Genomic DNA, 62,295 nt, shown 5'->3' on the forward strand with positions numbered 1-62,295 from the left:
CAAAACTGGCTATTTACCCAGCGTAATTCCCTGGAGTGCCATTTAATCTGGGGAAAGGGAACATGCTGCTCACCCCAAATCATTATAAGCCTACACCGACACCAAGAGACTCCACCCAGTCATTCCAGCCATTTAGCAAGAGACAAGGAACAAACGCTGTTGATTCGTGAAAAATACAGCTCAGTAGGTTTTTAAGTCTCATAAATACCTCGCAACTTGATTCGTGAAAATACAGCTCAGTAGTTTTTTAAGTCTCATAACTATCTCGCAACTTAATTCCTGAAAATACAACTCAGTAGTGTTTAAGTCTCATAAATACCTCGCAACTTGATTCCTGAAAATACAGCTCAGTAGTGTTTAAGTCTCATAAATACCTCGCAACTTGATTCCTGAAAATACAGCTCAGTAGTGTTTAAGTCTCATAAATACCTCACAACTTGATTCGTGAAAAGTAAAGCTCAGTAATTTTGAAGTCTCATAAATACCTCACAACTTGATTCGTGAAAAGTAAAGCTCAGTAGTTTTTTAAGTCTCAAAAATACCTCGCAACTTGATTCGTGAAAAAGAATATAAACGACGTTCGTATAAAAGACGAACAGCACAGAGTAAATCCAGAGCAGCGAAGACAATGTGATACATAACCGGGGGCTAAGTGCTGTTCAAACGCTTTATGATTTCACCAGAGCTGTGTAATTCATGAACTTCTCAGAGACGCAATAAAAGTGTCTCTGAGAAACTTTAAAATGTGACTCCCTATCTTTATGTGCAGTGAGTAATAAAACGTTGAGTTTAAGCATTCCAATATTTACATACCGGTACCTAAAATTTATATGGGTTATACATAACGGATGTTACTCATTCAGTATAATTTTTTTTTTATTTTAAGCCGTGATCTGGCTCGGGTATTTTCTAGCTGACGGTCTAGATAGAGGCTTCAAAATATCGCCTGGTATAAATATACATGTGGGCGTTTTTAAAACGGGTTCTAAGCCAAAGAAATCGATGTTCAAAGTGAAATAATTCAACTCTCTCCCCACCTGAAATTCTGCAATGACAAAGTATATAACTATTGTTATAATGACGAACTGATCTGACAAAAACAAAGGTTATATGCTTTAGTGCACCACTCCGGTAGTAATACTATGAAATTTAGAATACAACACTGAAATTTAGAATTTAACCACACACATAATATCCCACAAAATCGTGTGTTTTTGCACAAATCATTGTACCTTGTAAGAATCGACCTGGATGTAACAACCAATCATGTATAACCTAAGGCACAAAATACAATATTTTTTTCTTCAAAATTTACGTGAAAATACCATCCTAAATCACCTCGCACCTCCGATTGCATTCAAAAAAATATATGAAATTTCTCCAAATGTCCAAGTTTATTACAAAATACATAGCTCTGATCACCCAGGTCAAAACGTTGCATTTTGGACTAATTTTGATTACAAATCTCCAAAATTTACAATGTGCCTATTAAATAGGTGCGTGGCTACCCGTCATCCATTGTTCTGACGGTGACAGATTCCTAGGTTTTCTAACAGCTCTAGAATCGTGATCACATATGGATCGGACGACGTGTCGTGATTCTAGGCACAAATACAGTATCAACACAAATTGGGTAGAATTTTCTTGCCGATGTGAGGAAGACTCGTCTATATACTTCCCAAGGCGCCGGGATGAACCTGCCAATATCACTTCTAGAAACCCTTCCGGGGATATTTTATAGGGATGCAAGAGGGGTTCATGGCCGAGGTCTTTGGCGTTCCACACCGGCGCAATGGCCCAGAATACACAATATGCGCAATTTTGACCCATGGACTATATATATATATATATATACGCTGGTGCTGTTTACATGGTGGGGTAAATACGCTACTGTCGTTGACATGGTTGGGTATATACGCTGGTACCGTTTACATGGTGGGGTTTACATAGTGGGATATTTACGCTAGGGCCATTTACACGGTGGAGTTTATACGCTGGTGCGGTTTACATGGTGGTGTATTTTTGTGCTGGTGCAAGTCGCTTGGTGGGGTTTACACGCTGGTGCGGTTTATTTGGTGGCGTATATACGCTGGTCAAGTTTGCATGGTGGGGTTTACACGCCGGTGCGGTTTATAGGGCGGGGTTTATGCGCTGGTGCCGTTTACATGATGGGATATTTACGCTGGTGCTGTTTACATGGTGGGGTAAATACGCTACTGTCGTTGACATGGCTGGGTATATACGCTGGTACCGTTTACATGGTGGGGTTTATATGGTGGGATATTTACGCTAGGGCCATTTACACGGCGGGATTTATACGCCGGTGTGGTTTACATGATTGGGTATATACGCTGGAGCCATTTACATGGTGGGGTATATACGCTAGTGCGATTTAATGATGGGATTTATACGCTGGTGAGGTTTACAAGGTTGGGTTTATAAGCTGGTGTTGTGTACATGGTGGGGTTTATACGCTGTTGACGTTTACATGGTTGGGTTTTTGCTCTGGTACTGTTTATATAGTGGAGTGTATTCGCTGGTGCCGCTTACATGGTAGGGTTTTTACGCTCGTGCCGGTTACATGGTGCAGGTTATACGTTGGTGTCGTTGGGGTATATAGGCTGGTGCAGTTTGCATGGTGGGGTTTACAGGGTGGGGTATATACGTTGGTGCCGTTTGCATGGTGGGGTTTACACGCTGGTGCCGTTTACATGGTGGGGTATATATGCTGGTGCACTTTGCTTATTAAGGTTTAGACGCTGGTGCGGTTTACATTGTGGGGTATATACGCTGGTGCAAGCTGCTTGGTTTTGTTTACACGCTCGTGCGGTTTACATGGTGGGGTATATAGGCTGGTGCAGTTTGAATGGTGGGGTTTATACGCTAGTGCCGATTACATGGTGGGGTTTATACGCTGGTTCCGTTTACATGGTTGGGTTTATACGCTGGTGCCGATTACACGGTGGGGTATATACTCTGGTGCGGTTTACATGGTGGGGTTTATACGTTGGTGCCGTTTACATGGTCGAGTATATGCGATGGTGCAGTTTGGATGGTGCAGTTTATAAAACGCGCATAAAGCTATACTTTATATACATGAATCCCACTTTACAGAAGGAATCACGTAACAAAACTGGTTAAAAGCCCTGACGGTGAGTCAAATAAAAGCCCGAATATTTGTCATCATATTTCTAGCCTTTGATTTTGGAGTGAACTATCTGCACAATAAGAGAGATACACAGCTGATTTGACGTTAGTATAACCTGCTTTTAATCATACGTTTATTCAGTATGACTAATCATGCAGCAGTGTGACTAACCATGCAGCAGTGTGACTAACCATGCAGCAGTGTGACTAACCATGCAGCAGTGTGACTAACCATGCAGCAGTGTGACTAACCATGCAGCAGTGTGACTAACCATGCAGCACTAATTTACTTTGATAATCAGTGAGTCTGGTAAAATCGCTTAAAGCACTGTTTAAATACTGTTTTCAAGCTTCGAGTAAACACAGTCTGTTTGTGTTACTTCTGTTTTCATTTATATGAGTATAAAAAATATGTGTTTAATCATACGGCCTTTAAGCCTGGTACATGGAGGACAGTATAATGATTATTGTCTTCAAGCCTTATGCAGATAAAGTCTTAAACCTGGGCCTGGTCACACCTCAGACTTCCTTGCTTGGCGTTCAGCATTGAAGGAGATAGCACAACGACTGGTTGACCTGTATCAGTTTAACCCGTATCAGTGGTGTCTTACATGCCCTCGGTAAGTCGTCAAAGCGAAGCAGCACTAGAAAAAAGAGCGGTGGAATTCCGTCATGCGAAAAGGAGGCTCATTACCTGCACTCTATGGATTCCTTCGTCGCCATATGAATGAAAAATTGTTAAAAACAACGTTAAACCCTAAGCACTCACTCACTGAATGCCCGACTAGTCAGGAAGGAGGATGCTAATTTTAGTAATTATTATTTCAACCCCAAAATACCCGTAATACTCCCCTCTCCCCTCACCAACACATATAGGCAACACCCCTAGGCACCCCCACCAGCTTAGCCTTCCACCGTTAGAGCGTTAAAACAGGATGTGACTCATTGCAAACGAGTGCTGTAACATATCACATTTTACATGACTGCATTCTATGTTTTACCCTAATTCTGATTTAACCATGGTGTCATGGTTAAGTTGTTACTATTAAAGCATTTACATGAGCAGTCAGACTAAAACCCTATATAACTGAAGTAAATTAAGAAGAAGTCGAAATTAAAGGGTTATCTGAGGCCATTTACCAACTGTATATAAAGTCGTTGTATTGTATAATGTATTTATTTATTTATTATTTATTTGATTGGTGTTTTACGCCGTACTCAAGAATATTTCGCTTATACAGCGTCGGCCAGCATTACGGTGGGAGGAAACCGGGCAGAGCCCGGGGGAAACCCACGACCATCCGCAGGTTGCTGCAGACCTTCCCACTTACGTGTATAATGTAAGTTACCCAGATTTTTGCCACTGACTTATATGCTCATTTTGCCTAATTCTGAGAGTTCCATTGATAGTAGGTAAAAATGTGTTTTGAGCTTCATTTAGGAGATCTGTGTAGGATTATATCCTACTGGAAAATTGTAAGTTTCAGCCTAACAATGGATACATGTTGTAACATTAACGTGCCTCTGTACGTTTTTGGTGGAGATTTTCGAACAATTACTGTGTATGTGATACATTGAGTTCACACGCTGTAGTGTCATGACAACCACTGTATGAACTTCATATCGTGTTACTCTATTAACCCTTGGTGCAGAATGTTACATGTGAATACAACGTCACGTTCTAGTGCTCTAGTGGTTAACAATACCACAATAACAATCCCATCTTTAATAAGTAGCCTTCATTCACACAATACAATCGCAATTCACAATTTAAGTCTTCTTCCCAGACCGTATGTGCTTGATCTAGTGGTGTGAACTACAATTTTACAACGGCGTATAGACTATACAACGGTGTATATATTATAACAGTGTATATATTACAACGGTGTATAAACTACAATCTATACCAGTGAGTTTGGCCTATCAGTGAGAGAGATCCATTAGTGAGTGTGGCCTGCCAGTTAGTGTGGCCTATCAGTGAGTGTGGCATATCACTGAGTGTGGCATATCAGTTAGTGAGACCCATCAGTTAGTGTGGCCTATCAGTGAGTGTGGCCTGTCATCACTTAAGGACAGACACATTGTGGTGAGACCGCATCAGGCATGTAGTCAAACAGTTATAGCTACGTTGGCCTAGTGAACTGTACAGCTCGGGCGGATATATACGGCATACGGTACGGGCCAGGAACAAAGGAATGAACATACTGTAGTGATGTATATATATATACAGCCTATACATATGTACGGCCTATCCTGTGTTTGGAAGAAGTCTTGTTAAGTATACTTGCACGTGTATAAAGTAAAGAAGGTAACAGAGCGTTCGGAGTGAAAGCTTACCTGTGTCGATGAAGATCGGTGGAGCGCAGGTAAGTTCTGAGAAACGCTAATTAACGGATTGGTGTACACATTACTTTTATCTGTAGAATATACATGCATATGACGGAGTAAAGGACGTCCCACTAACGCTATGTGTACACTTTAATTATAGACTCACATCATAGTGAGACGACGGCTCAGGAGTTAGATCCAGCTTCACTCGGATGCTTTTTCAATCACATCTCCGCTAAGCCGCTGAGAGCTAATTAATTTGACCCAGATAGGAAAAGAGTTAGAAAACTGCCATTTGAGGACTTAATGGACGAAAAATGATAGGAAGTTAAGGTACTCATTACTCAGCGCATGACCCGTGTATAGGTCACATACACCCTCACAAGACGAAGTAGCGTAAGTCGAACTAAATATAAAGGTAGCTGAAAAAGATCAAAAATTGATTGTCCCGTTTTATGGCCTGCGTTAAATTGCATTTGATTTTTTTTATTGCGGATGGAAAACAATAAAACTTCTGTCTAAACATGAATGATCAAAATAACTGAGATTCCGATGTGTCTGCTTCTGTCTGATCAAGCTCTACAAGATGTCAAAAATCATCTGACAAACGCTTTTACTTATTATACCAGTCTTCGGGTATTTGTTATATATGTGACACATGTACGCCTATATGTACTGCCTTAGTTCGAACATAATACGGACTACCGTCTTTTAACATGTCGGATATGCTTTCAATGTTAAGGAAGAGGTAATACAATTGCCATGCTTAAACGATTCTTGAAAATAAACTCTATAACGATGTTTTTGTAAAGGTGAATTAGGGCAAAAATTGTTTTTTTTTTAATTTTTATTTTGAGGCATAATTTATATGTCTTAATAACAGCTATGAACTTATGCATAGTTTAGTGTCAGTGATGACAAATTTTCGGAGATGACTTCATCGATGAGTTTACAGAAAACGCTGGACGAGGTTAGTACGCCCTCCACTTATATTTAGTCCCCCCCCCCCCCCCCCCCCGCTTAAAAATGAAAGAGTTGTTTCGACAGCTATCAACTGTAACGTTGCGAATACGCCTTACTTTATTTCGGGTACTGTACAGTAAGACTGTGAGAAAAGCAGTTTGTAACAAGCTTTTTAGAAGGTGTTTTTCACCGATATAATACCTTTCAGTGAATGTTGTATGTTTACATCTCGTTTGAGGTTTCACATTAATATACACTGTTCACTTTAACCGCATTTACTGGATAACTACTCTCTGTGTTGTTAGGAATGTTATGACAGGCACGAAATATGGAAACGCTCCAGTAAGTAAGTTTGTGGCGTAAGTACGAGTGACTTAATCAGAACTTTCAAAACGGATATCTTATTTTTTTTCTCCTAAAGCACGCTCAAACTCATGAGCGACCACGTATGATCCCAGACCTGCCGGAACCTTTTGGCTCCCTGGACCCTCATCAACTGATTGGCTGGCCAATTGCATCCTACTACCATTAACTGTTTATAACAATCACGACGAAACTGTATAGATTTGAGACAAACGCTATCTCGATAACATCTATAGAATGGAGGAATCCGTTGTTATGGTAACATCCTTAGAATAGGTAATAATGCTATCGTGATGACATACCCATAAAATGAAGAAATACAGCTACTAGATAGAAGAAATATGTAACTGATATTGGAATTCCCCGATAAAATTTGCTTGGGAGTTTAAACGAAGGTTCCAGGGTCAGTATAGCTCCATGTTTTATAACCACACAAAGACAGATAGAGGGAAGGTTCCAGGGTCAGTATAGTTCCATTTTTATAACCATACAAAGACAGATAGAGCGAAGGTTCCAGGGTCGGTATAGCTCCATGTTTTATAACCACACAAAGACAGATAGAGGGAAGGTTCCAGGGTCAGTATAGCTCCATGTTTTATAACCATACAAAGACAGATAGAGGGAAAGTTCCAGGGTCAGTATAGCTCCATACTTTATAACCATACAAAAACAGATAGAGCGAAGGTTCCAGGAGTCAGTATAGCTCCATGCTTTATAACCATACAAAAACAGATAGAGCCAAGGTTCCAGGGTCAGTATAGTTCCATGTTTTATAACCATACAAAGACAGATAGAGCGAAGGTTCCAGGAGTCAGTATAGTTCCATGTTTTATAACCATACAAAGACATATAGAGCGAAGGTTCCAGGAGTCAGTATAGTTCCATGTTTTATAACCATACAAAGACAGATAGAGGGAAGGTTCCAGGAGTCAGTATAGTTCCATGTTTTATAACCACACAAAGACAGATAGAGGGAAGGTTCCAGGGTCAGTATAGTTCCATGTTTTATAACCACACAAAGACAGATAGAGGGAATGTTCCAGAGTCAGTATAGTTCCATGTTTTATAACCACACAAAGACAGATAGAGGGAAGGTTCCAGGGTCAGTATAGCTCCATGTTTTATAACCACACAAAGACAGATAGAGGGAAGGTTCCAGGAGTCAGTATAGTTCCATGTTTTATAACCACACAAAGACAGATAGAGGGAAGGTTCCAGGGTCAGTATAGCTCCATGTTTTATAACCACACAAAGACAGATAGAGCGAAGGTTTCAGGGTCAGTATACAGTGTAGTTCCATGTTTTATAACCACACAAAGACAGATAGAAGGAAAGTTCCAGGGTCAGTATAGTTCCATGTTTTATAACCACACAAAGACAGATAGAGGGAAGGTTCCAGGGTCAGTATAGATCCGTGTTTTATAACCACACAAAGACAGATAGAGGGAAGGTTCCAGGGTCAGTATAGCTCCATGTTTTATAACCACACAAAGACAGATAGAGCGAAGGTTTCAGGGTCAGTATACAGTGTAGTTCCATGTTTTATAACCACACAAAGACAGATAGAGGGAAGGTTCCAGGGTCAGTATAGTTCCATGTTTTATAACCATACAAAGACAGATAGAGGGAAGGTTCCAGGAGTCAGTATAGTTCCATGTTTTATAACCACACAAAGACAGATAGAGGGAAGGTTCCAGGGTCAGTATAGCTCCATGTTTTATAACCACACAAAGACAGATAGAAGGAAGGTTCCAGGGTCAGTATACAGTGTAGTTCCATGTTTTATAACCACACAAAGACAGATACTGAGCGCTCTTCACGCTGATCTGTTTAAGTATAATATTATCCCAGATCGGGCCTGTAACTATTGTCCATGTCCTAACGAAACAGCGTATCATCTCCTAATAGAGTGCCCACACATTGCCCCTCCTGGGAAGCATATGCTTGTAGACATAGCAAAAATCATGTGTCCAGGAATTCACCAATCCTTACTGTTGGCTGATTCACTGATTTCACTCATCCGTTGGGTTGTGCCTTATGCCTTGTGCCTTGTGTGCCTTTGACAGACGTATGCTTATAGCATGCAACCTAATATATTACAGATATCTGTCAGTTCATTTTGCAACAGAGGTCTGTTAAAAGTCATCGCATTTTGGTGTTCCGCGTGTCACGTGTGAAAATCCCTCGTAGTCGATGACTTCACGAACATCTCCAAGTGTAATAGTAATGGCGTAAAATATTTCACTGTGTTTTGACACTCAATGGTCGCGTCCACGCCCACATACATTCAAAAAACCAGTTTGTCAATTTTAACTGAAAATCTGTTGTGTGAGTGATGCTAGGATATATTCTGTTCTTGCAGCAGATTGATCTGTTAAATATGATACACATATTCTATTAATTTAACATGAAGATTCTGTTAAGCTAACAGGATGTTCTGTTGAATTTGACAGAATATTGTGCTAAAATAACAGAATAGGTTATAGCATCACTCAAACAACAGACTTTCTATTAAAATGAACAGAATAATTTTTTCGGTGTAAAGGTATTTTTAAATTCGCTAACCGCTCACTGTTGGGCTTTAAAAAGGCGAAGAATTCTTTTGGCCAGTGTGAACAGAAGCCTCATATTTTTCATGGGAACAGTGTTCAGTATTCTGATCCAGTTTCTTGGCGTTACACAAACAACAATTTACGTCAAACACCGATGACATTTCACGATTTGAAAGGTGATAGCCTTACACAAACTATGTCAGGCCAACACATGACGTGTCTCGCTTGAAAGCATTGCGTTTTGCTACTTAACAACCTTCTTAGCGACAACACGGCGTAAGGTATGTGTAAGTCAGTACAAGAATGTTCTAGAACAGAAGCTGGGCGTGTAAGGTAAGTTATTTGCAAATACATAACTCTGATTCAACTACTACTACCACGAGTAACAATGTGAAACGTTTCCTAATTACGAAACAATGTTCCAGATATGGGTGTCTAGCGGCAGTTTTTACAGTCATCAAGGTGAATGAACCAGGTAATTATTTTAGGTCGAAAGGGTAGTCTGAGACTTAGGAGTTTTTCACGTCGAAATAAAAATTGCCTAAAATTTTTCAGAACTCACAGACAGAACCCCGTTCCACAAGTACATTGCCTTGCCAACTTCACTGGTGCATGTACCATATTTGTAAAATCATCCACTTTCTGTTTACTTCCGGATAACCGCCATTTTGAAGAAATCACATTTTGCCATGGAGTCTGCACCAAACTGTAACCAGTGATCTGGCATTTTATAGAACAAATTTGAGTTCCCTATGTTTCCTGTGTGTTTGTCTAGTGATATAGACATAACAGTATGAGCTCATGCATCTGAACCAGGGCCTCATTATGCTTATTGCCATATAATATCTTTGCGTGTAGCTTTAGGCTGATCCATGCCTCAAATCGAATGACGCCAAGGCATTAGTCAATATTTTGGGACGATTCTTCACAGAAAAAGCACCATGATGCAAACTGCATAATTGATATATGGAAATGATCACATACATATGTAATATAACTACTTCTGTATTTCGAAATGTATTTCTAGTTTCAAGTATCTAGTGTGAAATATTTTTAGAAATATATATTTTTCTAAAACTGGATAGTATCGTACCGTAAGTCAAAAGCATGTACAACATTGATATAGCTGAAATACTGGCAATGTAACGTTAAACCCCGGTCGTTCATTTATTACAAATATATGAGAAACTGTATAACGAGAGAACTCAATGTTATGAAATGTTGCGAATTTCGAGAAAGATCAGAATACGCCATACATCTCATCCGAGAATAGATTCCTTGAGCCTGAGGCTTCTTAGCCTTACAGAATATAACGACCTCTCCTTTGTGTGTTCTAATTACAATATACAAAAATGAAGTAGGCTTTGGATAAATGTTACACGAGTCTACGCTGCATTTACAGTATTTCACGTGAAAATAGTCTTAAAGGAACAAAGAAATTGTCGTTGTGCTGAATAACATGACTACATCATTCTGCTTTTTTATATTAAGTACTGAATTTAAAAACAGATGCGTGCGTGGGAAGGTCTGCAGCAACCTGCGGGTGATCGTGGATTTCCCCAGGGGTCTACCAGGTTTCTTCCCACTATAATGCTGGCGTATAAGTGAAATATTCTTGGGTACGGCGTTAATCACCAATCAAATAAATAAAGAAAGAAAGAAATCAAACTGGTTGTTGTAGCCTTTAGGTATGCAGACAGATTTTTTTGTAGTCTGCTAATATGTATACGTCGTAAAACTCCAGTCAAATTAATAAATAACTACCTGTTATTATTACAAGAAGTAAATAAATATCCTAAGCTCAGGTCTATACTCGGCAAATGTTATCGTGAATTTAGACGAATGGTTACATTATTTTAAAATGATCTAGCTGGTTTTGTATAAGGCTGTATGGGATCAGGCCTGTAAACATGGCCGTAGGCTATATGAATGAGGTGACTTTATTTTGGGTTGCTCTTATTAGGTCTCTATTAGGATGCTCTCTGACTGTTGTGTCTCAGCGTATAGACTTCATTTGACACAATTATCAGCAAGCGAACCGGTTTGGAAAAAAGGCAACATATAGGGTCTGATGTTAGTTACATATGTTAGCTGTTCAACACACAATGAAAAAACTAACACTTCAATAAAACTTCTATATCTGTACATTCTTCAGGTGTCTGACCTTTATATATACTGTAAAATAGTCTGAAATGGCTGTTTTATTTACTTTACTATCTGGGACATGAAGAATATATGAACAGCAAAAGTAATGTTGATGTCGACGTATGCCTCAGTTTTTTTTATAATGATCATTAGAATGAATGAATGCTTTTGATTTAACGCCGTACTTAACAATTTTACAGTTATATGACGACGACGAGTCATTAATGTGTGAAAATATATTGTGTCTCGTTGTGGCAGGGCGAGTCCATGTCGCCAAAGCTCTTCCGCCACTGAAGGATCATGCCGAAGACACAGGTATGAAACCCCGCCCAGTCACATTCTACTGACAACGGGCCAACTATTCATGTTTTCTTGCTCTGCCCTCTCAGTGCAGAAAATCAGTCTAGATTTTTCAAAGCAAAATAGACATCACAGTAAAGTATGAATTAATTCTACGATCGCCAAATATGTAATTAAATTCAGTTGACATAAAAGGGTGCTATTTATACACCAACTTGTAAAGGGCACATCAGGTTTTTCTGTATACAATTTTTTTTGTTTTAGTACATAAACGTTTCCTCCCACTATAATGTCAGCTGCCGTCATGAATAGTGGGGCCTCCTCTCTGGTCGTATGGGTGGGATGGTCTGCCAGCAGCCTTCAGAAGATCGTGAGTTTCCCCCGGGCTCTGTGCGATTTCCTCTAACCGTAATTCTGGTCGCCGTCGTATAAGTGAAATATTCTTGCATATGACTTAAAACAATAATTAAATAAATACAGTGTAAATAAATAAATAAATAAATAAATAAATAAAAGTGAAAATTATTGAGTAAGTTTGCGGTGTAAGACACTAATACCATAAATAAATAAATAAATAAATAAGCTAGATTTTTGTGTTGAGATCCTTGTATTATGTCTGTGTGATACTATACGGTTGTGGGTTTTAAAATCCATGGCAAATATGTGTAATATAAATAGCAATATATGGATGTCCAAGACACATGGGCGCAATACACGGTTCGTATACGTTCAGTGTACAGACATCACTGACAACCACTCTTAATGTTTGATCTGCAGCTGTAAGCCATGCTCAGCTGCAGGGTTATCTGTTTGTTTTAAGTTTATGACACGACCATATTAAATGGTGTTTACACACGCACGCACACACCACACGCCGACTCCAGCGTGGGAAGCTTGACAATCAAGATTTAAAAGTGGTAGGGTAGAGTGGGGTTGGGGGTGAGGGCGTTCGAAAAAAAAAAAGATTATATTCACCGTAAAGAGTGATTGAAAGAATAGCCAGTAATAACTGTTTTAGTGCGCATGACCTGTATGGAACCAACAAACCCACTTAGAGACAAGGTTTCAGTATCAGTATCCTGAAGAAAATGAATATTATAAAATTTTCAATTATCAAAAGGCTACACCGAAGACTTTAGGAAAAGAGAAGAAAAACCCGTCTACTTCGTATTCTAATCACAGTTTTGAACTTTCGTTCTTCAGGGTTAATGAGCCTTAGCTGTGCCAAATCATTATTATATACAATATGACCTATGTTCACGTGACATTAGTGGTCGCGTGGTGACAACACTTACAGCGCATGTGCCACCCTCTGCGCTCGCCGCACATCACTGCCACCACTGAGCAAGCTTGACGTTTGGAACCTTTACGACGCACGTGGGCTTGCTTAAGCATAGGGCCACAGACCCCCATTAATTTTCCATAAGAGACAATGTTAACGTCTAGCGGCCTTGCAGCCTTATCACTACCTCACACCTTGTGTCCTCTCATCCAGAATTTCAAACTTTCATCAATAAAGTTCATACCTCCTCAAAGTTTAGACAGTTTCCAGCATTTTAATACCAAGCATGCAGCTGTACACCAAAAATGGCCGCCTGGGAGCAAAAAAGAACTTTATGCCCTAAAATACACAGAAGTTGTAATAGGGGTTTTTGTCTATATCGTCACCACCAGTGTCCTCGCGCGGTTCTATAATAAGCATTCATTAATAAAATCGTTTCAGGTGAGCGCTTAAATCATGTTGCGCACACTTTAAATAAAGACAATACATGTTCATCAAATATTAATAGAAACAAAAAGGTTGAGAGAGTTTTATTTAGCTTCTGAAATCACTTTCTGCCCGATCTCCGTGATTCATTAAGCTTGATCTTCAAGATTTTTGTATAAAATTTCCAAATTATGGCAGTGGTGTAAAGCAATGAGGATAAAGCCTCTTCAAACCCCAATAATGAATTATGATAAAGCTCTATAAAATGAATCTACTACAATTTATTCCCTTGAGCAATTTCTTTGTCTCCGTTTATTTTCGTTTTTATAAAAAACATATTTCCCTTATTTTATCTCTCTGCGCTGACCACCCAAACGAAACAGCAACAGGTGCCATTTTTTTTTCAATCTTTGGTATGACCGGATCCGGGTTTGATCCTAGCTCTCCCGACCTCGAGGTGACCGGTCTAACTATAAGACTACCAAAGCAGTCAGCCTATTTTAAACGCAGGCTATTACGGAAGCCAGTTACTGCCAAACATAGAAGTATTCCTCAAAACTAATCCCGTGATTACGAGATTCTTTCAAGTTTGTATTACGAATGAGCTTTCTTGTATATGTACATACTCTAGAATATTTCACTCATACGACCGCAGACAATATTCTTGTGGAAGGAAACTGGACACAGCCCGGGGGAAAACCCGTAACCATTATCAGATACACAAACCAATGTTGTAGTGTATTTTTACCACAAAACATAGTAGTGTTTCGATGGCAGGGGAATCGTCACATTCATACTCACTGCCCAAGACCGGGTTCGAACCCGCATCTCGCTCGTCTCGTTGTCAGGATTCGCAAAATGGATTACTAAAAACATTACTAACATATTTATCATTTACATTTGTCACTATGTATAGGCTTGCATCATCCAGATATACAGATTTTGCGATTATGCCCCCCAAAAGCCCGCTGATTTGGACACGCAAGTGTACATCGATATCCTCGGATCCAAGGTAGGGTGCATTTGTTAAAAGCTAGACGTGTTTTATGACACCTTGTATTTTAAATGCCAGTTGATAATACGGCACAAGCTGTAAGCAAATGCGCAGTCCACGCCTATCCTGAAGTATGGTGCAATCGCAGTAAGGCGGGTATCATTTCGTTTTATTTTTCCCGTGTTTTATATGAGGAAGTTATATAAATATACATATATATACATATACATTCCCAATACAATGTAACAGAAGTATGTAATATATGGTATATGGAGTATTGCCGGCATGAACATAAGTATGTGTGTATGTTCGTTGGGGTTCAACGTCGTACTATTTTTCAGTCATGAAGTGTGTATATATAGTGTCTTCTTGTGGCAAGGGTCCGCTTCGGGAGCGGTAGATTTAAGGTCAATCCTGGGTGGAGTAACACCTAAGATCTTCCCAGCATCTGGTGTCGCGATCATGTGCCACGTATTTCCCAGCACCTGGTGTCCCGATCATGTGCCACGTATTTCCCAGCACCTGGTGTCGAAATCATGTGCTACCAGCCTGCATACCTCATCATCTGTTGTCCCGATCATGCGCCACCTATTTCCCAGCATCTGATGTCACCATCATGTGCCACCTATTTCTCAGCCTCTGGTGTCCCGATCATGTGCCTCGTATTTCTCAGCATCTGGTGTCACCAACATGTGCCTCGTATTTCTCAGCATCTGGTGTCACCATCATGTGCCACCTATGCCTCATCATCTGGGAGGCCCGTTGATCAAAACTGTTATAAGACTTCATACCGGATTTACCTTTATGCCAAGTCTTCAATTTAGCACCGGTACTTAACCCAAATATAACTGCGTAACAGTATATCAAATATGAACTAAATCTGACTAAGTCTTGGGGTGGGAGATAAAGGGCCACACACAAACCTGAGCCCCATCGTATAAATGAACTAATTTAGAATACAGCACACAAAGAAATCGTGTTAAATCACTAAATCAGGAAGCCATATCAAGCTTCTTAATTAAGGTTATTTTAGTAAAACTTAAAAGAAAAGAAAATAAAATAAAAGCCTCACAGCCTACAAATGCACGGAATGGAAGCAATAACCAAGCCATTTATATGCAATGAAATGTAAAAATAAATTTTGAGAAATAAATGGACTATATTTAACCGACTTTGATAAAAATAAAAACCTGTTTTTAGGTAAGGGAAAAATCATGAAAATACTATACATCTGCTTGCTAAAAAAAAAGAAAGACCTGTCGATATTTTGATAGAAAGTGAAATACTTGATTAAAATCAGTACAAACAGTTAACTGAGAAGGAGAATAACAACAGATAATCCACTTCAAAGATTACAAGCAAATCTCACTCTTTTAATCTCCAGTATACCCTATATTCATAAAGGGTATACCATCGAGCCTACCCTGTGAAGAATTCCTTCCAGACAATTTTACAAGTGCGCCCTATCAGTACTAAACAATGCCGCAAAACCTGAGTGTAGGGTCCATATACCGTACCAAGCATTGCCGAAAAGCCTGTGTGTAGGGTCCACATACCGTACCAAGCATTGCCGCAAAGCCTGAGTGTAGAATCCATATACTGTATCAGGCAATGCCCCATAGCCTGAGTTTAGGGTCCATATACCGTATCAAGCAAAGCCGCAAAGCCTTAGTGTAGGGTCCATGTACCGTATCAGGCAATGTCCCAAAGCCTGAGTGTAGGGTCCATATACCGTATAAAGCAATGCCGAAAGCCTGAGTGTATGGTCCATATACCGTATCCGGCAATGCCACAAAGCCTGAGTGTAGGGTCCATATACCGTACAAGGCAATGCCCCTTAGCGTGTGTGTAGGGTCCATGTACCGTATCAGGCAATGCCACAAAGCCTGAGTGTAGGGTCCATATACCGTATCAAGCAAAGCCCTACAGCAGTGAAGTCAGCAATGTACCGCTTAAGTGTAATCCCCCACCACATTAATTTATATGTGAATTTAATTTTGTCCTGTTTATTTATTGTTTACAGGATAAACGAAACATCATTCCGGAAATTAAATAACCTGCAGTCGTAACGTCAACCGTGACAACTGCATGAGAAAACAACTCTGTGGGTTGGGGAAGAGTTTGAATTGTGCTGGGGGGGGGGGGGGGGTCGCTGATCTTATATATCTGCAGTATTCGGATTCGGATGCAGTGATTTACGAATTATGAAAGTTTGATAAATAGATAAGCTATATTTAACCGCAATGAAAGTGACACGCGTCCGATAATAAGGGAATCGGCAATATGTGTCATAAAGTGGAAATTTTCTTTCCCAATTTGTGTTTAGGCTTCGCCCAATTCTTTAAACTAGCTATAAAGGATAGCCAGTGAAAGCAATAGTCAGTTACATAGATAAAAAGATGACTATCAGTCTACTTCAAACCTGTCGGGGGGGGGGGGAGCGAACAATTAATTCCGACTTAATCAACCCCAGGCATAACTAGACCCTAATCTTCAATCTTCCTTTTAACCTTTGACCAATCGTGTTCCGAGTACCTTTCACACATTTGTTCATCAGAATATCCACTAGAATAGCCCCAAAAGTACGACGTATAGGATTCGTACCACGTCTGTAAATGCGAACACCTCACACCATACGCTACGCTATTTTATTCCATTTACAAATGTACATTTAGTATAAGCAGTGCAGGTATACATCGTAATTGTTCAAAATGCTGCATATAAATGTTTGGGTTAGTAATTCCATGTATATTAAAATTTTAATTCTTTAAGATTCTGATTAATATTCGATGCCCTGGTTCACTGAAAAGGAAACAGTTTTGAAGTAGCTAACTGGACACTTGGCTGCTATTTTGGGCGTTTTCTATCGCCTGACTGCTTCTGTTTTCACTGGGAATAAAACGACGCTTTGGCATACATGTTACTTGAACAACTCATGAGAGTTTTTACTCTTACATGAACCACTGGTTTTAGAGCCATTACTTGAGGGATTACTTGTTTTGTTCACACAAGAGTAAACTTTCCGCTGAGAGTTAATCATAGCATATTGTTGATGGAATTGCCTCAGGATGTAAATGTATCAAGGATCCGGTGCATACATTTTCTAATTAGTATTACTGATGTTGTTGTCAAGATATTTTTAATAGCCATTTGCACTACATTTACCCCAGCAGTAAGTACCGTACACTACTTTATTACTGCCTTAATTGATCTCACTTGCATGTTTATCTGTTGTGTTGTACCCAAGCGTAATATTTCTCTATAACTTTTCATCCACACATCTGATTCACCACAGTTTTCGAATTTAACATTTAAGCAAATTTACAGATACAAATTCTGCCTTTACTGACCGAATCCCCCAGTTATCCAAGGAAACTTGTGAACAAACCTTTCCGAGGCCTTTCCTTGAACCACAAGACTAAATGACAGGAGCGCTCTCCTGTCCACACTGTCGCACACTGTTACAAGAATAGGCGCCATAAACACGGTCTAAAAAACTAATTTGCTAAATTTAACCTGATAGAATGTTTTCTGCAATGACCATAGACTAGATCAAGTTACTGCAGCATAGTAGGCCTAACATGTGAATATGTCTAACCCAAGCACAAATTAACCAGAACTTTGGCAGTAAATTAACTTTCCAGCTCTTGCGATTTGATTACGTTTATCTGGCTTGTGACAAGCCTGTTATTGGCTTCTAGAAACAATTCTTATGTAAAGGAGAGAAAAAGTTCATACCAGCAAAGCTGTAGTTGTTGTTTTCTTCTCATTTAAATTTTTTTTACAGTGTCTAAACGTCATTGCATGCAGTATTCTCTACTTACAGTAACAGTGTACTATATTACATATACGTGTAAATTTGGCTCTCTGATTGTGAGGAGTTAGGTTGGATGTCTCTACATGAGTAATTTACTTCCAGCTGTTTTACAGAGAAACATGGTTTACATCTTAGGTCAAACTTTGCACAGCAAAAAGACAGATATAAGCAAACGATGGCGAAGTCCCTGTTTGTGCGTTAGGGAAGGTGGTGCAGGGTCTCATAAAGAGCTTACAACGTTAAATCTTTGTTCTCGTTTTTTCTCGACTTTGTTTACCGAACGTGACAGTAAGGTAACTTTACACCCGTCATCCATTAGAAGCTTACCATCGCAAACATGGCGCAGTGACCCATCCTAGAGCCCCGCCCTTACACCCTAAACCCAGAAGCTCAACACAACTTAAACAGGAAATCGGACAACCGTACAGTGTATTCACCTGGACGGTAATGGATCGCAATATTTGCAGAGATAAGTACACTTATTACAGAGACATTCAGCGAGACCACACGGGTCAGATGTCTTGGACATTTGTTTCATTTCATTTGTTTGTCACAGTGTTACTGTGAGGTCATTATAGCCCACAAGTGTTCCGAAAATAGATCAACTGAATGTTGAAGAGCTACTGAGAGCCGGTTTTCACAGCTATTGAAAAATTTCTGCACCTGGGATGCATTCTGTTAATAAGGAAGGGTTGTGCTGACAACTTTCTAATAATGAACACGAAGAGACGATGTCCATGAGTGACGATAAGTCGGACTTCTATCACAGGTCTTATTTGTAGGTAAGTAAACTCAGTGAAATTCAAACCTAATCCGTTTTAGTCACAAACCTATCTTTAACACTGTTTTACCTGAGGGGATCAAAGTTAGTTAAAAGAAATGACAAGATATTATATAATCTGAAGAGGAAGAGGGACGGAAACAGATCTAAACGGATATTTTGTTCTGACATGCGTGGTAAATATAGATCAACTTTTAATCTGGAATTCGCCATGTTAGAGAAAACGAAACATTATGCCGTGTTACCCATTCCTCACGCTCCTAATATGGTTAAGAAAACAATAGATTTTGAAGTGCGCTCGATTACCAAATAATGAACCACAAGAGTCACACTGTATGTATATGTTCAAAAACCGTCTCGGACAAGTTTTGTGCTTCTGCCTGAATTCTTATCGTCAAATGAATATATTTGCCTGTTCAATAACTTTATCTCGAGAATTGAAACTGTAAACCACGGATTTATAATATGTCTGTGTTTTTTTCTGCCAAAAAAAGAGAACGGCGAAAAATTGTAGACAAAATTATGCTGATTGCAATTATCTGCTATTATTATTAACAGTATGACTTTGTTCACAGTAATGCTTGGAGAGCAAATTGACAAACTTTTAGAAATCATCTTTCAATGGCATTTAGAAGTTGAGTTGGATAATATAACAAATCACAACTTGATCACACCTTCTTATTATTCTGTGAGGCAAGTTTCCGTATAGGGTATCAGTACCTATATACCGAAACGTCGATCGCCGAATGAATAGAAGTTGTGATCCATATATGTTAACTTTTTGTTTATCCTCCTGAGCACGAACTTGTTTTTATTTTTTCCCCTACATGGACGATGTATAGTTCTATAAATACTAAGTAAGGCTCGAACATGTGTGTTTTTTGTCAATTTTATAGGATCACCGGGCTGTAAACCATTGTTGCGGTAAAGCTCAAAATTGGTTAATAGAGAAATGAACTGTTGTCCTTCATTTTTTAAAACAATACCGCCACCAGTAACAGTTTTGTCGTAAAATGGGTTCAAAATCGTGTTGATATTCAGTGTCATATTACATCAGTTTTACCAGTGATAGTTTAGCTAGCAAGGAAACTGTTGTCGGTGACGGTGAAAACATAAAAGTACATACAGCTTTCAGCTGGAAATAAATCAGAACAAAAATATAAAATGACTACTCTCACTTTATGTATTACATACATACACATGTATGTGTACATTGTTCAATGAATGTAACCCTGTGCATTTTGTTCATTAAGCCTCATGTATTTCATATATGCACATTGTTCAGCTAATGTAAGACTTTACCGCATTCTGTCCATTTAAAATTCATGTATTTCATATATGCACATTGTTCAGCTAATGTAAGACTCTACCGCATTCTGTCCATTTAAAATTCATGTATTTCATATATGCACATTGTTCAGCTAATGTAAGACTCTACCGCATTCTGTCCATTTAATCTCATGTATTACATATATGTACATTGTTCAATGAATGTAAGACCATGTGCATTTTGTTCATTTAACCTCATGTATTACATATATGCACATTTTTCAATGAATGTAAGACCCTACCGCATTTAGTTCATTTAACCTAGGTATTACATATATGTACATTGTTCAGTGAATGTAAGACTCTACTGCATTTTGTTCTTTTAACCTATGTATTACATATATGTACATTGTTCAGTGAATGCAAGATTCTACTGCATTTTGTTCATTTAACCTATGTATTACATATATGTACATTGTTCAGTGAATGTAAGACTCTATTGCATTTTGTTCACTTAACCTCGTGTAAGGAGAACGTAAGGGGTTTTGTTTCGCAACCGCTAGTATATCACACGGTCATCTAAGAGATCCCATGCGGCCTTCGTTCGACAAGATTGTAGAATACATTGGTTAAAGTGTTGTTGTTGCTGTTGTAATATATGCACTACATTACCACAGGAAGAAGAGTTAGAATTTGGCGGTAAAAGGGAGTACATGTATATCGTAAAGGGACAAATAGGTCTGTACTCCCATCGACGACTCCAGACACTGAGGGGTAAAACTGATCTGTACTGGAACAAAAGCCCAAAACCGGATGTGAAGACTACTAGGAAGCGGCGAAACTGCGTGCAGTTTTAGTTTTAAATTGTGGTTAATTGTCATTATTAAACCTGCCACGACGGTTACCCATGGGTTTACGAGTGTGTTTAAGTACGTAAGCACATTGACCAGTAGAATTGCCCTCACTAAAACCAAACTGACAATCAGAGCCATATATAAACTGCTTTTAACATTACCCCAAATAATAACATTCCAGCACTTTATAACCAAGGAAACAGTAATATAACGGTAATTATCCGAACGTCACTAGACATTTCTCACGTGGGACGAGATATATAAGGATTCCTGTAAGTACAGATAATAGCTTACCATACTTGATCACAGCGTTAAGTTGCATACAAAGACGAAAATACATAGATTCATGGGGAAGGGATTTGTTCGCGTTTAGTCGGGACACTATATAGCGTAACGTATCAGGAGGAACTGATTGCACATTGCCAACGTCCCTTTCAGATAACACGTCAAAACAACTGATTCATTACTGCCGTCATTAAGAAGAGTCTAACATCTATATTTCCACGAGTCTATAGGGTCCAAAGTAACATTTAATTGAGAATTATCGATGTTAATAAATCATAAATCGATAGCGGTAATTTTTGAGTGAGTGTTAATTTGGCCCACCATACATGTCAGCAATGTAATCGATCTGAATCTAAATGATAAACCACTCAACTAAGTCAGCTTAATTAGCAGCTAAAACTAAATAGTATAAAGCTAAAACGCAATAGTATAAAATAATAATAGTATAGAATAAAATAATGTTACATGAGCTTGGATATGAATTGCTGAATATAATGTGATCAAAAACACTATACAGGGCGTTTGATTAAAACATTATACAGGACAATGAACCAAGACGTTTGACCAAAACACTATATTGGCGGTTTGATCAAAACACTATACCACACGTTTCATCAAATCACTATATCAGGTTTTTGACCGAAATACTCTACCGGACGTTTGATCAAAAAATGATACAGGACGTTTGATCAAAACATTATACAGGACAACGAACCAAAACACTATACAGGACAATTGATCAAAACACCATACCGGACGTTTGACCAAAACACTACACCGGACGTTTGACCAAACACTGTACCAGACGTTTGACAAAAATACTATACCGGACGTTAGACCAAAACACTATACCGGTCATTTAACCAAAACACTATACGGACGTTTGACCAAATCACTGTACCGGACATTTGATCAAAACACTATACCGGACGTTTGACCAAAACACTCTGCCGGACGTTTAACCAAAATACTATACCGGACGTTTGACCAAAACACTATATTGGCGGTTTGATCAAAACACTATACCGGACGTTTGATCAAATCACTATATCAGGTGTTTGATCAAAGTACTGTACCGGACGTTTGATCAAAACACGATACAGGGACGTTTGGATCAAAATACTATACAGGCTTTTGATCGAAACAAGATACAGGTCGTTTGATCAATACACTATACCACTCGTTTTATCAAATCATTATACCGAATATTTGACCAAAACACGATACAGGGCGTTTATGCGAACCAAAGTACTGGACGTTTGTTCGACAAACTGGATGTATTGGACGTTCGAAAGATGTCCAGTACTATAAAGTTACACTACTGAAAACCATTAATATCTACAAATATTACGTTAATAACAATCAAACAAATTACTTTTCCAGAGCTCGCCATGGTTGCCTGGAGTGTATGCGCCAAGAGGATAGCCTTGGGAGGATCTCGTAATTGGATTTTACTCTTGGTGGTGTTTGTCGTCTACACAACATGGCGTGAGACATTTCCAGGTCCGTACCATTTAAAGCCTGATGTATCGTTTTATATATCGGCTTCTATTACTTATAAATTTACTTATCGTTTCTTTCGTGGCTGATGTCAAACGGAATAATACTGCCATGTGTGATTAAACCATTTAATATCACAGAGAAGTTTCGAGGTCGAACTCTTGTGGCAATTAAAAATCTTACATTAAAAGTTCTACTGAACAATGTGACCTGTCAAAAATGTTAGGCAACTAGATTTTATTCCGTTTATGATAACATGGACTTCCGTTTCATCGGTTGTGAAATTAAGAAGTACCCGAAGGGAAGGGGTTTATTTTTACTTCTGAAATACAGCGAGACAGGGGATCGGTAAATTAATATCAACAAATTTTGATCACATGATACATAGAGCTTTATTTACCCTTAGCCACAAAAATATTTCGAATCTCAAAACTCTATCCATTATATTACAATAGTTCCGCTTGCTCTCCGTGCTGAGGTTTCATTTGACTTGCTGACCATTCCGTATAAGCCGATTCATTTTGCACAAGGAACGCCATGTCACTGGCTTTATTTCATACGTATGTTTTTCTTTTGGTATTCTATTAAATATTTATTTATTTATCTGATTGGTGTTTTACGCCGTACTCAAGAATATTTCACTTATCCGACGGCGGCCAGCATTATGGTGGGTGGAAGCCGGGCAGAGCCTGTGGGAAAGGGACGACCATCCGCAGGTTGCTGACAGACCTTCCCACGTACGGCCGGAGGGGAAGCCAGCATGAGCTGGACTTGAACTCACAGCGACCGCATTGGTGAGAGACTCCTGGGCCATTACGCTGCGCTAGCGGGGTTAACCAACTAAATTTGTAATGAATATCATTTATCGCTTGATGAATGGCCTTTTTGTAACTAGTCTAGTCACTTGCATAAGGTATGGAACTCCAACCCACAGGCACTCGATTTGCAGGCATGCTGTCTTTCTCTCCGGCCGTACATGGGAAGATCTGCTAGAAACCTGCGGATGTTCGTGGGTTTTCCCCCGGACTCTGTCCTCGCACCATAATGCTGGCCGTCGTATAAGTGAAACATTCTTGAACAAGTTAAATAGCAATCAAGTAAATAGATAAATAGAACAATTCGGGGGTTATCTCATAGTCTTATATCTTCTTCCCACCGTTTTATTGTTCGCATGGCCTTATTGACAATACAGAGCTTGCGCCACTGTCAGCACAGTCATTCAGTGGCCCAAATGTTGTTTTACTTATTGTAACCTGCGTATTCCAGGGTTCAGCTCCTGGACTAAACCTCCCCAAGGTCATGCAAACGCAGCCTTTTGAGTATTTCTAGACCAGCTGCGTCTAATAAACTGCAACTAACATCACTTGATACCATAATTCTGCTTAAGCCGATGTGCTTGAATGCGTATACGTTGCCTCTGTTTGAACAGTCCCCTGAGCAGTAAAAATAAAACCCTTACTGAGGCAAATGAACAAGAGGCCGGGTTACAGCGGTTACCTGTGTGACCGTCTACTAAGTATCACATTGTGGTCGCTTCTCTGGTTTTACTCCCTATTTTGTACGTCTTTTATATTTCATTCATTAATACACGCGGCCAAAAAGTAGCTGTGAATTCAAACTTTAGCATTGAAAAGTGCGATCAAATGAGATCGTAAAAGTACATTCGACTTTAAGCTAAGGTGCAACCGCCATCAGAATAGTACACAGTGACAGGAAGAAAAGGTCGTACGTGAAGTCGTACGCGAAGCCGTAGGTGACATTTGGTCAAGCTGTGATTAATTAAAATCTTCCGTTAATCAGATCTGATCCGTCAGTTTTTATGTCTGGTTTGAACGATGGATTCAAGCCGTTTCAAACATTCAATAGCTGCATTTAAAAGACAGCGTGGGGTCTTGCCACGTCTGATGTTAGGAAGGCGTTGGTACATGCTAACCACAGGATTTCAAAGTGTATCGTCACAACCTTTGCAGCACTCCGATGACGTCAGAAAAATTCTCAGGACGTAAGGGATCTCCCCGTTCTGGACATATGTGTGCATGGTGTTCACATCCGATATTAGTCTTGAAAACTTTTAGTTTCATTCTCACTCACTTGGCGCGGCGTCAGGGACACGGAAGCAGTAAACATTTGTGGTCCTTGTGGTTTATAAGTAGCTCTTTGGCCGGGAATAGAAAATACTACAATAAATATATATATATATATATATTATACCAAGTAAAAGAGAAATACAATTATATCCACCAATAGTATCTTTCTTGAGTTAGTATATTAAAAAACTATAGCATGGCGAGTAAAACCACGGCCACTGTTTAATATCTTTATAGAATGGAAGCCTGCACGTCACAACTTAGCTCAAAGTTTGGTGCTTTACCCCGGACATTGACAGCTATCGTATTTAGCAAGTTACCCCGGATATTGACAGCTATTGTATTTAGTAAGTTACCCCGGACATTGACAGCTATCGTATTTAGCAAGTTACCTCGGACATTGACAGCTATCGCATTCAGCAAGTTACCCCGAATATTGACAGCTATCTTTTTTAGCAAGTTACCCCGGACATTGACAGCTATCGTATTTAGCAAGTTACCCCGGACATTGACAGCTATCGTATTCAGCAACTTTTAGATTAAAGATTGGCTTGAGATTGTCAAAAAGAAAGTTAGTTTAACTATACACCGTCTAGACATTGATGCTCTAGTTAAACAGGTTCTGAAGGATCCCACTCTGCAAGAAACACTCGCTGACCTTCATAGTAAATTTGTCATCACTGTAGCAGATAAGGCTCCTAATAATGTCATCTTTATTTACAAGAATTATTATTATCAAATTCTTGTTCAAGAGCTATGTGCATCTACAACGACATCCACGTATTCTGCTACTACATGTACTCTGGAGGAACTATTTAACAAACACAAAACCTGTCTTAAAGAAAGGCGCATAAATATACCTACCCGTCACACAGAAATAGCCTACCACAACTTTACTGGATTCCTAAAATGCATAAATCCCCGTACAAGGCTCGATTTATTGCAGATTCAAGAAGCTGTCCCACCAAACTCTTGTCAACCCTACTTACGAGAGCGTTACAAGAAGTAAAGTCATTTTGGAATAAGTATTGTTGTGCCATAACAAAAAATTCAGGTGTCAACTGCATGTGGATTCTTAACAACTCCAAACGTCTTACAGAAGAACTCGATGCTCATATGCATATACCGTACAAAGACGTATCCACATGGGATTTCTCTGAACTGGTGATCTGCATTGTGATCAACCACATAGACGGCGCTGTTGTCCCTATGTACATATCTATCACGTACATGGCATTTAACAACATAGATGGCGCTGGTTGCCCAGTGTAAACGTGTGTCTTGTATGTCATGTGTAACATTATAGATGGCGCCTCTTGTAGCATGAGATCTTTACATATTAACGGGAAAGACGTAATCGTCCGTTACTTTTGAATCATAATCTGACCGGTTAGGGTCTCGACATTTTCAAACTGTATCTAATACCGCTTAACCTGGGGCTAGGGGCCGTGAAGGTAGCCGTGCTAATTACATCAGCATGATGCCTTTATGAACAGTTGCAATTAAAGCGCGACTGAGATACTTGTTGAGCTGTTATTTGACATGGAACTCATTCACGGACTACGAATTTGAACTTTGATATGGAATTCATGCCTGGAATATTCATTGTCTGCCCGGCATCATTGAAAACTGATGACCGCTTCTCTCTTGTGTGTTACCGGCTTTATTTCTTATTTGTATAATATCTTACATACCTTTGTCTTCGGGAGTTAGTGTTAAACGTTGTTTTGGAAATGTATCTTGCGATTATCGACTTGGAACGCCCTTTACGGACTACGAATGGTATAGGAATGTCGGACTTGACGCTTATATTGACAGCTATCGTATTTAGCAAGTTACCCCGGACATTGGCAGCTGTCGTATTTAGCAAGTTACCCCGAACATTGACAGCCATCGTATTCAGGAAGTTACCCCAAACATTGACAGCTATCGTATTTAGTAAGTTACCCCGGATATTGACAGCTATTGTATTTAGTAAGTTACCCCGGACATTGACAGCTATCGTATTTAGTAAGTTACCCCGGAAATTCACAGCTGTTGTATTTAGTAAGTTACCCCGGACATTGACAGCTATCGTATTTAGCAAGTTACCCCGGACATTGACAGCTATCGTATTTAGCAAGTTACCCCGGACATTGACAGCTATCTTTTTTAGCAAGTTACCCCGGACATTGACAGCTATTGTATTTAGTAAGTTACCCCGGACATTGACAGCTATCGTATTTAGCAAGTTACCACGGACATTGACAGCTATCGTATTCAGCAAGTTAATCCGGACATTGACAGCTATCGTATTCAGCAAGTTACCCCGGACATTGACAGCTATTGTATTTAGTAAGTTTCCCCGGACATTGACACCTATTGTATTTAGTAAGTTATTCCGGACATTGACAGCTATTGTATTTAGTAAGTTACCCCGGACATTGAAAGATATCGTATTTGGTGAATAAGGGATGAACTTTCCCACATCTGACTTGCGCATGTGTGTACCCAGCCTGGAATACCAAAAACACAAAAAATCTGAGACTGGGACTTTGTGTCTGCTCTTGGTGCGTCAGTCTTGGACTTTGTGTGTGTGCTGTTGGTGTGTCAGACTGGGGCTTTGTGCGTGCTCTTGGTGCGTCAGACTGGGACTTTGTGTATGCTCTTGGTGCGTCAGACTGCGACTTTGTGTGTGTGCTGTTGGTGTGTCAGACTGCGACTTTGTGCGTGCTCTTGGTGCGTCAGACTGGGACTTTGTGTATGCTCTTGGTGCGTCAGACTGGGACTTTGTGTGTGTGCTGTTGGTGTGTCAGACTGGGGCTTTGTGCGTGCTCTTGGTGCGTCAGACTGGGACTTTGTGTGTGCTCTTGGTGCGTCAGACTGGGACTTAGTATGTGCTCTTGGTGCGTCAGACTGGGACTTTGTGTGCGTTCTTGGTGTGCCAGACTGGGATTTTGTGTGTGCTCTTGGTGTGTCAGACTGGGACTTTGTGTGTGTTCTGTGTTCTTGGTGTGCCAGGCTGGAACTTTGCGTGTGCTCTTGGTGCGGCAGACTGGGACTTTGTGTGCGTTCTTGGTGTGCCAGACTGGGACTTTGTGTGTGCTCTTGGTGTGTCAGACTGGGACTTTGTGTGTGTTCTGTGTTCTTGGTGTGCCAGGCTGGAACTTTGCGTGTGCTATTGGTGCGTCAGACTGGGACTTTGTGTGTGCTCTTGGTGCGTCAGACTGGGGCTTTGTGTGCGTTCTTGGTGTGCCAGACTGGGACTTTGTGTGTGCTCTTGGTGTGCCAGACTGGGACTTTGTGTGTGTGTGCTATTGGTGTGCCAGACTGGGACTTTGTGTGTGTGCTATTGGTGTGCCAGACTGGGACTTTGTGTGTGTTCTTGATGTCCCAGTCTGAAGCTTTGTGTGTGTTCTTGGTGTGCCAGACTGGGACTTTGCGTGTGTTGTTGGTGTGCCAGACTGGGATTTTGAGTGTGTTCTGTGTTCTTGGTGTGCCAGCCTGGGACTTTGTGTGTGCTCTTTGGTGTGCCAGGCTGGAACTTTGTGTGTGTTCTTGGTGTGCCAGACTGGGATTTTGTGTGTGTTCTGTGTTCTTGGTGTGCCAGCCTGGGCTTTGTGCGTGCCCTTGTTGTACTCTTCGTACACTTTAGTTTCGATTTACAGAAAATACTGTACCAGGCTGTGATTTTATCGACGTTCCCGTGCTTACCAAAACGGCGAGCATTTAATTGCATATATGACGTATGATGTCAGTTACCTAAGTACATCGTATACTTTTTCTTCATTTCACAGATGCACACAGTTTAAAAACCATAACGTTTATGGCAAAGATGAAACCCCAAGGAGCAAACCGGCCCAGCCAAAGCATTGGGCATCCTAAAATTGTGCAGGATGGTTACCAGAAGGCCATTTTATTATCGTACATGCGTGGAGGAACAACTTTTGTCGGATCGACATTTGAGAGAAACAAAGACATATTTTACGTATTTGAACCTGAGTGGTCGTTAATATTCCAGACAATGAACGAATACCAGCCCTTGCAGAACGTTGACGGAACTTTTCAGTGAGTACTTTTAATATCTTTTACAGGTTATTTACCTCATTTATAATTGTTGTTGGGGTAGTTTGTGATTTTTTTACTTATCGTATGTCACAATTTCACGTTTGAATTGAACCATTGATTTTAAAGTCTTGAATAAAACGGCAAGTGTTTTCAAGACACATGTATCCCAAAATGAACTCTTTGGTCTGTAAACTAGGTAAACAAGGAAGCTAGGTATCACTGAAATCATAAATTTTGACTAGGACTGGTACCAAGCAAAGTCAAGGGGACGTCTCTCACTGCCACATCACTACCTGACACCTTGTAACCTCTTTCAGAAGTCCATTTATAACACGTATACACTGTATCAAACCAACAGTCTCCATCGCTTATGTACTAATCATGCACGTGTACACGAAAAATGGCTGGCTTATGAGAAAAGACTTTGATTTACACAGAATTACATTCGTTCCGTGGCCGAGGTGTTAGCGTGCCAGGGCGACGCAATGACCAGATCAGGCTGGCTTCCTCTCTGGCCGAAAGTTGGAAGGTCTGGCAGCAACCTTCGAATGGTCGTGGGTTTCCTCGAGTTCTACTCGTTTTTCTCTCACCATAATGCTTGCCACTGTGCATAAGGGAAATATTTTGGAGTTCGGCATAAAGCACCAACCAAATAAATAAATAAGTAGGAAACCATTTCAGGGGAGCTAACAGAGAAATCTGCTGGATGTTTGGATGTGTGAATTTATCTAGAGAAATCCAGAATAGAATTCTGCTGCATGTAACTTGCTGAAAAGGACACAGAATGGTTTCTTTGAGATCATAACTTTGTGCACAAATCTCCTGTCTCGCAGCATTCATAGCAACGAATTTTTTTCACTCATGCCTGTATGCTTCCATTAAGATGACGTCATCAAAACGAATTTGTACAAATAGTATTTTTTTAAAAAAATTTTCGTCCAATATATTGATATATCTTTTCTTAGCTTTTCCTCAAACGTATCAACATTACAATATATGTAAATTTCTCACGGCTATCAGTTTTAATGATGTGGCGTCATATTGTTAGTCGGCTGTCTGCAATAAATGTAAGCGTGCAAACGTTCCAGATCGTCAGTCGAAAGATCCATTTCCAAAACAACGTTAAACACCAGAATGTGAATAAATATCAAAACAATGCTGGTAACATGTATGAGACAAGCAGTCAACAGTTTGCAGTGATACAAAAAAAAAAAAAACAATGTTGGACGCATTACACTAATAACGCTTTTCAATCTTCCTGTGTGAAACTCCCCTTTAAAGCGAAGAAGAACAAAAACTTGAGGCAAGCTTGTATAGAGAAACCAATGAAAAGTATATTAAAAAATGATTTTATTAAATATTTTTAATTATTATTATTTTGACTGAATAAATTCCACTGAAAATATTTAATTTCTGTGGTAGGCTTTTCTTGAACCACTTTTAATCTCATTGACGTCACACTAGTTTGCTCTTTTAAAAGTACATTATTGCAATATTGTTGGAATTATAAATGTAAAACGAATTTTATCTAAAGAAAAAAAATTAAAAAACTACAAACAACAGGCATACACAATATTAATATGCTTGAAGTCCACGGCACCACAGTACCTTAAGCACTAAACCTCATTTTCAGGTAAAAAATATATAAATAATTCAGGTAAAATAAAGTAATTTTTGAGTATAGTTTTCACGGGTCTTTCAATGAAAGCTAACTCGTTTTTTTTTCTTACATTTATAAAGACCACATATTAACCTTGTCACTGTTGTATTTAAGTAAAACGACTTACTCTTCCGTTATCTTTTTTCAGAGATCCGGTTTGGATACACGATGCAGATGAAACTGTTGAACGCCTGATCCAGAATTATTTATATTGTAACATCTCTGGTATTGACGTCACAAGTTTACGTCAGAGGTTCATGTTGGAAGCTCGATACACAAAACCGTTATACGACTGCGTGCGAATGAAGAGAAACAAAATGGCAAACTGTGTAAAGAATTTTACAAATGTCTGTACATCAAAGAAGTTCCGATTCCTTAAAACAGTGAGACTGCGCGTGCATGCTATCGAAAAGCTGCTCACCAACGACCCCAGCCTTCGAATTATCCATATGATCCGTGATCCCAGAGGCATTGCCGTCTCCAGACAGGGCTGGCAAGAGTTTTATCAAGCCAAGATGACCTTCACCTTTGGTAGAGTGTGTGCGGAGATGCTCCGCGACATTGAAAGTGTAGAAAAACTGCCTCCGGAAGTTGCCAAACGAGTGCTTCCGGTTTTGTACGAAGAAGTGGCGGAAAATCCAGAAAGTATGGTTGAACACCTGTATAAATTCGTACAAATGCCATACACTGGCTACGTTCGTGAGTATGTGAAAAACGTTACCCATGCCGCCAAGGATAATACCGTGGGATTCTCTACACAGAGGGCAAACTCTGCCAAGACTGCCTATTCGTGGAGAGCCAAAATCAGCTGGAAACTAAGTTCAGAAATAGACGCCATTTGTGAAAGGGTTTACAAAAAAGTCGGTTATTTACGGGCAAAATCGGAGCAAGTTCTAAGAAACTATAACATATCTTTAAGAGATCCCCATATCAGTGGATCATATGTGGATAAATTTAGACAATTTCGAATCCCACCGTAAGGATATTTCAGCCGAAAGATTAATCATTTATAAGAACATTTGACTGATCGAGATTTGACTGTATGCCTGTATACAAAGATTAACATACCTTATGATTTGAGGCGATTTAAAATCAGTCCGCTCAAAACACCTTGCTCTGCTGTGTTGATCTATCAATCGTACATCTTAATGTATGCAGGCTCAAACATAAGTCAGACTTAGCTTTTGCTAATCTCAGCGACCAGGATGTTATAACCGAGACCCATTTCACTTATAATATTTGAAAAGGTATCTCTTTTAATGCCTGGATTTCACCTCTTCGACGTGATCGTGACCAGCCTTGGGGTGGTGTATGTGTCTGTGTCGGAAAGGATATCTTTTTCTCGCCACTGCTGTTTGGAGCATAAAGACATGCAAATGATCTCGTTGGAATTATTCGACAATGTTGACGAAACTTGCTTATTGATAACAAATCTAGACTTCCCTCTGATACATGTACCTAGTCCTACAGCGACAATTAATCATAACGATAAGCCATGTATATCAACAGCGATTAAGACAGAAATAAATCCACTTTACAAAAAAATTCGAAAATTTCTATCTGAAATGAATATATTTGCTTACAAAACACAAAGAAGTCACATTAATTCACTGATTAGAAATGCCAAAAAGTCTCATGAAGACAAATTCAAGGAGAAAATAGAATCAGGAAATGTTTGGAGTAAGTTTTGGTGGAACTCTGCAAATCCTCTTTTAACTGACAATAACACCTGTGGATGTGATGATAATATATTTATAAGGCAAACATGCTGAATGATTTTTTTAGTGTCTGCTTTTTAGATAACACCAAAGTTGCACCCCTCGATATTGCACCAAAGAATAACTAAGAACTTACAAGGTATCACTGTTGAATCCAAAGACGTAACTAAGGTGTTTAAGTCCACATTAGCAAAGCTTCTATATCAGATGGTATCAGACCCAAAATGTCTTTTGGAAATTTCTGCAATCCTGACGACTCTCCTTATCTTCAAGAAAATACCCTTCATCTTGGAAAAATGCCAACGTCACGCCCAAATTCAAGACTGGGAACTCATCTGAAGATGGAAACTACAAATCAGTTTCTTTGCTTAGCAGTATTTAGCCACCTGCGTTCTGAGACATCTCCAAACCAGTATTGTTTTTCACCATCAAAGTCAACAACCGTGTAACTAGTAGGTCTCTATTTTAATGTCGTCAAGGCTCTGGATTACGTGTTGTAGGAAGTTGTTCATATTTTTTTATATTTCCGAGGAGGCTTTTGATCGACTCTGGCCCGAAGGCATTCTAGCTAAAATGAAGTTACTTGCAATAAAAGGTGAAATGCTCAACTGGTTTGCGGATTATTTAAAAGATCGACAGAAAAGCGGTTGGACTTCTCATAGAGATAACCTTGTAGAAGCTGCCAATAAAAATTTGTGTTCTGAGCACTTAAATATTGCCTTGGTAGAAAATACCTAAAAATTATAAGACCATCTGTGGAATATGCAGATAGAGTTTGGGACAATATTAGCGAAGGCCAGATAAGTAGCATTGAAAACATCCAAAAGGACGCACTACGTGTCATCACTGTTGCAACTAAAAGTGCTGCCTCTAACCTACTCTATGGATAGTCAGGTTTCATACAAATACGTGAACAGCTTTTTTTACATCGCTTGATATTCTTTCAGCAAATGTTATAGATGCAACGAGCAATGCATTTGATAATGAAGTACCACGGCCAACATATCAGCGCAATCCATACCAGTTCAACTATGTAACAACCTTTCGATGTAGAACACCAGGACCGACACTGGACTACTATTATGCGCATGCCTGTTTATTTGTGCATACTGATACATGTATATTATTCCGTAAATAAAGACTGTCTACTTATTTACTGTTAACATAGTTTCAAAATAGTCACAAAATTTAGTTTTGCTTTTCAACAAACGAAATGATGTATACATTACTGCGAATGTTACACGTTATCAGCCTATAGCTTATTGTGTATATGCAAAAGAAAATATATGTTTAACGCCAATAATTCTGTTATTAATAATTTGTAGAACTGATGGTTTCAAGTCCCAACGTCATTGTTGTACATTTTGCTTCCGTTATGGTAAATATTTCCCCTCCTTTTTGTTATCAGGTTTTTGTGCGAATTGTTGAGAACTGTTTTGTAGAAATTTTGTCTTTTTATTTCACTTGTCCTTCTCCGGTTTCTTATCTTTCCTATTGTTGAAAAATGAAAAGAAAATGCGAAATGTGAATGGCTCAAGCCTGGCAAAAATAATAACTTGTGGTGAAATAAGGCTGTGGTATGTTCTTAGTCTCACCCCCTCAACATTTTTCACAATAGCTGTAAGGTATCAGATTTGCATACCTTTTACAATGGCCGTACGGTATCAGATTTGCAAATGTTTTACAATGGCCGTAAGGTCTTATTACCACTGACCTTAGTAGAATAATTTTCTACAATATATCAATCTAATTCGAAAAAAAAGAGAAAAAAATTAGAGTTTAACACTGTGGTGAAGAATTTTTCACTTACATGATGGCGTAGAACACTGGAGTGTCCAGACGGTCTGTTTGGAGCTTCTGACTGCGTCATACAATTCGATTTACCTCTTATTACGTCAGACATGTTGTGAAACTCAGAGAACAGCTTAAGGTACAGGGTGGATTAAGATGTTGCTTTATAAACTGTGGAATGAAAGAAGAGGTATAATGTGCTTTTTAACACAACAAACTTTGCAATAACCCCGAACATCAGACAACAGGTGAGCATGGGGTGAAAATAAGACTTACACGTGTGAAATGCCGCTTTTAATTCCTTGGACGAAAGCGAAGCCGTGAGGTGTAATTGACCGGATTATCGCCCAGGTAACACGCAGGTTTTACCATAGATGATAGTTGCGCGGACTAATTCGACGATAGTCCCAACTCATATGTGACTGTCGTCTTAGCGTCTGAATTTCGGACTACTTTGTGTCGCGAGTCATACCTCTTTTGCACACCGTATTTGTTTGTAGTGAGATTTTTGGCTCTTGGCGATTGAAAGATTCTAACGGTGTTTCCAAGCGGTCTTTCATGATGTTCACAGGAGACACACGGTTTCGATTATACAAAAGTTATTGGAGCGGGGAGGACAACAATAGGGTGTATTAAATTGAGTGGGGTCACTGCAATGTGGTGAGATTTGTTCACTATGGGGTTGCACATGTATTGATAATAAATTGGCCTTTCTCTGCGACATATTCAAACTTTTCAGTTCTGCCATGCGCTTTTCTTGAGCCTATAAAAGAAACAGCAAATTCCGTTAACTGTCCTATATAGTGAGAACACGAGGACATAGAACATCGAAAAATCTACAGGAGGTTACCGGCTGGCAAAGTTACAAACTTTGATGAATAAGGTGAGTTTTCTCACGATTTTGCAGTAATTTTATACCGGTGCTGTCTAACCAGCTGCACATCACGGCATTTACCTAATTGTGCGTTAGCCATAATTTTAATAGGCGTCCACTCTCCGGCTGTACGTGGGAAGGACTGTCACCAACCTGCGGATGGTCGTAGGTTTCACCCGGGATCTGCCCGGTTTCCACCCACCATAATGCTGGCCACCGTCGTATAAGTGAAATATTCTTGAGTTCGGCGTAAAACACCATTCAAATAAATAAATAAATAAATAAATAGGCGTCCAAGTTGCAACTATTTAAGCATTATTTGAACAGTTAAAATAAAACTCTAACAGAAGCAACCTGACAAAGAGGTCCGACTGCACCGGTTACGTGACACCGTACTGGACATTTGATCAAAAGACTGTAAGAGACAGTTGATCAAAACACAGTACTGGACGTTTGATCAAAAGACTGTAAGGGACATTTGATCAAAACACAGTACTGGACGTTTATAATCCGCACATTGCAATGGATGTTTGATTAGAACATTTTATAAACTGACGGCCAAAAGAAACTTTACAAAGAGTTCAAATCAATTTATTTTGCCAAAGCAAATAAGACGATGACTGAAGTTTAATATATAGAAAAGACCAATAACATTAAATAATGAAGGTCTTGAGTAAGAACCGACAAAGTAGCCCTCAAATCATTTCACATGTGAACAAACAGAGCAGGGGTAGAAAAATAGCCATTCCATCTTGGTTAACAATGGGCAGAGTATACAAAAAGTTGATTATTTTTAAAATCAGTCAATATCAAAACTAATCAATATCGCGTGTGGCCACTCCCTTGCTTCAATGCATGCAAAAACTCTCCAACGCGTAGAAAAAGTCAGTCGTCTGATGAGATGGCGAGGGATTGGTTACCATTCTTCATGGACAGCGAACGCCAGTTCCTATCGGTTGGCTGCAAGGTGTGGCCGTTATCCCAAAGGTTTTCCATGGGGGACATATTTGGGGAACGTGCAGCCCACGGCAAGACGTTGACGTCGTTTGCGTTCAGGAAGTTCTGCACAACTCGAGCTGCATGGTATAGGACACCACGTTGCTGCTGTTGGAGGAATGGCAGGACAACAGGACGTAGAATTTCATCCACGTAACGCTGAGCTGCTAGGTTCCCGTAGATGAAGACCAGTGGTGTCCGTTCTCCTTCACAAATCCCAACCCACATCATCACGCTGCCGCCACCAAACGGTACCACCTCCTGGACGCACGATGCAGCCGTTTGTTTGCCTCTTAGGTAAACTCGCTGACTGCCATCGGCTCGGAACAGGAAGAAGCGGCTTTCATGCGTGAAAACAACACGTTGCCAATCACGTCGCTGCCAACGTCGCTGCCAACGGTGTACAATTCGCAACCTCTGACGACGCTGTCAACAACTGCCCTCTGAATGGTCGATAGGCCCTAATTCCGTGAGCCATGAGTCTCCTGGACACGGTCTGCCGACTTACCCGGTGACCTAAGGCATTAATGGACAATGACGAAGCAGTTACTCAGGTGTAAGGTGCGCAGGTAGCCGTGTCCTCTGGGCGTAGTAACCCTTGGTATGCCTGTTCTTGGCCTGTGCGATGTCTGTCCTGTGTGTCTGTAACGTTCTATCAAGTTTGACACAGTTACACGACAGCAACCTAAGGTCCTTGCAATGTGGTCATGGGTGACTCCCATGGATACAATACCCAGTGTCCTCTCGTGTTGTTCTGGAGTCAATCAAGGCATTACTTTGGTGGTTTTTAGTCAGTGTGCAAGTCCAGCACACTGTGTGTAACGTTTTTATACACTAATTTCATATGCAGCTCCTGTCATCCATGGGTCACGTGATTTTTCAATTTTCTTCGTTGCCTCAAAACAAATTCGTGTGAGTGTATATGACGCTTGTCGCACATGGGAATATGCTTCGTACAGTGTTTTCCTACAATAATGTGGTATTAATTTGCTGAAAAGGCTGGTTAAATTTAACTCACGGAGTCGTAAAGTTTCTTTGGCCATCAGTTTACTTTATGAAATGTTTTATCCATCATGCACTCTACCCTATGTTTGAACGAAACGCTGTGCTGGATGGCTGATCAAAACACTATATTGGACATTTTATGAAAAGACTTTACCGGACGTTAGAACAAAACACTGTACACAACGTTTGAAGAAAAGACTGTACTAGAGGTTGGATTCAAAAGAGGTTTGATAAAAGCAATGTACCGAACAAAATACTGTACACACTGTTTGAACAAAGATTATATCGGACGTTGGATAAAATGACTGTGCCAGACATTTAACAAAACACTGTACGGGACGTTTTAGAAAAACACTATATCGGACGTTGGGTCAAAAGAATGCACCGCTTATTTGAAATATTTAGCGTTTGAACAAAATAACTTACCGGGCGTTTAAACAAAGGTATAGACCAACTGGACTTTTGATCAAAACACTTTATCAGACGTTTGATCAAAGCACTGTACGAGACGTTTGATCAAAGCACTCTAACAGTATTTAATGTACAGCAAATGTGCAATACTATGGAAATGTCCCCTTTAAAAGCCACACTAATTATAAATGCTGTATTTATAAAGGTTTAATGATTTACCATTTCAGACCTCGCAATGGTTGCCTGCAGGAGATATGCAAACAGGTTAATCTGGGATGGGTCTCGCTATTGGATATCACTCTTGTTAATATTTGTCATCTACACAACATGGCGAAAGATAAGTTCAGGTGCGTTCCATTTGACGGTTAATTCATTGGTTAAAACATCCGCCCTATTAGACTGCCAAGCTGTAGGGTGGGTGGGAAAGGGGGGGGGGCGTTGGCTGTGGGTGGTGTGTCGTGGCCGTCATGAGAGTGCCAGCGCGGCACATTGACCCAGGAGCCTCTCCCCAATGCTGTCGCGGTGAGCTCATGTCCAGCTCATGCTGGCTTCCTTTCAAGTCGTACGTCAGAAGGTCTGTCAGCAACCTGCAAATGATCGTGGGTTTTCACAGGGCTTTGCCCGGTTTCCTTCCACCATAATGCTGGCCGCCGTGGTATATAAGTGAAATCTTCTTAAGTACAGCGTAAAACACCAATTAAATAAACAAATAATTAACTAGACTTCCAAGCTGTTAACTGGAAACCTGCTGCTCTCGTTCAGATGGTATTTTTCGCAACTTGCTGTTTGCATTTTGTGAACAAGGCAGCTGTTATTCACTTATACTGTTCATTAGCAAGTCTATTGGGATACACCAGGTGTACAAACCTACTTAGCCGCCATATTGTGGAAAACGTTAAGAAACTTCTTCATTAGAACTGCTAACCCAATTACAAATGTATAAAAATTCCAGTTAAAGCTAAAAAAATGTGCCTCTTTGTTGTCATTCTTGAACGTGACGCGACCGCAATGTCGGTCCCTGCGACCGATAGCTTTGGAGTAAAATGGCTTTTAAAACGTCTTATATTTAGTGTTGCGATAGGTTTACCAGTGATGAAGCCTACCCAAAGGTTTTATGGATCTGAAGGTTGGTGGTGGTAAAGCCCTAAGTGATCTTGCACAGTTCAGAATATAAGCGATCCACAAAGCCACGTCAAAGCAAAAAGTCCCTACCTAGCTTTGCTTATCACGAGCTCACCTGAGCAACTCAGCTACAACGTGATGCAATGCCTTTACATGTACCATGAACGATGAGGAATAGCCGCTTCAAAATTAAACATTCCGCTATAAATAACTATCTCAAGTCTTTAGTCCAAGGCTATTTTAGTACCCCCCCCCCCCAACCAGCAATTGTGTTACCTCCAAGTCGAAACCCAACAGCCACATGTACAAGTACTAAGATCTCAAAGCGTCTTAATGTCAATTACATCGTATACCTTCTCTCCACAGATTATGCACACAGTAAGAAGACAGTGACGTTACTCAAAACGTTGGAAAAGCTGCAGGTCAAAGGAAGCAACCATCTCCAGAAAAGCGTTGGGCACCCTAAGATTCTGCCTGATGGTTCCCGTAGGGCCATTTTGTTGTCCTACATGCGCGCAGGAACAACTTTCGTCGGGTCAGCTTTTGAGAAAAACAAAGACATTTTTTACGTATTTGAGCCGGAGTGGGCCTTAATAGCCCTGACCATGAATGAATACCAACCCTTAAGGTACATGGACGGAACTGTCGAGTGAGTATTTTTTTTTATTAATTGGGGTGGGGCAGGGAGCGATTTTTGACAAATCAAGGTTGATATTTGATTTGAACGCCTTTGAAAAAATTTATTGCAAGCGTGTTTTAAGACAAATCCATTCTAAATTGAACTTGGGATGTAAACTATACATCAGCCTGAAGTTTAAAATTCTGACTTTGGTCTGGTTTTTAACTTCACAACAATGTTTACCACATTAGGAGCTTCTTAGGTGCTGTGTAGACAGAACTGGCGCCAGAACCATCTGACTCTGACTGTGCGGTACTTCGGTATTTGTCAGCATGGCAATCAAGTGAGGCAGCATAGTATTAAAGGAAGTTAATAATTTGGGCGACTAGCTACAAGGTGAATCTAGGTGTTGAAACAGACATGCGTGTAAAAATCGTCAATCGCAACTGATGTCCTGGGTCAATAATTACGAGACCAATCTAAAAAACAACGATTAACATAAACCGCCAAAGAGCTAAGACAGTTTATGAAAAAATATAAATTTAGGACTAGTTCATATATCAAGAGAAGTAGCCAACAAAACAGACAAATTTATTATAAACTAATCTTTCGGAAGCATTGGTTACTTGTGGGTCTCTGAAGAATGAATAGTTAGGTCACAGTTCAGCAACGGTTTAAGACGACAATGGTGATGTAGGAGTTCAGTTTTAACTAATTCCACGTAGGTTGTGATGTTGTACTTCGGTTCCCCTTGAGGCGATTTAATAGCTTGATGCGTTATTTTCCTTTTAAGTCAAATAAAACAAGAAAAAATCAGATCAAGCCACGTATTTATTTATTTATTTGATTGGTGTTTTACGCCGTACTCAAGAATATTTCACTTATACGACGGCGGTCAGCATTATGGTGGGTGGAAACCGGGCAGAGCTCGGGGGAAACCCATGACCATCCGCTGATGGTTGCTGACAGACCTCCCCACGTACGATCGGAGAAGAAGCCAGCATGAGCTGGACTTTGAACTCACAGCGACCGCATTGGTGAGAGACTCCTGGGTCATTACGCTATAATACCGCGCTAATCAACTGAGCCACGGAGACCCCCAAGCCACCGACTGAAACAATGCCCAAAATTTATTTTACTTAATATTTATGTTGTTGACGGAATAAAGGGAATCGAAATATTTGATGTGTATTTCAGGATTTTTGGACCACTTAAGGCGTAAGTGACGTTATATACATCTGTTCTTTGCCAAATATCGTATTTAATATTGAAAGTAAACTACAAAAACTATTTCACATCACTGGCATCGAATATATTATCAAAATCGTCCATCAAGTATCTAACTGCAATTCCCTTCATAAACTAAATTAATAAAGGAGTCTTTGAATAGAATTTTATAACTCACGATGACTTATTTTATTTTTCCTTATTTACTGTCACGTTAAAGTGTGGAGGCATCCTCCATGTATCAACCTCATCGCAGTCGTATTTAAGCACATCTTCCTCTTGGGCTCTTTCTTCAGAGATCCGGTTTGGATAGACGATGGAGATGAAACTATTCAACGCCTGATCCAGAATTATTTATATTGTAACATCTCTGGTGTTGACATCACAAGTTTAAGCCAGAGGTTCATGGAGAAAGGGCAATACACAAAGCCTTTATATAACTGCTTGGAAACACACCAGGACAAAATGGCGGCGTGCGTGCAGAAAGTAATAGAAAACTGTAAGTCAAAGAAGTACCGAATCCTTAAAACAGTGAGACTGCGCGTGCATGCTATCGAAAAACTGCTCACCGACGACCCCAGCCTTCGGATTATCCATATGATTCGTGATCCCAGAGGCATTGCCGCCTCCCGAGTGCAATGGGACGAGTTTTACCAAGCCAAGATGACCTTCACCTTTGGCAGGGTGTGTGCGGATATGCTCCGCGACATTGAAAGTGTAGAAAAACTGCCACCGGAAGTCGCTAAGCGAGTGCTTCCGGTTTTGTACGAAGAAGTGGTGGAAAATCCAGAAAGTATGATTGAATACCTGTACAAGTTTGTACAAATGCCATACACCGATTATATTGGCAAGCACGTGAAAAACCTCACCCATGCCGCCAAGGATAATACAGAAAGATTCTCTACACAGAGGGCAAACCCTGCTAAGACTGCCTATTCATGGAGATCAAAAATCCGATGGATTTTAAGTACAGAAATAGACGCCATTTGTGAAAGGGTTTACAAAAAAGTCGGTTATTTACGGGCAAAGTCGTTGAAAATTCTGAGAGACTACAACATATCTTTAAGAGATCGCAACATGAATGGGTCGTATCTGGAAAAATTTAGACAACTTCCAATTCCAGGCTGAGCTGATCTTAGTGGAAGATAATTACATGTAGTAAAATACTTGAGATATGACTGACAGAGATATGACATCTGCAGATGGTCGTGAGTTTTCCCCGGGATCTGTCCGGTTTCCTCCCACCAGAATGCTGGCCGCCGTCGTATAAGTGAAATATTCTTCAGTGTCGCATATGACACCAATCAAATATATAAATCAAAATAACATTCAACTCTGACAAAAATCCCTCAGAGGTGATATAAATCATTCTAACAAGAACTCTAAGCAAATCGAAAGCAATTAGAAGAATATTTGAAAGACGGAGTTATAACTATAGCTGGGAAAAATATTTATGCTCAAAAGTGATAATTCCGGTAAGAAAGTAACTGGGAGACACTGAAAAGTTTTGGGGATATATTATACCGTACTCATGTTCCAGAGAAAAGTAACATACGACGTGTGTTTGTTATAGTGAGCATGTCAGGTGGTTTACAGAGTAATGTCGTGGATATTTTTAATAAATACAAACTGTCCAGTAATCAGGAATTTGTGTTTATATTTTAAATGTCAGCTGACCCAGTGAACTAATGGACTTACCCCTACGCCCGTCGCTGTCCTAGGGTAATAATGGGCTTACCGCTGGGTCTTGTCACTGAGGACTCATGGACTTACCTCTAGGCCTGATCTGTTTGCGCCGCTCTGAATCCATGATCCTGCATGAGAACTCACTTTCTGCGCTGACTATTTTTAACCGGAAGTTTCTTTTAGTTCATTCAAGTAAAGAATTAACAACGGTTGATATACGTTACAAAGATTTATAAACAAGTACTAATTTTTTTGTGGCAACAACGGTATTGTATATTGTCAAAATATGATCTAAATATTTAAATCTTTAAAAGTAACCAGTATGTCAGTTAAACATGATTTTTAAAGCGTTCAGAAACAGAAAAAAATAATTCTAGCGATACTACTGCTTGTATTGATGCAGGGATTACGGATTGAAATCAGTTAAAAAGATTTAAATAATCCAATTCTGTTTATGATATTTTTCTAAATGTACCATTATGTTTTGTTTACGTAACAAGTTAATATGATTGATCTGGCAGCATCAACGTTTTAAAACAGATTGGATAATATTTTACGATTAGCGAGGTTTCATGCTAAAGCGCACCCTTTTACCATTGTTTGGCGATAGTACACGATTATGCGCCGCATTTTAACACGATGATGCACAGTCACACGATCAAACGCAGGGCTGATCAGGTGCTGTTACACGATTAGGTGCAGTGTTGTGCCATGATTAGGCGCTGTTACACGATTAGGCGCAGCGTTGTACCATAATTAGGCGCTGTTACGCGATTAGGCGAATGCATGATTTGGCGCTCGACAGCCCCTCATTGGGCAGCCTTCGCTGAAGTGATGCACAGACAAACAGAAAAAAAGCAATCTCTACATACCCCTCCCTACACCCTCGCGGACTTAAATGACATGAAACCTTTATAGAGTTAGCGAAAACTGTGGAGCATTTCTATTTTTTCGTCTGTTTATAGCTAAAACAGGTGAAGTGTAATAGAGATTGTTAACTTGCAGGTAACCGTAGTAATAATGGGTCACATTTTGCACCTTTCTTATTACGACAGGCATATCTGTACAACTGTGTGTATATCTTACTACTCCAATCTGCTACACCTATCAACCCAGACCACATTGTTTGCCTTTGACACCTGCCTTTAGCGGTCTGTATGCGTATAGCCTTAGGCACGTTTACCGGTATTGTAGTTGGAAATGTTTACAGTTGCTTTTTAAGTCGAGATGCCTTCACCTGTTTTAGTGACAAGTTACGGTGTCATGGTTATTAGGAATTGCATTTTGTTGATATTTGTGAAATTTCGGCATGTCCTACTATCATTACCACTAACATTTGTGGCATAATTTCCCACAATACATCGGTCCAATTCGAAAACAAGGACAGTTTTGATTGATTGGTTGATTGATTGGTTGATTGATTTATTGATTTATTGATTGATTCGAGTTTAACGCTGTGCTAAATGATTTTTCCCTTATACAACGGCGGAGAAAATTGTAGTGCGTGGGAGGTCTGTTTTGAGCTCCTGGCTGCGTGATACCCGCTAAACGCGCAAAAGTGGATAAATATATTGCTCTGGAATGAAATAGAAGTATGATGGGGTGAGAAAGAACAATAAATTAGTGAGTTGATGGGCTGTAACACGGAACTTCAAACAACGGTTTGTGCAAAAATAGATTGGTATATTCCATCATTCCATCAGTGTTTTGTTTGCCATTAAATTCGTCGTGGATCGTCTTTACCTATGCATGTAGCCTTGTCACTAAAATTGTCTCGGTTGTGTTTGTAGTAAAAAGTGTTTGGCTCGGGGCGATCCAAGTATTCGTGATGATCGAACAGAAAGACTGTTTCAAAGTTACTGGAGCGAGACTGTAACGAGCAGCCACGGGTCTCTGCACTAGCTACAGTCAGCTTTGTTTACTACAGGTTTTAAATACTGCTAACCGATAGGCCGTTCTCTTCTACATTATCTTACTTTTTAGTTCTGCAACGCGCTTTTCTTTGAGGAATTCCTTTGTCTACTACCTTGGTGTGAGGGGAAGTCACGGGTAGAAGTTCCGGTTACTTTTGGCGATCATATACCTTTGTCAAATTTCAGAAGCATTGCCTGTTTTGAGTTTATATCTGATGAGCTAAGTGGACCTAGAACATCGAAAAACCTACCGTAGGTTACCGACTGGCAAAGTTACAAGCTCTGACAAGTGAGGTAAGTTCGTGCAGGCAACACTCATTCGGAGTAATTCTGGACCAGTGACGTCAAATAAATCGCTAATTCTGCTCTAACTACTGTTCAGAGTGGAGTGGGGTGGGTGGGAAGGGAGTCATGTGAGTTGCTGCTATTTCCAGCATTTATATAAACAATTGGAAAAAAACACTGGGGGCCTCCGTGGCTCAGTCGGTTAAAGCGCTAGCGCAGCGTAATGACCCAGGAGTCTCTCACCAATGCGGTCGCTGTGAGTTCAAGTCCAGCTCATCCTGGCGGCCGTACGTGAGAAGGTCTGCCAGCAACCTGCGGATGGTCGTGGGTTTCCCCCGGACTGTGCCCGGTTTCCACCCACCATAATGCTGGCCGCCGTCGTATAAGTGAAATATTCTTGAGTTCGGCGTAAAACACCAATCAAAAAAAAAAAATATATATAAACTCACAAGAGGGATTTCACCGGTTACGTGACAACGTGCTGGATAACGTGAGATAAGAAAGCATTGGGCCTTTGATCAAACCACAGTACTTGACGTGTAATCCAAGCGCTGTGCTGTCAGTTTTATGAAAACGCTGTATGGAACGTTTGATCAAAACACTGTACCGAGTGTTTGTACAAAACACTATTCGGGGCGTTGAATAAAAAGACTGCACCGAACTTTTGATCAAAACACCACACCAGCTAGATGTTTGATCAAAACACCGTACCAGATATTTGATCAGAACGCCGTACTCGATGTTTGATCAAAACACTGAACTGGACTTTTGATCAAACCTTGTAAGCGTATCTGACGTGCGGAAAATCTGCTATACTGTGGTACTGAACTCGTAATACCCACTCTATTTATAAATGTTTTATTTATAAAAGGTAAAATGATTTACTTTTCTAGAGTTCGTCATGAGTGGCTGGGGGAGATACGCAAAGCGACTGGTAAGGGTTGGATGTCGCTGTTGGATGTTACTCTTGCTCGTATTTGTCTACACAACATGGCGAGAGATAATTCCAGGTACGTTTCACTTGACAGGGGCTTATTGTTTTTTACATGCCGGTTCTTCATTAAGTTTTCAAGCTGAAAGTTGGAAACCTGTTGTTTCTGCTCGGATTATTATTTTCTCCATTTTGTTTGTATTTTTTTCCAGAAAACTGCAAACCACGGCTGTTATTCACTTATAGTGTTAACTAGCAGGTTTTGTGGGCTACACACTGGTAGATAAAACTTTTTCGCGCTGCTGACCTTCTCAGCCGCCATGTCAGAAATATATGGAAATATTTCAGAAACTTCTTCTATAGAACCGCTCATCCCATTGCCTTGAAACTTCAAACCGGCTCAAAATTATGAATATACACCGTAGGTGATTAAGTCATGTGACGAACTACGCATGAATTAGGAAACAAAGATGTAGTTTGCGATGCTGATGACGAATCTCAGATGGCGAATCCCCGCGCTTATTTTTTTTATATGATGTATAGTTTTTTTTCTCTATAAATTACAATTAAAGCCCGACAACGTGCCGAACTGTTGTCATGTTTGAACGTCACGTGACTGAACACGGCCCATGTCAGTCAGTTATATAGTTTCTTCCTTTACTTTCTTTTCATTTTACAGATTATGCACACAATAAAAAGATTATGACCTTAATCTCAAAGTTGGGAGAACTACAAACCATTGTTACTTCCCGTATCCATAACCCAAAAGCCGTAAATCGACCCGAAGAACGTGTTGGGCACACTAAGGCTGTCAAGGATGGTTCCCAGAAGATCATTTTGCTGTCCTACATGCGGGCAGGAACAACTTTCGTCGGGTCAACTTTTGAGAAAAACAAAGACGTTTTTTACGTATTTGAACCAGAGTGGGCCCTACTAACCCTAACCATGAATGAATACCAACCCTTAATGTACATCGACGGAACTATCCAGTGAGTATTTCGGTTTTTTATATATCTATTGTTGCTTATTTCCTTTTCTTTATTTGGGGTGGGGTAAGGGAGGAATTTTGACAAGTCACAAAATCTGATGTTTGATTTAAACGCTTTTTTTTAAATATGTTGCCAGCATGTTTTTAAGACAAATGCATTCCAAACTGAACTCGTGCTGTCAGTTATGAATCACATTAAATTAATAAATTCTCACCAATGCGGTCGCTGTGAGTTCTAGTCCAGCTCATGCTGGCTTCCTCTCTGGCCGTACGTGGGAAGGTCTGCCAGCAACCTGCGGATGGTCGTGGGTTTCCCCCGGGATCTGCCCGATTTCCTCCCATCATAATGCTGGCCGCCGTCGTATAAGTGAAATATTCTTGGGTACGGCGTAAAACACCAATCAAATAAAAAATAAATAAATTCATAAATTTTCGCTTGTCACATCTGGTTTTGTACTTCACAGCCATGTTTACGACATGGAGGTGGAACTGTTATCAGAACGCTGTGACTTGTGTTGGTGTGCCTTGTTTGTATCTGCCAGCGTGGCACTCCCGTGAGACAGCATTGTATTAAAGGAAGTCAGTACCCTGTGGGGTGTTTTCTCAAGGGGGAATCGTGTACAACGCATGTACCAGTTGTCAGTCGCAACTAATAATCCGCGTCAAAAATCGTAAGACCAATCTCCAAAACAACGAATAACACTGACCACCCAAAAAACTAAGGAACTATATAAAAAAAAAAATAGTATGTAGCATCGGTTAATAGATACTAATAGGATTAGTCAACAAAATAAGCAGGCCAGGTAACCAAGCTAAGACACGGTTCATTGAACCCTATGGTCAAGACCAAAAATAGAGTCGCATGAATCCACTTTTCACTTGCTTTATACAGGCTATACTTCTGTATTTATGTTCCGCTTCAACTGATTTAATAGCTAGCAGCAAACAATCAGATTAAGCTACATGGCGAAGATTAAAACAACGCCTAAGACTAATTATACTTAATCTACACTTTATTTACTGAATAAACTGAATTGAAACATTTTATGTGCAGGGGAGGGTGTTTGGGTCACTTAATGCCTCAGTGACGTTACACACATTTGTTATTTGCCAGATATCTTATTTAAATGTTGCTCTTTCTAGTAGATGATATGGAGACACTAAACCAATACATGCCAGAAGCATTTGACCCAACGGGAAAAATAAAGATACAAAACTATTTCACATCACTAGCAGTTGACATTATCACTATAGTGCATAAAATAAATAAAGTGGTCTTTAAATAGAATTTGACTCACGATGATTTATTTCTATTTTTTTTTTTCTGTTTTTTTTTTTGTTTTTTTTTTTTTGCTTTGTTTTTTTTTTAAGGCCCACGCATCAACTTTATCACTGTCGTATTTAAAAACAGTAACTTCCTCTTGGACTTTATTTTCTTCCAGAGATCCGGTTTGGATAGACGATGCAGATGAAACTGTTGAACGCCTGATGCAGAATTATTTATACTGTAACATCTCTGGTATTGACGTCACAAGTTTACAGTCGCCGTTCACACTTAAAGGACAATACACAAAACCTTTATACAACTGCGTGCGAATGAGGAGAAACAAAATGGCGGCGTGTGTGAAGAATGTCACAAAAACCTGTGCGTCAAAAAAGTTCCGATTCCTTAAAACTGTTAGACTTCGCGTTCATGCTATCGAAAAGATGCTCACCAACGATCCCAGCCTTCGAATTATTCATATGATCCGTGACCCCAGAGGCATTGCTGTCTCCAGGCAGGGCTGGGAGGAGTATTACCGAAGCAAGATGACCTTCACCTTTGGCAGGGTGTGTGCGGAGATGCTCCGCGACATTGAAAGTGTAGAAAAACTTCCACCGGAAATCTCTAAGCGAGTGCTTCCTGTTTTGTACGAAGAAGTGGCGGAAAATCCAGAAATTATGGTTAAACACCTCTATAATTTCGTACAAATGCCATATACTGACACTATTCGCAGGTATGTGAAAAGCGTAACCCATGCCGTCAGGGATAATAGGGTTGGCTTCTCAGTACATAGGGCGAGCTCTTCTAAGACCGCCTATTTGTGGAGAGCCAAAATCAACTGGAAATTGAGTGCAGAAATAGACACCATTTGTGAACGGGTTTACAAAAAAGTCGGTTATTTGCGGGCAAAATCGGAGAAAGTTCTGAGAGACTATAACATATCTTTAAGAGATCCCCACATCAGTGGATCATATCTGGATCAATTTAGACAATTTCGAATTCCACCGTAAGGGTAACAAAGCAGCTATAAGAACATTTCATTGACACATATATGACTATATGCATTAATAAAGAATAAGTGGGACAAAACATACCTTTATTATCAGAGGTGATGAAAAATCATTCCGGCAAGAACGTAACATGGACATCACGACCACCAGCAGGTTGCCGACAGATTTATTTATTTGATTTGATTGGTGTTTTACGCCGTACTCAAGAATATTTCACTGATACGACGGCGGCCAGCATTATGGTGGGAGGAAACCGGGCAAAGACCGGGGGGAACCCACGACCATCCGCTTCTGAGTCATTACGCTGCGCTAGCGCGCTAACCGACTGAGCCACGGAGGCCCCTTGCCGACAGATCTTCCCACGTACGACTACGTGCATGTTAATTTAATCTCTGTATTCGAAATGACTAGTTTACAGCGCCTTTTTATTCAAAATTTACAATATTTCAAAAATTGAAAAACATAAAATTTACACTGAAATCTTCCTACTGTTACTTGATGTTGTTGTTGCACAACATTTATATTAGCAACTTGTTTAGTGATATTGCATTTGTTCCGATGCTCAGCCCGAAAACTCCGCTCTAAAATGTCTTTTGATTGACACAGTATGGCACGGTTCGCTGGCCCGGCCTTCTAGGTTACATGTCCACAATTTGGCCAGTTGGATTTGCCTCCGCACTGTAGAACGAAGGAGCAGTGATTGGGGTAATACTGCCACACGCTGACATATTAGTTGCTGATACGCTATAGTTTCCTACACTTCTATTTTCACCCAGATAAAATATATCAGAATTTTTACCAGTTAGGACATTCTGCGTCCGTTAGTAGTCCAGTAGTCCATATCTCACCATACGGAGAGCCCTGGCCATGCTGGGTAGACGCCTAGCTTTCCCACGTAGAAAATTCCATTGAACTTTACGACTCGAACACGACTGTGTATTTCATATACGGAATTCCTAAAGTCACCCTAAAGTATAGTCGTGTCAAAGTTAGTATCGGTAAACCAACACTGAACAGTAATACAGCTTCGCAAGTAAGAGAACGGTGAAAAAAACGCATCGTTGCCCATGTTGCGATTATCCAAATATAGTACCTAGATGCTGGTAGTTTGATGTCAACTCTTTATATCTCATACGCGGGGAAAATGCGTATAAGTCACATGATGTCGGTGATGGTAAATAATTCACCTTTAAACATAACTGCCTGACCAAATTCATTCAAATTCATTTTTTTTGTCCCTCTAAAACTGTGAGCTGTCAAATTTTGCGGAAAACAGACGTTCTGACAGCACAACCCACCCTCTTTTTGTTAGCGAAAAGGAATCGTCCCAGCGTCCAACGACGGGGGCGGCAACTGTGTATAGATTGTCAATTTGAGCACATTTCGCTCGCCAATGGTTTTAGTGTTAACGTTTTTGGAGGTATGTTGGAATTCGTGATATTGCATGCTGTGACGTCATTAAAGGAATAAATTACATTTATTTTTGATCGCGTTTTAGGTGGTCTCCCCTTTGTGTTGTATTACGTCACATCTGCCGTCTGCTTTGAGAGTCGCTGTTTTGACAGTCACTACTTCCGTACCCTAACCCATTCACATATAAAAAATAAAGTCTTGAGTGATGGGATATCGGGTATAATAAAACAATTATTGCATGTTTTAGAGTTGAACATCGTGATTTGCCTATTTGTGTAATATTCACTGGCGATTCCACGGTATCCGTGTTGTGTGTCCGCTAGAGCTTACATTAGCGATCGAGCCGACTGAAATGACCACTCAGAGAACATGGTATTGTATTGACTTGTGACAGTTTGTCTGTGTCACGTGATTTAATTACACCCAAAAAAAATAATTCGTGAGTTTTAAACAGAAAGTCTGTTGTCTGAGTGATGCTAAAATGTATTCTGTTATTATAACGAAATATTTTGTCATACTGAACATAATATCCTGTTTGAATTTTTATGTGCAATAAAGAGAATACGTGTTATATTTAACAGAATAATCTGTTGCAGAATACATTCTAACATTATTCAGACAGCAGACTATTAAAATTAACAGATTAATTGTTTTAGTGTAGGTCACATGACATAATCTAGCGACACTTAACGGACTTTTCAGTACACTTTTGTACGAGTGAAAAACTCCATATAGTGTGTTCCGGCTTTAGGGTACGTACAACCCGTCTCGAATATCTCGTTTGTCTCCAGTGTATGTCGCCGAACAGGAAACGTTCACAAACCTTTATTACTCGAGTCCATGATAATGTTTGGTATACATTCGTTCCACAAGTTATTCGAGTCTAAATGAAGACAAAACCCTTGTGACGATAGCTCTCGTCTCGTCGTCTGAATTTAGGACTACACTGTAATGCGAGTCACGTCTCTCTTGGACACAGCCTTTGATTGCAGTGAAATGTTTGGCTCGGGTGATCCAAAAATTCTAAGTGGTGTTCCCAAGAGATAGACGCTACGATTTCACAAAAGTTATTGGAGCGAGGAGACGACATTGATTAACAAGAGGCTGTATAAAATAGACTCGGGTCACTGCAATGTGTTCAGCTGTGTTCAGCATAGGCTCTGCTACAAACTCCAACTTTTCAGGTCTGTCACGCACTTTTCGTTGAGGATTTCCGATGTCCTCAGGGGACAGAATTGCTCTGAGGTAAAGTCAAATGAGAAGGCATGGACAAACATTCTGGAACTATCAGCTATCATGCACCTACTTTAAAGGAGAGGAAAATTTAAATGTCAATCAAATACCATTGAAAAGAGTATGCTTTTCCTCGCAGGTGCATGCCATAAAAAATTCTAATATGTTGATAAATTATAAATAAAGTTGATAAATTATAAATATTGTCAGCTCCAAAGTCCGCTGTTGGCGACTCCATTTTTCCTAAGAACTGGTCCTGAAGTCTTCTGTGTTAGGAGGAGAATTTCCGTCGGAAACCGCCGAGGTGCAGTTCGTACATTTCCGGTAGAACTTCCCAGAAGGCAGAGAACAGCACAGTTCGTTTTCCGCTTGACCATCGAGAACCGGAATGTTGGACGTAGGTTCCGAGTTTACACGAAAAAGCCGGCAGTTTTAACGACTCTCATTGGTTGAGAGGCAGCACACCCAAAGCATAAATTACAGCGTGTTAAAGATGGAGGACGCGATGCACTCGGCGATTTATGCCATCTTTGCCGTTCTCAGGCTTTACGTGTATGGCGATGAAAAATGGGAAAATTATGCAGGAGGCACCACCAGAAAGAAAAAAATGTGTTTTTTTTTCAGCCTATAATTTCATGTTTTTAGGTTTTCTTCTTCTTTAAATTTCAGATATTTTGTCCATATCTGCCCGGTTTCCTCCCACCATAATGCTGGCCGCCGTCGTATAAGTGAAATATTCTTGAGTACGGCGTAAAACACCAATCAAATAAATAAATAAATAAATAAAATCAGGAAAAGAAGCGGTCCTAGAAGGGAGCCTTGTGGAACTCCACTTTGAATAGAATATATGTCTGAATCAACTCCGTTTAAACAAACTTCAATTTTTCTATCAGATAAATAGTTCTTAATCCCTGTCACTAATGTGTCCCCAACACCCAAATGTCTCAATTTAAACAAAAGACCCTTATCAAAAGTCTTGCTTACATCTAGGAAAACTAAGCACGTATCATTACCATTATCCAGAATTTGCATACAGAAAGAATTATTCTATATTAGAAGGTTATGGTTGACACAATATTCATACAAGTGCTTATATTCTAGTTTTTCTAGCACTTTAGAGAGAGTGGGCTGTAGAGAAACTGGTCAGTAACTTGACATATCATGTCTATCTCCCTTTTTAAAGACAGGACATAGCCTGGATAGTTTCCACGCCGATGGAAAGACCCCTGATTGAAGTGAGAAATTAAATAGTTTAGTGAGGAAAGGTACTATATTTTCCGCTGTATTTTTGAGCATGAAATTACTAATTCCATCAGTACCAGAAACTTTCCTAATATTTAGTTTGGAGAGAAACTCAGTTACTTCCCTTTCACTTGTTTGTATACAGTTAAGGCGTGCAGCAGTATAATAGGTCAGTCGAGGTAAAACTGGTATTATTGACGGAAGAGTTGAATGGCTTACAAAAAATCTACCGAACTCATAAGCCTTTTCAGTATCACTTAATACATTTTTATCATTAACGATTTTTATCATTAAGGAGGGACAGGTGGTTTCGCTTTTGAGGATTTTTGAGATTTCATTATAGACCAATAAGACTTGGCATCTAAATTAGGATTACAAAGTTTTCCCTTTCGTTTTTCACAATAAGATTTGGTTAAGTTTTGGGATGCGTCGTACCGTAGTGATGTTCCAACAAAACTCCCTGTAGGATCCTGGGGCGGTTTCATGAAACTCACTTAGCCAAGTAAGCCCTTAACTACCATGACAACGTATATTGTAGAAATATAAAGTGCACTTAGTTAAGGGTGACTTAACACTAAGTAACTTTCCTGAAGCTGACCCCTTGTATTAAATTCATTTATGCACTCTATTTCATTTTCTATGCTGGCTTGGATGATTAAATCCCTGTTTCGGCCGTGGCTTTCAGTCGAGAGGTTTGCTAGGTATCTGCCGACGGTCAGTGGTTTACTCCGGGCACTCTGGTTTCCCCCACACGTGACCCTGATACCCATGATACAAATGAAAAATTCTTCAGCACGGCGGTAAACATCAATCAATCAATGATATTTTTTATTAGAACTGGGACCGCTTGCACAAAGCGATTGTAGGCTAAGTTCATTGTAACTACTATTGCGACACTAATTAAAAAGGGTTGAACATTCTATTGTAACTACTATTGCGACACTTGTTAAAAAGCATTGAACATTCTATTGTAACTACTATTGCAACACTTGTTAAAAAGCATTGAACATCCTATTGATACTACTTTGCGACACTTGTAAAAAGCATTGAACACTCTATTGTAACTACTCTTTGGGACACTTGTTAAAAAGCATTGAACATTCTATTGTAACTACTATTGCAACACTTGTTAAAAAGCATTGAACATCCTATTGATACTACTTTGCGACACTTGTTAAAAAGCATTGAACATCCTAGTGTAACTACTATTGCAACACTTGTTAAAAAGCATTGAACATCCTATTGATACTACTTTGCGACACTTGTAAAAAGCATTGAACATTCTATTGTAACTACTATTTGGGACACTTGTTAAAAAGCATTGAGCACCCTACTGTAACTACTATTGCGACACAAGTTAAAAAAGCATTGAACATTCTATTGTAACTACTATTGCGACACTTGCTAAAAAGCAATGAACATTCCATTATGTTTGTGTCCGCTGTTTTGCACATTGGACCCGTGCGTTATTCAGATTGTCAACCTGATGGTAACAGTGGTATTAATGGGTAGCATTTTTAAACTGATGCAACATGCAGGTCCAAACTCCTCACCCCATTTTTTTGTGGAAATTTTAAACAGAACTTTTATTGCCTCCTGCTAGTGCAGGTCTCTGTTCATGCAGGTAGTGTGCTCCTTCTATACACGCTGAAAAAAAAACAACACAACCTTAATTACCCCCGTGTTTTATTTAATTATTTATTTGGTGTTTTACGCACTACTCAACAATATTTCACTTCTAAGATGGCGGCAAGCATTATGGTGGAAGGAAACAGGGCAGGGCGGACGACCATGCGCAGATTGCTAACAGACCACTCGATGTGTAATATCTTGTAACAAAGTTTGAATTTGTTTTGCTATTGTTTGTAAAGAAACGGGTTCCATATCATTGATTCTGTTTTTGTAAGTAAAACTAACTAGAATTGCGATTGAAAAAATGCGTACTAAAACAGAATATACTGAAACCCACAAACCAAGCTGGAAATCACGGCATATACATCATTAAATAACGACGGGATCTGGGAAACGGCCAATTTCACCTTATCGTATTTTGTATGCTTATGTGTATACACAGATTCTAGTGCTAAAAAACCATTAACTGGCTGAAACCAGTCCAGGTTTCGAGCCAGTTACTTCGGAGTCAGGCAGCTGTCACCAACAATACATGTCAACCGTCCGTTTTTCGCGCGTTTGCGTTGCTCTCGAAAACAGGAGCTACATGTATGCCCCTTTGATACTGGCGTAAAGAGCATAAAATGAATTACCGTGGAATTACCACTGGTACACACAACGAAATAGTTATAATTCCTCGTCAGAAAAGGAACCCGTGGTTGGGTGTAATTCACTTTTGTTTTGCTCATGACACGTAAGTTATGTCATGGATTTTTATTCCGCAGACAAACTGATCGCAATGCCCAACTTAAATATCTTGTACCTCGTGGGTCGTTTTAGCTAAACATGCACCCCTGTCACTAAAAAGGTCGTCCTAGCGTCTATATTTTGGACTAGGTTGTGTCGCGAGTGACTTCCTCTTTCACTAAATCAGTGTTGAGGTGAAATTTTTCGCTCGGGGAGATTCAAGGATTCTAACGGTGTTACCAAGTGTCTTCAGTGATTTTCAAAAGAGTCAGACAGTACTATTCTTAAAAGTTACTGAAGCGATGAAACGATATTGATTGACAAAAGGCTGTAATAAACAGGCTCAGGTCACTGCCTTGTGGTCAGGAAACTTTCTTTCTGCCATGCGCTTTTCTTTGAGGCAATGAAAGAAGCAACGAATTCCAATAAGTCTCCCTTGGAAACAGTATTGACTTGAGGTGAAGTCAAATGAGGAGACATAGGTAGAAGTGCTGGAAAATATCAGCTATCATACACCTATCTCAAAAATTTCTGGCAAAATTGCCTATTTTGTCCCGAAATCGTGAAAACCTTAGAACATCGAATAATCTACAGGAGGTTATCGGCCAGCAAAGCAACCAGCTTTCCTTGGAAGAGGACCACAACGCCGTGGATAAAGGTAAAGTTTCTACGCACAACGGTTTGTGACAAAAGCGCGTTATTTGGTGTAATTCTAGACCAGTGACGTCTAACTGATTGTAACAAACCTGTAGTGTTAGCTAATTCCGCATGGGTCATGTTGCTAGCGATTAAACGTGAACCCTAACTGAGGTTAATTGATTTTATCCGTTATTTGTGACCGTTTGACTATCACGGTGTCATCGTTGCTCTAGTTTACTATGCATATTGCCATATTTTTTATTTACGTTATTTATTTAAATTTTTCCTGCCGTTGAAGCAGGGGGAGTAATCAAACAAAGCAAGACTGGGGACGATTTCACATTTAGTTGCAAGAGGGTTCATTTTGACAAAACCGCGAAAGTATAAATGTCATTTACATTTAGCTAAAATCATTGCTAAATACTGAAAGTAGATACGGGTATGGAGAGGTTTCACTAAGCTGGGTGGGAAACAATGTACCGGGCCTTTAATCCAAGTATAGTTTCGGACGGTTGATGAGACACCCAACTGAACAATTGATGATAACACTATATATGAAGTCGTATCCCTCCACCACACTGGACGGTAGATCACAACACTGTACCGGACGATTGATCAAAACTCCATTATTTATTTAATTGGATTGGTATTTTACCCCTTACTCAAAAATATTTCTTTTATACGACGACGGCGTTCAAATCGGCAGTACTGTGCAGTTGTGCAGCCACGGTATTTACAAATGTTACATTTATAACATTTTAATCAGCTCTTTCTTTTCAGACCTCGACATGGTTGCCGTGAGGAGATATGCAAAGAGGTTAATCTTGGATGGGTCTCGCTATTGGATATTACTCTTGCTTGTATTTGTCGTCTACACAACATGGCGAGAGATGATTTCAGGTGCGTTCATTGGACGTCTAATTTACCGTCACTGGTTTTAAAACGAGACGCCTTACAGCCTTACGAGGGTTCATCGTTGCCTAAAATATGGCAAAGGTTATTTAATACCACTGAAACCTCTGTGCCCCGGGATGTAAATACTGTGTGTTTGGCACAGGATTGGCACGCCGAGACCACCAGACCATTGACTAGTGAGATTGCCTATCCGAACCAGTTCTCGCTGTTTCGGCCTGCGGCTAGGAGTTTTTCTTTAGTCCGTTCCTGATGAATGAAGGCCGGTGATTTACCTGGTGCATTCCGGTTTCGTTATCAAGCTGACGGTCGCCATATTAGTAAAAAATTCTTGAGTACGGTGTGTTAAATCCCCATCAAACAAATAAACAAATATATTTGGTGCATAATATTTATAATGAAAAAAATATTATTATTCACGTGAATAATCATTATATTCAACATTTCATAGAGTTATCACTAAATTTAAGAGACAACAGAAGGGATAGGGGATGATTTCAATAGTATTCCTTAAGTATAAAACTACCTTTCCCAGTTAGCTACCAGAACAGCATGAAAAACTGGATAACTGAGCTTTAAGATAACACCTTGGAACCTCGTTTAACCTTGGGACACCTCGCTAGTACAGACTGACCAAATTTGGCGCCTTACATGAAGGATTATTATATAACTCGGTGAGAGAAGCCCCGCATGAATGGGTATGGAGGACAAGAAAAGGATACCTGATAACCCTCTGATAAGAAAAGAATTTGAGTGCCAGCTGGGATTTAACCAACTTTGTGTGTTCTTGCTGTACCAGGCTGAGCTTTCTCCAACATTTTGTGTGTTTTTTCTGTACCAGGCTTGGATTTAACCAACACTCAGTGTGTTCTTGCTGTGTCAGGCTGAGATTTAACCAACACTTTGTGTGGTCTTATACTGCCAGCTGAGATTTAACCAACACTTAGTGTGTTCTTGCTGTTTCAGGCTGAGATTTAACCAACACTTTGTGTGGTCATAGTGCCAGCTGAGATTTAACCAGCACTTCATGTGTTTTTGCTGTGCCAGGCTGAGATTTAACCAATACTTTGTGTGGTCTTGCTGTACCAGACTGAGCATTAACCAGCACCTTTTGTGTCCTTGCTGTGTCAGGCTGAGCTTTGTCCAACATTTTTTCTGTACCAGGCTGAGATTTAACCAGTACTTAGTGTGTTTTTGCTGTGCCAGGCTGTGTTTTAACAAACACCTTGTGTGTTCTTGCTGTACGAGGCTGAGTTTTAACCAGCACCTTTTGTTCTTTTTGTTCTTGCTGTGTCAGGCTGAGCTTTCTCCAACATTCTGTGTTTTCTATTTGTTCTTGCTGTGCCAGGCTGAGTGTGTTCTTGCTGTGCCAGGCTGAGATTTAAACCAACACTATGTGTTTTTGCTGTGCCAGGCTGAGTGTGTCCTTGCTGCTCCAGGCTGAGATTTAACCAACACTAAGTGTTTTTGCTGTGCCAGGCTGAGATTTAACCAGCACTTCATGTGTTTTTACTGTGCCTAGCTGAGATTTAACCAGCACTTTATGTGTTTTTGCTATGCCTAGCTGAGATTTAACCAACACTTTATGTGGTTTTGCTATGCCTAGCTGAGATTTAACCAACACTTTATGTGGTTTTGCTGTGCCAGGTTGAGATTTAACCTACACTTTGTGTGTTTTTGTTGTGCCAGGCTGGGATTTAACCAACACTTTGTGTGGTCTGGCTATGTCGGGCCAAGATTTAACCATCATTGTTTGTTATTGCTGTGCCAGGCTAACATTTAATCAACACCTAGTGTGTTCTTTTTGTGACAGACTGGGTTTTAACCGACGATTTCTGTCCTCTGTGAGCAATTAATTGGATATACGACAAATGGTGTCAGTTACATAAGTACATCGTACACTTTCTCTTCGTTTTACAGATTATGCACACAGTGTGAAGAAGATGACGTTTATTGCGAATGTAAAAAAGGCGGGAGCCCTGGATACTTCGGACATTCGTGCACCCCAGAGTATAAGTCAGCACGAGGAAAACTTTGGGCGCCCTAAGATCGCGCAGGATTATTCCCATAAAGCTATTTTGTTGTCGTACATGCGCGCAGGAACAACTTTTGCAGGGTCAGCTTTTGAGAGAAACAAACACATTTTTTACGTATTTGAACCGGAGTGGGCCTTAATATTCAAGACTATGAATGAATATCAGCCCTTAAAGTACATAGACGGAACTATCCAGTGAGTATCACATTTTTTCATATCTCATTTGTTGGTTATGTATTTTTCAGTAATTGGAAAGGGGGTGAGTTTGACACATTTGAGCCAAAATGACATGTTTGATTTCAGAACTGATTTTAAATAAATTATTTATTTTTATGACAATACATTCCATATAGAGCTTCTTGGAATGTAAACTATGTCACTCATTGCATCTCAAAGTCAATTCTGCCTTTGTACTTCACAACCCGGCCCACGACATTGGCGTTTCTTCGCTTTGAAGGGTGCTGTATCGGAGATGGAACCGGTGTCAGAACTGTGACTTGTGATGGGGCGTCATGTTGGGTATCTCAGCATGGCATTCCAGTAAGGCAGCACTGTAAGAGAGTTCCACCATATTGCTGGCCGCCGTTCTATAAGTGAAACACCAATGAAATAAAAGTAAACAAATGTAAGAGAGTCGGTAATCGAGGTGACCTGCTAGAATGTGAATCTAGGCGCCAAAACAACGTTCAACACAAACTACCAAAAAAACTAAAGAACATTTATCTAAACGGACAAAATTAGGACGGATTAGGATTCGTTGTATAAAGAGAAGTAGTGAACAAATCAAACAAACCAACGAGCCAATCCTATCCCTTTGTAATACGCTGTGTTTGTATAGTAGATCTCTGAGGGGGGCCTCCGTGGCTCAGTTGGTTCTCGCTCATACGTGAGAAGGTCTTCCAGCAACCTGCGGATGGTCGTGGGTTTCCCCCGGGCTCTGCCCGCTTTCCACCCACCATAATGCTGGCCGCCGTCGTATAAGTGAAATATTCTTGAGTACGGCGTAAAACTCCAATCAAATAAATATAGTAGATCTCTTTGACTTGAATTGTTAGGACAGTCAAGGTCCACTGACCACTTTTGTTAAGACGAAGACGGTTAAGATGGTTAAGACGGTTGTACGAATCCTTTTCTCTCTTATTCAACACAGGTTATACTTTTGTATTTGTATACCTCTTCAGGAGGTGTAATAGCTTGATGCTGGCATTGTACTTAAAGTAAAAGAAAGGGGAAAAATGAGATAAACCTCTTCACAAAAAAGCAATGCGAACAATATCCACCAATAATTTTACTTGATAGGTATGTTTTTTAACTGAATAAATTGAACTGAAACATTCTATGGTAGGATTTTGGCACAACTTAAGGTCTCAATGAACACATTTGTTCATTCCCAAACAACGTATTAAATGTTGGGATTGGTCTTTCTTGTGCATGCCGAGGACGCATTAAAATAATTTATTTATTTATTTGATTGGTGTTTTACGTCATACTTAAGAATATTTCACTTATTTGACGGCAGCCAGAATTATGGTGGGAGGAAACCGGGCAGAGCCCGGCGGAAACCCACTACCATCCGCAGGTTGCTGCCAGACCTTCCCACTTAAGGCCGGAGAGGAACGCTGGACTTGCATTGGTGACCGCATTGGTGAGAGACTCCTGGGTCATTACGGTGCGCTAGCGTGCTAACCAACTGAGCTACGGAGGCACCCAGTAAACTAATAACTGGCACAGTAATTCGATCCAAAGGTATTAGTAAAGCTACAAACACCTCCAGTTGATATCATTTGCATTTAAGGCTATCATTATCCTCCATAAAAACCACCATATATTTTCAACATCTAACTACATTTAAACGTAATTGAAGAAAGTTTGTTTTGAATATAATTTTTTTTCCAATTACGATCATGACTTTGTTTTTTGGGTTTTTTCTTATTTTCTGTTACGTTAAAGGTTTGGTGACATACTCAGGGCATATTACCTTGTCACTATTGTACCTATGTTAAAGGACTTACCCAAGGGTTTGTTTTTTTTTTCTTGCAGAGATCCGATTTGGAAAGAGGATGAAGATGAAAATATTGAACGCCTGATTCAGAATTATTTATACTGTAACATCTCTGGTATTGACGTCACAAGTTTACTGCAGAGGTTCATGCTGGAAGGACAATACACAAAACCGTTATACAACTGCGTGCGGAGCCAGAGGAACAAAATGGCGACGTGTGTGAAGCATGCTACAGAAATCTGTACTTCCAAGAAGTTCCGATTCCTTAAAACAGTGAGACTGCGCGTGCATGCTATCGAAAAGCTGCTCACCAACGACCCCAACCTTCGGATTATCCATATGATCCGTGACCCCAGAGGCATTGCCGTCTCCAGACAGGGCTGGGGGGAGCTTTACCAAGCGAAGATGACCTTCACCATTGGCAGGGTGTGTGCGGAGATGCTCCGCGACATTGAAAGCGTAGAAAAACTTCCACCGGAAGTCGCTAAGCGAGTGTTTCCGGTTTTGTACGAAGAAGTGGCGGAAAATCCAAAAAGTATGGTTAAATACATGTATGACTTCGTACAAATGCCATATACTGACTACGTTCGTGAGTATGTGGAAAACGTCACTCATGCCGCCAAGGATAATACAGAGGGATTCTCCACACAGAGGGCAAACTCTGCCAAGACTGCCTATTCGTGGAGATCGAAAATCGGATGGATTTTAAGTACAGAAATAGACGCTATTTGTGAACGGGTTTACAAAAAAGTCGGTTATTTACGGGCAAATTCGGAGAATGTTCTGAGAGACTACAACATATCTTTAAGAAATCGCCACATCAGTGGACCATATCTGGATAAATTTAGAAAATTTCAAATTCCACCAGCAGATGTCAGTGGAAAGCAGTTATAAGACGGGCCGACAGATTGACGTACACACCGACCGACTAATCCACAAGACAGCAAGACAGACCGACAGAAGGACCGACAGACTGGCGTACAGCCCGACCGACCATTCGTTAAGACAGACGGACAAAAGGACAGGCAGACAGTCAGACCGACAGACTGACGTACCGACCAATCGACAGGACAGACGGACAGAAGGATAGACAGACAGCCTGATGTACAGACCGTCCGACCAATCGACAAGACAGATGGGCAGACGGGCTGACGGACGGACCGACAGACTGACGTAATGACCAACCGACCAATCGTCAAGACACGCGGACAGGTGGACTGACGGACGGACGGAACGATAGACTGACGTGCAAATCGAACGACCAATCGACAAGACAGACCTACAGAAGGATTGTAGCGATACTTGTAAAAGCTTCATGTAGCTTATATCAGATTTTTGTGAGAATTAGTGCTGATTGCCTGGGTTAAAATGCATCTGGCTATCTGTCCATGAATTTGGATTGTTATGAATGTTGATCAAAATAAATTAATTTGTATCATTTTTCATTTCTCGCTATATCTTGCCATGTAATTAAAAATAGATAATATGTAAACCGCTAAATTGAAAATGATTGAGCATTTCTGTCCATCGTCCAGGCAGTAAACTTTATAAGCAGGCGTCAACTTGTTTGTACTAGCGGACGAGTCCGTCTGATTTAACAAGTGTGAACGCGGGTTCGAACCCAACCCCTGTTCCTTCTTCTGGCATTTTGATATATCAAATTTTCTGGGTACATGCTTCTCCAGTTCCTCCAGGCACGGAAGCGACCACCGTCATATAAGTGTAAAATTCCCTTGAGTACTAAACAACATTTTGGTGGCAAGAAACCGGGCTATCTGCAAACTCACGACCTATTCGCAGGTTGGTACGGCCAGTGTATAC

At 40.1% G+C, this 62,295-nt stretch overlaps 2 protein-coding genes and 1 long non-coding RNA gene across 3 annotated transcripts; all 3 read left to right on the top strand.

The window, feature by feature from the left end:
* Positions 1–9,298: 9,298 nt before the first annotated feature.
* On the top strand, positions 9,299–14,905 carry LOC135480598 (uncharacterized). Its single transcript, XR_010445948.1, has 3 exons — positions 9,299–9,828; positions 11,757–11,813; positions 14,423–14,905. It is a non-coding gene; the product is annotated as an uncharacterized LOC135480598 (long non-coding RNA).
* A 7,716-nt stretch (positions 14,906–22,621) lies between these two features.
* LOC135480436 (carbohydrate sulfotransferase 4-like) lies at positions 22,622–33,681 on the top strand. Its single transcript, XM_064760270.1, has 3 exons — positions 22,622–23,009; positions 28,870–29,140; positions 30,949–33,681. The coding sequence occupies exons 1-3, from the start codon at positions 22,898–22,900 to the stop codon at positions 31,778–31,780; spliced, it is 1,215 nt and encodes a 404-aa protein (XP_064616340.1). The 5' UTR covers positions 22,622–22,897; the 3' UTR covers positions 31,781–33,681.
* A 7,347-nt stretch (positions 33,682–41,028) lies between these two features.
* LOC135480896 (carbohydrate sulfotransferase 1-like) lies at positions 41,029–41,691 on the top strand. The gene has a single exon (XM_064760825.1). The coding sequence runs from the start codon at positions 41,029–41,031 to the stop codon at positions 41,689–41,691; it is 663 nt and encodes a 220-aa protein (XP_064616895.1).
* Positions 41,692–62,295: the final 20,604 nt, after the last annotated feature.

This window comes from Liolophura sinensis, chromosome 13, assembly GCF_032854445.1.
Source record: "Liolophura sinensis isolate JHLJ2023 chromosome 13, CUHK_Ljap_v2, whole genome shotgun sequence".
NCBI classification, from domain to species: domain Eukaryota; kingdom Metazoa; phylum Mollusca; class Polyplacophora; order Chitonida; family Chitonidae; genus Liolophura; species Liolophura sinensis.

Bases quoted from the DNA above. Each gene is read 5' to 3' on its own strand.
- LOC135480436 (XM_064760270.1), top strand. From the start codon at position 22,898: ATGGTTGCCTGGAGTGTATGCGCCAAGAGGATAGCCTTGGGAGGATCT. The intron at 23,010-28,869 runs GTCCGTACCATT...TTCATTTCACAG, and splicing joins ATGGCGTGAGACATTTCCAG to ATGCACACAGTTTAAAAACC. The intron at 29,141-30,948 runs GTGAGTACTTTT...ATCTTTTTTCAG, and splicing joins AACGTTGACGGAACTTTTCA to AGATCCGGTTTGGATACACG.
- LOC135480896 (XM_064760825.1), top strand. From the start codon at position 41,029: ATGGCGGCGTGCGTGCAGAAAGTAATAGAAAACTGTAAGTCAAAGAAG.